The sequence below is a fragment of the Patella vulgata genome, chromosome 7 (genome assembly GCF_932274485.2).
Source record: "Patella vulgata chromosome 7, xgPatVulg1.2, whole genome shotgun sequence".
In the NCBI taxonomy this organism is placed as follows: domain Eukaryota; kingdom Metazoa; phylum Mollusca; class Gastropoda; family Patellidae; genus Patella; species Patella vulgata.
Window position 1 is genome coordinate 36,175,204 of NC_065885.2, and position 72,089 is coordinate 36,247,292.

General features: G+C 35.6%; 4 protein-coding genes across 7 annotated transcripts; 2 read left to right on the forward strand and 2 right to left on the reverse strand.

Annotated features, from left to right (window-relative positions):
- Positions 1-9,173: 9,173 nt before the first annotated feature.
- LOC126828603 (solute carrier family 35 member E3) lies at positions 9,174-27,426 on the forward strand. 2 transcript variants are annotated; one of them, XM_050558477.2, is made up of 6 exons: positions 9,174-9,887; positions 15,289-15,399; positions 17,432-17,590; positions 18,754-18,836; positions 23,618-23,730; positions 24,195-27,426. In XM_050558477.2, the coding sequence occupies exons 1-6, from the start codon at positions 9,501-9,503 to the stop codon at positions 24,269-24,271; spliced, it is 930 nt and encodes a 309-aa protein (XP_050414434.1). In that variant the 5' UTR covers positions 9,174-9,500; the 3' UTR covers positions 24,272-27,426. The 2 variants fall into 2 exon arrangements, with proteins under 2 accessions (XP_050414434.1, XP_050414433.1); XM_050558476.2 differs by having other exon boundaries at positions 9,184-9,887; positions 17,432-17,599.
- A 5,115-nt stretch (positions 27,427-32,541) lies between these two features.
- Positions 32,542-47,896, reverse strand: LOC126828601 (cubilin). Of its 3 annotated transcripts, none has more exons than XM_050558470.2 (16): positions 47,743-47,896; positions 47,031-47,208; positions 45,915-46,087; positions 45,193-45,305; positions 44,775-44,877; positions 43,847-44,215; positions 43,068-43,259; positions 42,501-42,677; positions 41,875-41,953; positions 40,944-41,103; positions 40,161-40,270; positions 35,315-35,502; positions 34,974-35,107; positions 34,606-34,747; positions 33,932-34,047; positions 32,542-33,417 (listed from the first exon to the last, which is right to left on the reverse strand). In XM_050558470.2, the coding sequence occupies exons 1-16, from the start codon at positions 47,849-47,851 to the stop codon at positions 32,731-32,733; spliced, it is 3,030 nt and encodes a 1,009-aa protein (XP_050414427.1). In that variant the 5' UTR covers positions 47,852-47,896; the 3' UTR covers positions 32,542-32,730. The 3 variants fall into 3 exon arrangements, with proteins under 3 accessions (XP_050414427.1, XP_050414425.1, XP_050414426.1); XM_050558468.2 differs by having other exon boundaries at positions 42,501-42,680; XM_050558469.2 differs by having other exon boundaries at positions 42,501-42,680; positions 47,031-47,205; positions 47,743-47,887.
- Positions 47,897-50,655: 2,759 nt separating this feature from the next.
- LOC126827996 (leucine-rich repeat-containing protein 74A-like) lies at positions 50,656-52,152 on the forward strand. The gene is made up of 2 exons (XM_050557578.1): positions 50,656-51,729; positions 52,132-52,152. The coding sequence occupies exons 1-2, from the start codon at positions 50,656-50,658 to the stop codon at positions 52,150-52,152; spliced, it is 1,095 nt and encodes a 364-aa protein (XP_050413535.1).
- Positions 52,153-52,791: 639 nt separating this feature from the next.
- On the reverse strand, positions 52,792-67,575 carry LOC126827860 (deoxyribonuclease-1). Its single transcript, XM_050557428.2, has 8 exons — positions 67,383-67,575; positions 65,355-65,525; positions 63,347-63,438; positions 62,233-62,316; positions 59,703-59,821; positions 57,280-57,547; positions 56,313-56,409; positions 52,792-55,328 (listed from the first exon to the last, which is right to left on the reverse strand). The coding sequence occupies exons 2-8, from the start codon at positions 65,502-65,504 to the stop codon at positions 55,182-55,184; spliced, it is 957 nt and encodes a 318-aa protein (XP_050413385.1). The 5' UTR covers positions 65,505-65,525; positions 67,383-67,575; the 3' UTR covers positions 52,792-55,181.
- Between the last annotated feature and the right edge of the window lie 4,514 nt (positions 67,576-72,089).

The following is a 72,089-nucleotide window of genomic DNA, read 5'->3' on the forward strand; positions in this document are numbered from 1 at the left end:
GCTGATTTAAATCAATAAGATATACGAGAGACTTCTGTCTCGCTTCTATGCGTTTTTCTGGTGTGCACACCCCATTCATTGGTCCTCGACGAGGCCAGTTATCTTTGATGACTTGTGGTTGGCCACCCAGTTATCTCTGATGACTGGTAGTTGGCAGTCCATATTAGGCCATGGGCTTATGATACAGAACAGAAAAAGATCCATTGAAGCTCAAACATTAGGCGATGATTTTTTTATAAGCAGTCTGCTTCATTTCTCTAGATTATAACATTTGGGGTTGTTTCATCTTGTAGTTTAAACCGATATCCTTACTAAAAGTCCATCAAATCACTTCGTCTATGTAATGGTGTGTCCAAGACCTGTTAGCAGGTGTTCCTTTACTGTAACCTTTTGATTCAAATAGTGATGGGGTTCCTTTGCAATTTGGATTTAACTATTGTTATATCTTCGTACATAACCAGTGGTCATCAATTTATTTGTATACGCTCATATTTTCATGTGGATGTATATTGTCGTCTGAACGTCAGTTCAAAACTTTTTTGTAGGCACTCTACAGGTCACAATTTTCATCCGATTTTGACGAAACTTGAACTATAGGTTGATATCCCAAAGGTCTCGATTCCTGTCGCTATTGACATGTACTGGATCGTAGCTTCATGGATCATGGCCCCTGATTGTATGAAAAATATCTTTTTAGCTTGTGGGCTCTCGAGAGTCACATTTTTTTTATTCTATGATAAAACCAGTTCAAATATATCACGCTTACACCCTAATGATTTTTGAATATGTTTACCAAGGTTGTGAACCCTCTAAGAGTCAAAATACTTATCGGATTTTGATGGAACTTAAAATATATGTTTACATAGGCGTACAGGAAATTTTTGACTGGGGGGGGGGGGGGCGGTGGTAGTTGGTGTCCCAAAAATGTATTTAGGTTCTTAGTATGTTACATAATAATAATAAATTCGCTGTTAAATTGGACACATTCAAGAACACAATATCTTTTTTTTTATACAACTTTTGCAAAATACAATTGTGTGCCCAAATTTTCCCAGCATTTGGTGCCCCCCAGTTCGTACGCCTGTGTATGTTTATATCCCAAAGATCTCTGTTCATTTTATGTTGTCACATATCGGATCATAACTTAATGTATTATCCTCATGGACTCTGCCCAATCTATCGAAATGTAGACTTATCTTGCATGCTATTGCCAAAATGGTATTTTTCTCATGAATTTATTGAACAGACGTCTATTGTTAATTATATTATACGCATGATTTTGTAAAGCGATGTTTTTTTTTTTACAATATATGGCTAATAGTGAGTAAACACTTCCAGTTGATTAGAGCACCTGGGACCTTTCACTTCCTAAATGGGAGTTATGCTTGGAGAGATGGGGTTTAACATCCACTCAACATGAAGTAGGTTATTTCAGGACTAACATAGGGTTCAATTTTATTTCAATAATTTGCTTGCGCGTAGAGGTCTTTAGGACCACCACCAGGTTAGACTCCTTGTCACGTACAACCAAAATTGTCAGAAAAGCCTACAAAGATTGTCTTTGGATAACAAAATTGAACTATTTATTAATATTCACAGTGCATATAAATCTATATTGTTTGTGATTTAAAATGTAATGCCATGTATTTATTATAAATGTTTAAATTGTTCTGTGTTGCTGCTGGCTCTTCTTTCCCTCTTCAGGTAACTTTTGTCTTAGAAGAGTCATCCTCAACAAGGAAAACTTTAATGGACTACAGACTATATATGATTTCACGTTGATTTGATGAACCGTTTTAAAGGACTTGAAGTTTTAACTATATGGAAATAATCACACGAACAGTTTTTAGTATGTAAATAATCTATGTGTTTTTAACTGCGAGAACTTCACATTTGCACAGAAAGCAAGCAGATTCTTTTTCCTGCATCAGTCAGTTGGACCTCGTGTTTTAACATGTTTTTATTATGACAGAGGGAGAAGTGACTGCCCTCTCTTCTCATGTGGGATAGGCGAAACCACACCAGTTGACTCAATGACATACCTTATGATACAGTGTACATGCGCTCACCATTAGGCCATCCAACCCCCACTTATAGATAAGAACTTTTGATTTATATTTGTATTTCCTATTGAAAGTTTTTGTTATTGTAATCAAAATATCTGATGTTAAATTAGACAAATTATAATTTTGTTATTGCCAAAATAGTGGGTTTTATTTTGTAATGAAATTGTAGAACTTGTGTCTACTGTTATAATTGTTCATTTATATTATATGCATGATTATGTATTTTACAATGTAAGGTCAATAGTGAGTAAACACTTAAAGTTGATCAGAACACATGGGAAAATCCTACCTGCCCCTTCCTAGATGGGAGTTAGGGTTAGTTAGTTGGCTCTATAATACTGACCACTGATATCTACGTCATTGTTTCAAATAAGTATAGAGATTGTCAGAAAAGCCTACAAAGATTGATATAAATATTCACATGTTTATATTATTGTTAGTTGTGTTTAAGTAACATAATACTTTATAAGGACGTTGAACGAAGTCAAAATCCAAATAATTCATCTGTTGAATAGATTATATTAAATAACTTAATCAGTTATTTAATTATAGATAGATAAGAGATTTTGATTTATATTTGTATTTCCCTAAACATTATACAATATTTAGTTTTTCTTATACGCCTATATTAAACAATAATTAGATATTTTTATATGGCCATATTTTTATGTTACAAAACAAAATTCTAAATTCAATATTTACTTAAACTTGGAACATGACCGTTATGGGAATTTGAATGGGGTCAAAATTATTTCGAAAATTTCGACATACATGCATCTTGTGATTTATGGGTGTGGGGGTGGATCTATTATGTCTGCTGGTCCGTCATGCTACAAGTCCAAAGTTTAAATTTTCCCTTATCCTTAAGCTTGGAACATACCTGTTTATGGTAATTTTAATGGGGCCAAAATCATTTCGAAATTTTCGATATACGAACATATAGGGTTGGTAGTGGGGTCGAAATTTTTACGTGCAACCACATTTATCTTTTTTTTTTATCTATACCCACATATTTTAAAATATTGTTTAATGTAGGCCAACTGATAAGTCATCAGTCGAAATAGATTATATCATTTTTTAATAAATTATATACTTATAGATAAAAGGTTTTGATATATTTATTCGTATTTCCCATTGAAAGTTTTTGTTATTATAATCAAAATATCTGAGGTTGATTTAGACAAATTTATGTTATTGCCAAAATAGTGTTTTTTATTTTTTAATGAAATTGTAGGACTTGTCTACTGTTATAATTGTTCATTTATATTATATGCATGATTATGTATTTTACAATGTAAGGTAAATAGTGAGTAAACACGTCCAGTTGATCTGGGGACTTGCGGAAAATTATGCCCCCCTCCCTACTTCCTTTCTAGCTGGCTCTCAATACTGACCACTCAATCTACATCATTGTTTCAAATAAATATATACTATAATATGATGATACCTGTCTCTAGAGATTGTCAGAAAAGCCTACAAAGATTGAATAGATTATACTATTTCTTAATCAATTATTTACTTATAGATAAGAAATTTTGATTTATATTTGTATTTCCCTAATTATTATACATTATTTAGTTTTTCTTACATGCCTATATTAAACAATAATTAGATATTTTTATATGCCCAAATTTTTATGCTACAGAACAGAATTCTAAATTTCCCATTTTCCTAAACTTGGAACATGACCCTTATGGGAATTTGAATGGGGTCAAAATTATTTAGAAAATTTCGACATACATACATCTTGTGATTGGGGAGGGGGTAGATCTATTATGCCTGTTGGCCCATCATGCTACAAGTCCAAATTTGTAAATTTTCCCTTTTCCTTAAAATTGGAACATACCTGTTTATGGTAATTTTAATGGGGCCAAAATTATTTCGAAATTTTCGACATACAAACATATGGGGGTGGTAGTGGGGTCGAGATTTTTTTACGCGCAACCACATTTATTATCTTTTTTTTATCTATACTCACATCTTTTAAAATATTGTTTAATGTAGGCCAACTGATAATTCATCTGTTGAATAGATTATATCATTTCTTAATCAATTATATACTTATAGATAAGGTTTTGATTTATATTCGTATTTCCCATTGAAAGTCTTTGTTATTGTAATAAAAATATCTGTTAAATTAGACAAATTATAATCTTGTTATTGCCAAAATAGTATATTTTTTTAATGAAGTTATAGGACTGGTGTCTACTGTTATAATTGTTCATTTATATTATATGCATGATTATGTATTTTACAATGTAAGGTAAATAGTGATCAAACACTTCCAGTTGATCTGGGGACTTGTGGAAAATTCTGCACCCCTCCCACCTCTCCACTTCCTTCCTTGCTGGCTCTCAATACTGACAACTCATATCTACATCATTGTTTCAAATAAATATATACTATAATATGATGATACCAGTCTCTAGAGATTGTCAGAAAAGCCTACAAAGATTGATATAAATATTCACATGTTTATATTATTGTCAGTGTATTAGGGCAACCTAATACTTTATAAGGACGTAGAACGAGGTCAAAATTCAAATAATTCATCTGTTGAATAGATTATATTATTTCTTAATCAATTATTTACTTATAGATAAGAAATTTTGATTTATATTTGTATTTCCCTAATTATTATACATTATTTAGTTTTTCTTATATGCCTACATTAAACAATAATTAGATATTTTTATATGCCCAAATTTTTTTCTGCTACAGAACAAAATTCTAAATTTTCTATTTTCCTAAACTTGGAACATGACCGTTATGGGCATTTGAATGGGGTCAAAATTATTTCGAAAATTTCGACATACATCTTGTGATTGGGAGTGGGGGTAGATCTATTAAGTCTGTTGGTCCGTCATGCTACAAATCCAAATTTGTAAATTTTCCCTTTTCCTTAATTAAACTTGGAACATACCTGTTTATGGTAATTTTAATGGGGCCAAAATCATTTCGAAATTTTCGACATACAAACATATGGGGGTGGTAGTGGGGCTCGAGATTTTTTACGCGCAACCACATTTATTAGCTTTTTTTATCTAACCCACGTATATATTTTAAAATATTGTTTAATGTAGGCCAGCTGATAAGTCATCAGTCGGAATAGATTATATCATTTCTTAATCAATTATATACTTATAGATAAGGTTTTGATTTATATTCGTATTTCCCATTGAAAGTTTTTGTTATTGTAATCAAAATATTTGATGTTAAATTAGACAAATTATAATCTTGTTATTGCCAGAATAGTATTTTTTTTTAGTGAAGTTGTAGGACTTGTGTCTACTGTTATAATTGTTCATTTATATTATATGCATGATTATGTATTTTACAATGTAAGGTCAATAGTACTTCCAATTGATCTGGGGACTTGGAAAAATCCTACTTGCCCCTTCCTAGATGGGAGTTAGGGTTATTTAGCTGGCTTTTAATAACTGACCTCATATCTACATCATTGTTTCAAATAAGTATATACCATTATATGATGATACCAGTCTTTAGAGATTGTCAGAAAAGTCTACAAAGATTGATATAAATATTCACATGTTTATATTATTGTCAGTGTATTAGGGTAACCTAATACTTTATAAGAACGTAGAACGAGGTCAAAATTCAAATAATTCATCTGTTGAATAGATTATATTATTTCTTAATCAATTATTTACTTATAGATAAGAGATTTTGATTTATATTTGTATTTCCCTAATTATTATACATTATTTAGTTTTTCTTATATGCCTATATTAAACAATAATTAAGATATTTGTATATGCCCATATTTTTATGCTACAGAACAAAATTCTAAATTTTCTATTTTCCTAAACTTGGAACATGACCGTTATGGGAATTTGAATGGGGTCAAAATTATTTCGAAAATTTCGACATACGTCTTGTGATTGGGGGAGGGGGGGGAGATCTATTATGCCTGTTGGTCCGTCATGCTACAAGTCCAAATTTGTAAATTTTCCTTTTTCCTTAAATTTGGAACATACCAATTTATGGTAATTTTAATGGGGCCAAAATTATTTCGAAATTTTAGACATACAAACATATGGGGGTGGTAGTGGGGTCGAGATTTTTACGTGCAACCACATTTATCTTTATCTATACCCACCCACTTATTTTAAAATATTGTTTAATGTGGGCCAACCGATAATTCATCAGTCCAAATAGATTATGTCATTTCTTAATCAATTATCTACTTTTGTTAATAAAATTTTTGCCTGAAACCACATTTAATATTTTTATCTATACCAACTTATTTTAAGATATTGTTTAATATGGTCCAACTTATATCTTGTTTCTTAATCAGTTATATACTTATCTAGATGTAGTTAAAAATCGTTATCGTTTACAAATGAAATAAATCGTTTAAAAATAAAATATTTCACCATCGTTGTTTTTACTGAATCTGTAATTTTGCTGTGAACAAGCTAGCATTAGACGTAAATTGAGATGCTACGTAAATTGAGATTCTGAAATCCATCCACAGGCCATTGCCGTTTATGTGAACGAGGCAAGAGGCTTTGTATTAATTTGAAATAACAATTTTTGCTAAGCATTGAAGTCCAGTGCATTCAAAGCATTAGGCCTACACGTCTTTAAACTTTCAGCTGCGAATTATTCGTTTCTGTTCCACCTGAACAAGGCTCAATTTCTATATCTGCCCCCGCCCACTACCAATTTGGGAATGTATAGCCGAGGTTTTGCTTTGCTGTACTAATGACTCGGAAGAAGACGTACCATATGCCTGATCGACTATTGGCTGTTGTGATGATTTGCAAGGAATAGGCCTAAGTTGCTTAATATTGAGCGACTGGATTATTCGACTGATGTTATAGACTGAACTACATGTAATTGACTGATTTTATCGACTGGACGAGGCCACATGAAAATGTCAAATTTCTCATCCCCACAAGACACCTCCCACCCCACCCCCAGCGCATCCCCTTTCTACGTTCATGGCATATATTATAGGGACTCTATCCTTTTCGAGGTGGGGGAGGGGCGAAAATACTAGTATCTATACTTATAAGTGCATGTATCACTTAAGACTGCAGGTGAAGCCCTCCCACCCCCTCCATCCCGAGCCCCTGGCTCCTTCAGTTATGGCTTAACTATCGCCTGAATACCTTAATTATCCAACTAGTTTTGCCCGTAAAATCGAACTTGAAACTAGTTGGGAATCCTCCCGGCCCCTACCCCATGCCCCGGGTCCTCCAGCTATGGCTACGAGTATGATTTAAATATTTGCTACTCTACATTATCTTAGTCAACTGCCACCGCTGCTTAATATTGAGCTTAATTTTATCGACTGAAGTATTTGACTGATTTTATCGACAGGACGAGGCCAGGGTACATAGAATGTCAAAAACCTCATCCCCATACGCTCCTACCCAGCCCCCCTTTTCTGCGGTCATATATGGATACTCTATTCTTTTTGAGGCGAAGGCCGATAATACTAGATGTTGCGGGCAAAAGTAGTTAGATAATTAAGGTATTTAGGCGATGCTTAAGTAGCCATAGCTGAAGGAGCCGGGGGCATGGTGCAGGGGCCGGGGGGGGGGGTCTAGGTCTTCACCCGTCTTAATTAGTGATACATGTACATAAGTAGATACTAATATTTTCGGCCTCCCCCCCCCCCCCCCACACCTCGAAAAGAATAGAGTCCCTATATATGACCGTGGAGGGGGCATGTGGGGATGTGGTATATGACATTTTCATATTGCCTCGTCCAGATAACACCTTACAGTTTTAATTTGAACAATCAAATTGGAACATGAGGAAACAGTAAAAATAGACAAAAACAATGATAAACGATTTGAATTAGTGCCTTGTTTTCTTTAACTTATATTTATTACGAACTATTCCAAAATTTTAATAAGCCATCGACTGGTTTATTCATAGAGGCATAGAGGTGTATATATTGACAATATACACACCTCCATGGGTTTATTCAACTGACTATTTGGACACGGGTCACCAAATATTTCTACGCCGTCACCCCGAATGTAGGGCGAAAGTTATTTTTAGTCTTTCTCTCCCTTTTCCTTTTCCTCCCTTTTGCATGGCGATTTTTGTTGACTTTTTGGTGTAGAATCGAAGAAAAGGGTTTGAAAATATATTTTCTGCCAGGTTTTGGTGAATTTTCATGATTTTGAGGCGGAAGGATACAAGAGTTGAGAGGCTGGTCATGTTGAAATGTAGGGTCAAAAATTGCATGTTTATCTGTCTCTACTTCCAGCTTGTGTATCTCGAGTTTTCCATGGTGAACCTCATACTTGCTTTTGGGCAAGAGGTTGCCACATGTTGCTCCATTTGAGAAAAAGTTAGAGCCGGTCTAAGAGACGAGAATTAACATTAAAGTCATTATTTAGTGATCTGTGACCATTTGATTTGGACTAAGGAGGCAGACCATAGACATACTAATAATATTATTAGTATGTCTATGAGGCAGACCACCATTAAATTTCACCATCTCGGTACTTCTTCGTCTATTTATAGTAATTCTCTCTCTCTGTCCCTTTTCTCCCCTTTTGCATGCCCATTTTTGTTGATTTTTTGGTCTAGAATGGATGAAGAGGGTTTGAATTAACCGTTTCTGTCAGGTTTTGGTAAATATTCATGATTTTGAGGCGGAAGGATAACGGGGTTATCAGGTTGGCTACAGTGATATGTACGGCAACTAGTTACATGTTTTCAGTATACTTCTTCAAGTTTGTGTATCTCAAAATTTTGGGTGGTCAACCTCATACAAATTTTAGTGCAAAGACATGACCATTTGTTCCTCTGTCTGTAGTGAAAAGCATTCAGCCCAACGAAAATTTTGGGAAAAGTTGGAGGTGGGCAAAGAGGCCAGAATTAACATTGAAGTCAATGGGGAAATTAATGGTGGTCTGCGTCCTTAAAGTTGACTCCCCCAGCTAGAGTTACCGTTCATTATAGTCTCGGTTTTCTGGACACTCGGAATTCGTCGTACCATGGAGTTATGTTCGTACGTCAAAGTTAAAAGAATCCATTTTTCTTTTTTGTATATAGATCTGTACTGATATTTGTTTTTAAAATGATCAAATAGCTAGAAAAATAAAATTTAATTAAATTCATTAGGAAATGAAATTTTCTTTATGGTTTGATATTCGTGACACCATAAACCGTTAATATGTTGTAGGACTTCGCATTCTGTCTTATGCCTTGTGGTTTGGATTGTTCGTACTTGGTTTTATTTTATTGACTATATTCCGATAGAAGGCGCTAGTAACGCCGTTACCACAAAAAGATCGAAATACACCGAATGAATTACTTCCGGTTACGTGTTGATCTTATTAACCTGATATACAGTGTCATTATTTTGCAAAAGGAAAAATTCTGCCTGTGTTTGTAGACTATGGTCTGGTGCCCAGTAGTGACAGGGAGCTAACAATCTTTAAAATGCCGGGGCCTTCTAAATCAAACTTATCCATGTGTATTGTACTCAACATCTGCAGTTCGATTTTCATTGTCGTGTTGAACAAATGGATTTACACAAATTATGGATTCCCAAACATATCACTGACTTGTATTCATTTTTGTGTGACGACCGTTGGACTCGTTATTTGTAAACATTTGAATTTATTTCAACCTAAGTCATTACCATTACTTGATATGTTACCACTAGCTTTGAGTTTTTGTGGGTTTGTTGTGTTCACCAATTTATCTTTAGGTTTTAATACTGTTGGTACCTATCAGTTAATTAAAGCCATGACAACGCCATGTATTATAATGATACAGACAAACTTTTATGCCAAAAGATTCTCTTATAAAATTCTTGGAACATTGGTAAGAAATTGAAATTGTTAAATAAAATCTACGAATACAGACAAATGTACTTTTAAGATTAAAGTCAAAGAAGAAGTTGTATGTCCGGGTAAAAGATATTGACAGAGAGAGAGAGACAGAAATGAGGTTTAACGTCCACTCGACACAAACTAGGTCATTTCGGGACTAACATATGGTTTAGTTTTATTTCAATAATTCACTTGGGCGTAGGGGTCTTTAGCAGAGGGAGGAAACTGGAGGACCCGGGGAAAACCCACGAGGTTGAACAAACGACCCTACTCCTTGTCACGTACAACCGGGGATTCGAAACCGCGCCAGATGACTCAATGACAGGCCTTATAATACAGCACGCACATGCTAACCATTCGGCCATCCAACCCCCCTAGATATTGACATAATTTCATAATCCAACCTGACACGGGTACAAACTATCTCTTTTAAATCGATGCGATAATTGCTGACTTTACAAGACATTTTAAAAAGACATCGAGTTACGTTATGAAGGCGGGTCTAAATATATGTTGTGAACAACAGCCAATCAAGATACATGGACCAGAGGCTCAGCGATGGGGGTGGTGTCCATCAAATTCAAATGGGCTCAAAACCAGACCCAACTTTTCTAGAGTTAAATTTTGCATAGAATACAATGCCGAGTGGTAATCAGTCCGCCGTTGGGTCGTTTTCGAGATATTCGGGGTCAAAGGTCAAATAAGTTCATTTGCACTGAAAGTTAATGCGCAGTCATTCTTGTATTATGAAAAGAAGCTTAAAATGATTGAAAGTAATCATACTTTCAATACAAATGTAAACTTGCTAAATTCACCTTTAGTCTTAAAACTTAGTGACCCTGGAGGTCAAAAGGTGAAATTTATTGTTTTTGCACTAGGAGGATTTAAAGCAATAAAATGTTAACGTAAAATATAAAAACTAAAGCGAAACCTGTTTTAATTAATAATAGAAACATTTAAATTTATCTTTAGGGGGTCTTAGCACCAAACTTTTACTTTGGAACATCGAAAATGATCTTGCATAACAGAATCAACACACTTTGAAACCTGTTTCAAAAATACGTAAAAACTGTCAAATCGAAATCTCCCCGATTTATTTTCACAACAATTGTTAATGATACTAGTACGGTGGCTTTTTTAGGACACGCCAAAAAAATATAATATCTCAAGCGCTCGAGATATTAATTCTAGTGCTTGAGATACTGAGTCGTGGGCTCGAGATAATACAATCGAACACAGGTCAACCGATGTTTTAATCTGTATAATTTTGTGCATTATTTAATGATAAACTTGCAGAATAAAGATATTCATTTGTTCGTTTTTACAGCCCATCCAAAGCTGCAGTGACGGAGTGGACCCCAACACACACACACTCACTCCATCCCATGCTCATCACCACCACTAAATATTTCCAGTTATATTTACCCCCTACCAAGTTGGGAGTACATCGCATGTTATTATACGAATCAATAATTATGTATATCGAGGTTACAGAGTTTTGCTAGGAGAGACTGACTTTTCCTCTTATCTAGAAGCTAATGTCTGGTCCTCCCGCGCCCAAAATCAATAGTTGCAGCCTTGCCGCCCTTATGCCATAAGGAATACATAATAATATGCCCAGTTCCAAGCTGATCCATTAAGAATCGCGGCCTGTATACGGTGGACACAAAAATTGTGCGTGGCTATAAGGAATACATATGCCAAGTTCTAAGACGATCCATTAAGAATCCTGGCCTGTAGGCAACACTCAGATACACAAAAAAAAAATGGGTGTGGCGCTGATCCTGGGGGACAGGCAATCACCAAAAAAACCCAATAGGGGTCTTCCTTAGGGTATAAGGAATAGGTATGCAAAGCTTCAAAAGGATCTGTTAAGAATTGCGCCCTCTAGGAGAAATACACACAAAAATTTGGTGTGGCTCTGTCCCAGGGGGTCGGACATGCACCAAAAGTAAAAGAGGTCATCTTTAGTGGTGGTGATGAGCATGGGATGGAGTGTGCGCACGTGTGTGTGTTGTGGTCCGCTCTGTCACTGCAGCTTTGGATGGGCTGTAAAAATGAACAAATGAATATCTTTAGGCTGACCTTAAAAATATCTTTGTTTCACCAAACCCGACCCACAATCGAGGAGAAGGGTCGGTAGGTCGGTTTTTTTTTCAGATTTCTTTTTAAAGTCAGAGAAATCAATACAGAAAACTTATTAGCTGTATACTACAGATTCATTAATTTTGTTTAATGAATTTGGGGTCTGACGTAAAAAGTAACGAACTGAAAGTTTTTATTAAACTTAAGAGCTAATTTGACAGCTTAATAATTTTCCGGGTGGAAACATTCGTCTTCTTTATTGGCAAACAAATCAATGACATCGGGATTTTTCGTGATGCCCGACTAGCACACGATTTGCCACGAACTTGAAGTGTGAAACTCCTTCAACACGTTTTTAATGATAGTGCGGGTTGTGCCTTCATTTTTCTCGAAAATGGATATTGAAAATATCGTCGTCATGTTTAAAACTACGCACCACAGACATAGAGGAAGAATCATTTCGTGGGAATGGACGTGTATTCGTCTGCAACCATTTTGTTGAGAAGCGACACCTATGACGCTTTCGTCTTGATCAACCAGTTTCAATAATGAATCAAACCATAGCCATAGTAAAGGGAAATAACTCTCATGATATATTTCAGGTTGACACATAAAATAAAATAAAAAGATCGTGGAAAAGTGCAATAAAATAATTTAAGTCGGGGGTGGTTTTAGTAAGTCGGTCGCGTTAGGCGAAACAAAGATATTTTTAAGGTCAGCCTTATTCTGAAAGTTTATCATTAAATAATGCACAAAATTATACAGATTAAAACATTGGTTGACCCATGTTCGATTTTATTATCTCGAGCGCTCGAGTTAATTATCTCGAGAACTCAACTTAGTATCTCAAGCGCTTGACTTAGTATCTCGAGTGCTCGAGATATTTTTTTTTTGTGTGTCCTAAATCAGCCATCGTATACTAGTTATCTGAAAAACAATTGAATAGTTTCAGTGTTGGACTCGAGCCTGCAGGCCGCGTGGATCCCATTCTAGGAAAACTGACGTTAATCTGTGACAGAAAAACACGTATCTGACGACGAGATTAAAAGTTTGCAAATTTTTTATTAGTTTTTATGAGTTTCGCCGGAACTTGGATGCAGATAAAACCGACGAATGCATTGTACATAGTAGTTCAAAGGATATATATGTCGTATCAATTGGTAAATGTTAGCTGGGAAAATTTTGGAAGGCTTTGTGACACACGCGGCCTGCAGGCTGGAGTCCATCCATGAAACTATTCAATTGGTTTTTTTCAGACAACTAGTATCATTATGTACAGCATTCGTTGTAAAACTAATTCGGAGAGATTTTGATTTAACAGTTTTTACGTATTTTTGAAACAGTTTCCGAAGCGTTTTGGTTCTGTTATGCAAGATCATTTTCGACGTTTCAAAGTAAAAGTTTGGTGCTAAGACCCCCTAAAGATAAATTTTAGTTTTTATAAGCCCACATGGAAAAGTGGTCGTATATTGCCGTCGGTCTGTCTGTCGTCCACAATTTCTTGTGAACACTCTACAGACTACATTTATCATCTGATTGTTTTGAAATTGATATATGTTGTTTGCACTAGTGAGGTGAAGAAGCCTATTTAATTTCAATAACTTCCGGAGTTATGGCCCTTGTTTCACTTTGTTGCACCTTGTGAACGCTCTAACGACAAAAGCTATAATCCGATCTGTATGAAATTTATATGCATCATTTAAATTAGCCAAGTCTCTAACTCAATATCATCCAAAATCTTCGACATTGAAAACACAATTTATTTGTCGGTTTAAATCAACATTGATGTGGTGATCTTACCGGGAAAAGATCATAAAGATGGCCTTCTGATATCCAATATTTAAGACAAAATAAACATTTTACAATTGGTACAAGAATCGTGTACCATAATACGTTTCAGCGCTATTTGTAATAAGGGACTTGAAAAACGAGGCTAGGCATATTCCACAAGTCATGTCAAACGGTGACGCTATATTCTTATCTGGAGAGCATGCCCAATAAATACTCTCGGCGTAGGCTGGAATAACCAGTCGCTAGAGATTGAAATTCGATTGAGAATACTGGCGTATTTCGCCGAACCAAACTGATTAGGAATTACAGAAACGGTTGAATGTAAATCAATTTATATACATTCATATTATTGTATGCGTTGCGACCCATTTGTGTCAATTTCTTCATCACAAATATTAGCGATTTAGCTCCTTTAAATCAGTAAAACGAACAAGCCTATTGAGTTTCAGCAAATTTCCGTTAATTACATCTAGAGTTATGACCCTTGTTTAACTTTGTTGAATCTTGTGAACGCTTGAACGACAAAAGTTATCACCTAATCTGTATGAAATTCATATGCATCATTTAAATTAGTGAAATGAAGAAGCCTATTGAATGTCAGCAATTTCCGTCAATTATGTCTAGAGTTATGGCCCTTGATTTACTTTGCTGAACTTTGTGAATGTTCGAACGACAAAAGTTATCATCCGATCTGTATGAAATTTATATGCATTATTTGAATTAGTAAAACGAAAAAGCCTGTTGAATTTCAACAATTTCTGTAGATTACTTCCAGAGTTATGGCCCTTGTTTTAGTTTTTAAGACCCTTGTGAACCCTCAAACCCCTAAAATTATAATGTTATCTGTATGAAATTGTCTATTAAATTCCCCTAATTACCTACAAAAAAATAAATATGTGACAACCCTTGTCAACTGCTCGGACGATTTAGCTGCTGTATGCGTATGTTTTGTTGCCTGGCAACCTATCTTTATATTTTACGTTAACATTTTATTGCTTTAAATCTTCCTAGTGCAAAAACGGCAAATTTCACATTTGACCCCCAAGGTCACTAAGACTAAAGGTGAATTTAGCAATTTTACATTTTTATTGAAAGTGTGACTACTTTCGATCATTTTCAGCTTCTTTTCATAATACAAGAATAACTGCGCATTCACTTTCAATACAAATGAACTCATTTGACCTTTCACCACGAATATCTCGAAAACGCCCCAACGGCGGACTGATTACCACTCGGCATCGTATTCTACACAAAATTTTACTCTAGAAAAGTTGGGTCTGGTTTTGTGCCCATTTGATGGACACCCCCCCCCGGCCGCACTGAGCCTCCAGACTAACAGGATATAACCATAAGTAGGGGGTTGCACATGACTAATGCACTAGCAATTTTGATAAAAATACAGCTTGAATAAATTTACTGGTATTTAATGAACAATTACTCCTACCACCAAGCTTCCATAATCTTCAAGACATTCTGTACTTATTTTCAAGTCTTATTTCTTCAACTTTTTTTTTCAGATTCCTATTACTGTAGGCGTGATTTTCAATTCTTATAATGATGTAAAGTTTAATACATTAGGAATTATCTATGCTTCCATTGGAGTTCTGGTTACTTCAATCTATCAAGTGGTAAGTATCTGTATCAGTGGTTGCCATGCAAGATACGCCCATATTTTGCAAGAGATGGATAGAGAAGTGAGAACAAGCTAAAAAAAAAAGTGATTTTTCGTACAGAGGCCATAATCCGGGAAGTTATGGTCTCAAATGCGTGAATGTCGAAATGGACTGAGATATTTCGGATATAAAGATATATTTTAAGTTTCATGAAAATCGGAAAAAAATTGTGAATTCTAGAGACTCCACAACCTTGGTATTACATACTTTTATACTATTTGCATACAAGGAGCCGCCATTTTGTCAGGCAGTTTCTGTCAAATTTTCGAAATCAACCGTCAATAGGGTGTAACTGTGATACATTTAAACTCTTTTTAAAATGAGATAAAAATTATGACCTCTAGAGGGTCTTCAGCGAAAGGAACCAAGATCTTTGGATTATAATCATACAATTTAAGTTTCATCAAAATCAGATAAAAATTGTGACTTAAAGAGTGTTCACAACCTTGGTATTACATACTTTTACACTATTTCCGTACAAGGAGTGGTCATTTTGTCCAGCAGTTTGGGTCAGATTTTTACGAAATTTGAACTCGACTTTCATTGATGTGTAATAGTGATATATTTAAACTTTTTTTTTTAAAATTAAATACAAATTGTGACTTCTAACAGGTCCACGAGCTAAAAATGCAATTTTTCGTACAATCAGGGGCCATTATCCAGGCAGTAACGTTCGCATATGCACAATTATCGAAAGGATCTTTGTGATATAAACATAATTTTAAACTTTCATCAAAATCAGATCAAAATTGTGATCCATAGAGGGGCGGCTATTTTGTCTGGCAGTTTTGGTCCGATTTTCGAACTCAACCTAACGGTGATATATTCAAACGTTTTTTTAAATTGGATAAAAATTGTGACCCCTAGAGAGACCACAAGCTAAAAGCACGATTTTCCGTACAATCAAGGGCCATAATTCAGGAAGTTATGATCTGATATGCGCGAATATCGAAAGGATCCAAGATCTTTGGGTTATAAACATGTATTTCAAGTTTCACCAAAATCAGATAAAAATTGTGACCTCTAGAGAGGCCACAACCTTGATATACCATATTTTTACACTATTTGCGTACAAAGGACGGCCATTTTGTCAGGCAGTTTCGGTCTGATTTTCACGAAATTCGAATTCAACCATCATGACGGCGTAACAGTGATATATTCAAATGTTGTTTTTTTTAACCGGATTATTATTGTGACCTCTAGAGGGACCACAAGCTAAAAACGCGATTTTTCATACAATCAGGGGCCATAATTCTGGAAGTTCTGATCCGATATGCGCAAATATCGAACCAAGATCTTTTGGTTATAAACATACATTTCAAGTTTCATCACAAGATAAAAATGTGATTTTTTGTACATTCAGGGTCCATAATCCATGATACATGCCAATATCGAAGGGAACCAAGATCTTTTGTTGATAAACCTATATTTCCAGTTTCGTCAATATCGGATAAGAATTGTGACCTGTAGTAAGTCCACAAACTAATTGTGGACGGACAGGGGCGACGACAATATATGACCACTCGACACAAACTCAGAACTAACATGGTTCAGTTTTATTTCAATAATTCGCTTGCGCGTAGGGGTCTTTAGCAGTGGGAGGAAACCGGAGGACCCGTAGAAAACCCACAAGATTGGACAGGCGACCCTACTCCTTGTCACGTACAACTGGGGAATTGAAACCATGCCAGTTGACTCGATAACAGACCTTATGATACAGCAGCGCACACATGCTAACCATTCGGCCATCCAACCCCCTCTCAGCAGTAATAAAATCACTTGTTAATTTAATGTGTATTGTACAATAATCTACTATCTCATCAGTATTAAAATCAGGTGTTGTACTAATCTCAGTGGTAATAGTATAAATTGTTAATCTGGTGTGTATTACAGAATAATCTACTAATCTCGGAAGTAATAATATCAAGTGAATTCTTAAAATGTATTGAGTGAAGTTAATGCCATCAATTTTTTTTTTCTTTTACAGTGGGTTGGAACAAAACAAAATGAACTTCAAGTTAATTCTATGCAGTTATTATATTGTCAAGCACCCCTTTCAGCACTGTTGTTAATGATTGTCATTCCTTTTTTTGAACCAGTATTTCGCTTCCATGGAATTTTATATAACTGGTCGTTGTCAACACTTGTAAGTACTGTACGTATTGTTTTAGTTTACTAATATTTTGATTTATTAGTTACCTTTACAAACAATTCTTTTCCGCAAATGCTTATAAAATGGAAAATCTTTTCAAAACTAACATTAATCTGAGGCTTAGTATTATGCCTAAAGTCTGTTACCTGTACATTCCTATTCATATTAGTGATTATTAAAGGACAAATAACTGAAACCAGTTCTCTGTCAGTAGATATATGTAGCAAGGTGGAAACACAGATTTCATTGTTTGTCTCTTTCTTTTTCTCTGCACATCAACTCTGTTTGGCCAACAAATTTTTACTTGCCTGTTCTTTAGGATCATTGTACTTTTCCACCACAAAAATATGACATAGTGGTAAATAATGCCATGGTTTTGGCAAAAGGCATGGGATCAAAGCAAATGATAATAAAATGTACAGAGAGTTTATATTATATACTAAAAAAAGTATAATAAGCAACAAGTAGTCTATGCAGTAGCCAATAGACCTTATTCCTAGCACTGTCTTTTTTGACTCGTTTGTGAATCCAGCCATGCCCACTAAGTTTGTCTTGCTTCACAAAAAAAAGCTGTTCAAGCTGTAGATCTGACGACACTGGTCCGTATCGGTATGGCCTACTCTTATTTCAATTAGTTTATGACTAGACGTTGTTCTTTGCTATGCATGCCCTCCTTTCTGCACTACTGATAAAGGTGAAACCACACCAGAAAATGCTGAGGAACTTCCTCTTTTTGCAAATTTGGTGACATAGACCTATCTATGAATCTTATGACAAAATCTGCAAGAAATGATCTGGTGTTGTAAAACCTTATATTATTACCTATGCATTTTAATCCACTTGATATCTATTACTTAGAAAAAACATAATTTCAATTACTGCAACTTGGAATCTCTTTTTAGCTTCTGAAGAAAGAACGATTTTAATTTTCATTTTTGACTGAACACAGGAACATAAAATCAATTATTTTCCAAAAGTCTTCTCAAAGTATTATTATGGAAAAAAACCCCAACTACTTATTGTTTTTGATTTTTCAATCCTTGAACTGAAAAAAACCAAAAAACCTTAGTATAACCTAGCTACTTGGATTGGTAGACCAGTTTTGTTTTTAATCCAAATTTTCATTGATATAACTTGAAATTATTTTTATTTTTTAGTGTGTTGTATTGTTGTCAGGTATTGTGGCCTTTTCAGTAAATCTGACAATATTCTGGTTAATAGGAAGCACATCGCCTGTTACGTATCCTTTAATACAAAAAAAAAAGCTTATATCTTTTAGGTTTACAGCTACTTTCCCACAAAAGTATTTATCAGGTGGTTATTTCCAATAAAAGTATGGCAATTTTGGTGTAGAAACATCCAATCTTACTAGTAAAATACTGGATTCCCTGAAAAGCACCCATGGAACAAATACAGGACAAACAAGAACTGCGAAGCAGTAATGACGGGTTTCATCTGTGCCACGTTGCCCTTGAACTTATGTCACTTCCGGTAGCAATGAAACCCTTACACAGGTTTCCACATAAGCATTGCACACATGAAATAAAATGGACGGAGAATCAACCAAATCTAGCAATCAATTCATTTTATACATTTGTTACATGTCAGTGATCCTGTTAAATGAAAATGTTAAATTGGTTTATGAAATCAGAAATAGCATCGTCACATGGTGGATATTTTATGTAAATCAAATAATAATTGCCACCTTTATAGACCAAAAACCTTGAAAAGTGACTTGTAGAAAATCGTCTATTTCTCTGCAACCGTACAAGTTAGAAACCATTTTTTGGTATCTGTATGATCGTATGGGTTCATTCTATGTGTTGATTGGAATCAAATATCATAATTTTAAAAACATTACAAATCAGATTCATTTGAATAAAATATCTGTTTTGAAGGCTAAAATTACAGTTGTTGCCAAAATGACATTACTTCCGGTGATACTAAAAATCTTAAATTAGTTTATAACATCGTCTATGACATTGGGCATCACATGGTAAAATTTTATGAAAATCGAATAATAATTGACACTTTTATGGACCAAAAACCTTAAAAAGTGACTTGTAGAAAACCGCCTATTTCTCCGCAACCGAACAAGTTAGAAACACTTTTATGATATCTATATGACGGTATGAATTTTATTAATATGTTAATTTAAACCAAAAGTTAAAAATATTAATATATATTAAATAATTCTTGGTTGAAAAAAATATTAATTTCAAACGTTAAAAATGCATTTTTTGACAAAAATGGCGTCACTTCCGGTGTCAATTTTAAATTGTAATCAATTTGATATAACGCATACTTGCTTTTTGAATCAAATGGTGTCACTTTTATGAAAATCCAATAATTATTGACTATTTTAAAGGTAAAATAACGAAAACAGTGACTTATGCAAAATTGCCCATTTCTAGGCAACTGCTTATATTATACTATTCAAAAAAAGTAGGGGATATTTGATTTTTAAGTGTTATTAAAGTCACCTAATGAAACTGACGAAGAAACAAATGACAAAATGAAATGAAGTTCACATTCATCAATTTATTCCAAATGATCGTTAGACTAAGTAAGGCACAGACTGACCATTATAAGGGTAAAATGATACCCGGGGTCAAACAGCAAAGTTACCACAGCATCACAACCAAGTCAGTAACGGGTAAATCCTCCTCTGTTTGCCAAACAAGCATTGATCCGACGTGGCATACTCCTAATGAGACGTCTAAGGTCATTTTGGTCCAGATTGTCCCATTCCTGTTGCAACGCAGCAGCAAGTTCTTGGACATTGGCAGGACGTTGTTGACGTTGACGTAACCTCTGTCCAAGCATGTCCCAGACATGCTCGATGGGGGAGAGGTCGGGACTCAGTGCTGGCCAAGGTAATGTGGTGATGTTCTGTTGTTGGAGGTAACCTGTAACGATCCTGGCCCTGTGACATCTTGCGTTGTCATCCTGGAAGATGAAACGGCGGCCATGACGTCGTGCGAACGGCACAACATGGACTGCCAAGATGTTGTCCCGGTAGTACTGGCCTGTAACACGCCCTGCAACAACATGTAAAGCCGTTCTTCCAGCAACAGTGATGCCTCCCCACACCATAACAGAACCACCCCCAAATCGATCATGTCTGATGACGTTAACGTCTTGGAAGCGCTCGTTTCGACGACGCCACACCCTCCTACGTCTGTCCAAAAAATCAACAGTGAACCTTGACTCATCTGAAAACATCACATTGCTCCAGCGTCGATTATCCCAGTGTTGACGATCCCTACACCAACGACGTCTTGCCTGAATGTGATGATCTCTCAAACAAGGGATCACGCGAGGACGTCGGGCGCGAAGGTGACCCCTATGCAATCGATTCCGAATCGTCTGGCCACTCACTCTCACACCAGTGTCTGTTTGAAGACGAGCGCTGATCTGATTTGCTGTGATGACACGATTTCTCAAGGCCAAGGTACGGATAAATCGATCCTGGGCTTGAGTTGTCGCCCTTGGTCGACCTGAGCGTGGTCTGTCCTGTACAGATTGTGTATCACGGTATCTGGACCATAGCCTGCTTATGACAGACTGAGAAACATTCATCGTCCGCGCCACAACCGCCTGTGTTGTGCCGATCTGTAGCATGCCAAGGGCACGTAACCTTTCATTTTGGGTAAGCCGACGCATATCAAAATTTGTTTTCTGGTCACTAAAACAATTAAACTAATGTTTCCACCCTGGAATTCAATGCCACAATGACTGTAACATTCAAAGTCAGGGTCGTGCAAATCTTGGGTTGGACCCCCATGATGATCCCAAGCATCACCTGCATTCCATGCGGTAGCTATTGGTGCGTTTGGGCATCACATGTAACTGGAAATGTTTCTTCTGTTAGGTTCTATAGTGACTTTTTTCGTAGTCATTTGCATATTTTAGTATTATGCCCCCAAAATCAAATATCCCCTACTTTTTTTGAATAGTATACAAACTAATTTTAACATAGGGGCCTATATTTTCTTCGTATGGATTATAGCTACAAGTTTATAAAAGTTACGTAGAAATATGGTACCTAACTGTCAAAATTGTAGTTTTTGGTAAAATTACGCCACTTCCGGTGCCGACAGATAACTCTATCGGTAACAAAAAAATGACAATTGAGACAACAGAGCATATGAACTTTGTTTTATACAAATCGAACAATAAATAATTAATCTAGGACTGAAAAAATGAATTAGCCAATGGCGGCCAAGGAAAATAAATTCACATTTTTGCTCAAGTCAGATGACTCTTTAATTCTGTGTAAAACATGACTAAAAAATATTCATAAATAAAAAAGTTTTTTGTAAAAATTTAAATTTTATAAATTTGGCGCCTAATATCCGCGAAGATTTGCCGAAAATGAAAAATCAAAAGTAGCGTAGCTATGTGCCCGGTCTCCGGCTATGCCAAAATGTATTGAAAGTTAAAATCCAACGATTATTGTTAAAATTACTGCAATATTTTTAAAAACGCTAACTTCGGTGATTTCGGACATCTCGCATTGTCGCAGAACGTTCAAAATAGTTTTATCCTCTAAGTCACACCCACTTTCCCAGTAAAACTGAAGAAATCGAAACGATGCCACAAGCAGTTGCTGAGATCTAATCAAAATGGAATTTGAATAATAATAATAAAAATAATAATCTTAACAAAAACAATAGTGTTTCACACAAGCACAAGCTACGCAGTGTGAAACCCTAAAAAGTAAGGGTTTCCCTAACTGACAACCTGACGATTAGGGATGTCTGCTTGGGTCATGTCAAAGGCTGCATACGAAGATCTCTAAGCATTAGTGAACACTTTATGTATCTGTTGATAAACTTGATGCTGAGCTTAAAGTAACATACAACAGTTTCTGAGATAAAAACCATGGAGAAAGGCATGGACAGTGGATAATAGAGCATTTAATAGGCTTCGATATTTATGATAAATGGACAGCAATTGATATTAAAGCCAACATCGTCTTGTATGTGCAATGAATTCTCCACCGGCTTCACACCCATTGCTGGGAGTACTGTGTCGGCCAAGTCACATGACACAAACAGGACTTCTTTTAAATTTTATTAGATTTTTATAGCAAGGGTTACATTGTTTTGAGAAGAATTTGCAGAAATATTTTGATAAATTAATTTTGATAGTTTGAACTAATCTGGTTCACCTAGAACCTCCTAGTCTTCTATGTACGGAGGGTCTGGGATCATTGTCAATATTTGACGAAAAGTCCATTGCCCATGCGTAACCCGGGAGTTTGGTTTTTAATGTGGTTGATTTTCCAGTATCCTTGGTCAAGTCAAGTAAGTTGTACCTTTTTCCCCGCAATAAATCCCATAATTCATGCATTAATATAAACAAACATGAATCGTGACGACGAATTAGGATTAATTTAAAAACATGTATATGACCCATGAAGAGAGAAATTTTACAATAAAAAAATTAAGTGTGTTAGATATTAAACTGGCAATGCAGTCAAATGAATTTTTTGAAATGGCATTCTTGATGGGCATCAACATCTTGTTTTAGGACTAGTTACCTCCCTTAGACTTTGTCTATGATAATGTAAAAGACCGGATAATCTAGCCGATGACCTATTATTCTGGATGATAGAGACTAAAGTTGAATATGTTTTTAGTCTGAATACGGTATATCATCAAATCACCCAGTTTGTATGGGGGAAGGTATCTTTAAATAGTTAGCTTATAAAACCAAAAGCAAGTCATAAGATGCTTTCAAAAGGACAGATTTTAACCAGACTATGTCAATGTGAGCTATTGTACCATGGAGATGTATTAATAATGGAATGTAATGTTGGAATTATGATTGGATAATCCTGATATTATTTGATTTTTCCTGGTAAGAACTCCATTTAACTACATGTAGTTATGATTAACATGTAGAATTATGTAAGAAAATAAGAAACATAGGCAGAATTATCCGTGAAAGTAATTTACCTATGTTGAATTGTATTAAATACATCTGTGATTATTTCCTTAATTTACTGTTCAGATATAATATGGTGGGACATATGAAATTTTGTTTAACACTACTTGCAGGTTATTTTCTTTTTCACGACCCTCTAAATCTTTTACAGGGCGTAGGTGTTATAATTACATTTTCAGGTAAGCTTTATTCAATTTAAAATAACTGTTGGGGGGGGGGGGGCTTAATATTGTAGACGCTAAAGAGTTCCCTAGGTTCCAAACAACAGTTTCAAACCATTGTGCTTGTTAAGACATTATCAAATCAACAGTGATATGTATTATTTTGATTAATTTATATTTAATTGGGTTTCTTTTGTATGTGTGATTTATAGGTTCATAGCAAGATATTAATTAGTCATATATTAATATTGCACAAGAGCTTTGGAAAAATGTTGTGAATATATTACACAATATCTTGCTTGAGATGTTTAAACAACTTGAAATAAAGATTTCACTATCACATCCGTGCATTTCATTAGTCGGTGCAGAAAAGTAGGATGTTATACCCCATTTCATTTTGCATTTCAATGAAATCGTGGTATCATGTTGTATTAAAAATTTTGAAATTTGTTTAATTCAAATGTTCTTTTCATACATTTCAGGTGTTCTGTTGTATACTCATTTCAAGATCCAAGAATCAAAAACCAGTGCATTACCGATTTCACAGAATAAAACATAATACATATATTATCTATATAATCTGGTATATTTTGTATCTTGCCAGAAGGCATATTAATTAGGTATATTTTATACAATAAGTTTGGAATTACAGTCAGAATTTGAAATTAAATTCTTCCATCATCAGGTCTTATCCCACAGTTGGATCTTCATAGTGTCTGTTGAACTAATCTGATAAATTTGATTGTTTTGATTCTATTTGTAATGAAAGAAATATTAAAGCAGTATTAGGTAAGATTAGATAAAGAGTCGACAGTTCTCGCTGTAAATAATTCAAAAATAGATTATGAAAATTAAATATGTTGAAAATGTTGAAAATTTTAGTCAAATTACATCACACTGAACGTAGCTATCCGCGATACAATTAATATCGGAGACATCCAATGGCATCGAGCATTGATTATAGTCTTAGTAAGTTAATTAATGTGTGATTAATAATTTATATAACATTTAAAGCCTAAAGAAAGACCTGCAATAGGCAGATTTTGCCTGTTTATGTTGAACTGGAATGTAAAATCAATTATGCAAATTTTTTTTGTTTTATTTGGTTGTGTTTTTACTTAAAGAAAGGCATAAGAGAACACACAGAGGACATTTGAAATTAAAAGTAATGACATTGTACAATTTATCTCGAATTTTCAATTCTATGAGGTTAGTGGAATAAAATAAAGTAATATCATTCACTGCTACTCATGCGTAGGCAAAAGCTAAAGCATTGATTCTATTTCGCCTGTATATTCATGTCCTACACTATTTTTCAGTCCCTTATTATTTATTTTATACTCGCATATCATAGTAGTATAATGTCATCAACCATCTGTCCATCCATCAATGGATAATTATTGTAAACACTACAGGACAGATATTTTAGATTTTTGTTAAAAACTTCAGGGATTGTGCATTAATTTTTCATTGATTTATCCCTCTTGTCACTTAAATCTCATAAACTACTAGTCACTATACTGGTGAAAATGTTTTCTTGAAACTTTGCAGGTGGTGACAGGGAAATATATTTCACTAAATTTAAAATGATGTGATATGTCATATTTCCATAAAATCATTTGTTTTATTTGAAGCTTAGCTAATTGTTGTATAAATCGTTATTAATATAGCTAATTTGTTTTTATAGATTATATTGGTTTTATTTAAAAATGTTGTTTAATGTATATTTATTATGAAATATTTCATATGATATTTTCTCTTTTTGTATATGAATATTTTTGATTATCCCATGTATTTTTATACGCCAACATTTTCATATGGACTTATATTGTCACTGCCCCTGTTTTTCTGTTTAGATGCATGGTCGTCCTTCCGTCCACAATTTGTTGGTGGACACTCTAGAGGTCACATTTTTATCCGATTTTGAGGAAACTTGAAATATAAGTTTATCTCCAAAATATCTCTTTCTTTCGATATTGGTAACTTCATGGATTATGGCCCTTGCTTGTACGAAAAATCATGTTTTTTGCTTGTGGACACTCCGAGTTCACAATTTTTATCCAGTTTTGCTGAAATTTGAAACCCAAAGCTTTCAGTTATTTCGATATTCGTGTATATGGAACCATAACTTCCTGGATTATGGTCCCTGATTGAACGAAAAATTTGTTTTTTTGCTTGTGGTTGCTCTAGGGCCAGAGGTCACAAATTTTTATCCAACTTAAAAAAAACGTTTGACTGTATCACTGTTACACCATAATGATGGTTGAGTTTGAATTTTGTGAAAATCGCACCGAAACTGCCAGTATGTAATTTCAAGGTTGTGGACCCTCTAGAGGTCACAATTTTGATCCGATTTTGATGAAACTTAAAATGTTTCTGTATCCCAAAAATCTCGGTTCTTTGTGATCACGCTTTTGAGACCCTAACTTTCTGGATTATGGCCCCCTGATTGTACGAAAAATTATATGTTTTTTATTTAGCTTGTTCCCCATCCATCTTTTGCAAATTGTGGGCGTATCTTGCATGGCAACTGCTGTTTCATTTTAAAAAAACAATGGTATTACCAATATGAGGATTTAATATAAGAATGTAATTATTGTTTATCCATGCAGTCATATCAGTATAATTTTTATAGTCCCATATTGAAATGTGGTCGTTTATTGTCGCCGCCCCAGTCCCGCGTCCACTATTGTTTGTGGATTCTCTAGAGGCTAAAGTTAATAACCGATTGACATTAAATTTATACACAATGTTTAAGGTCATGAGACGAAGAATCCTATTGATTTTGACCAAGTCCCGATAATTACTGCTTGATCACTTTGAAAAATCTTTTGGATGCTTCAGAGACCATAGTTATCATCTGATTGATTTTATATTTATACACCATGTTTACGCCTATACATAATGGTTTGGATTGACTTTACATGTAGGTTGATACACAGAGTTTAAGGTCTTGAGACAAACAAGTACATGTGTATTGATTTTCAATGATTTTTGATAACTTGAACAGCCAAATCCATGATATTAAATGTTTTGTATACTAAATGTTAGCATGGGCCAAACAAATTCCAATGATTTTCTTATAATTACTTCAGAGGCATTATGGAAGATCAGATAAAGAGTTGGCTGTTCTCGCTATAATAGTTGAATAGTAGTTAACATAAATAGAATATGCTGAAAATTTCAGTCTAATTGCTCCAATCTGAACAGAGATATTATTTTTAAATTTTAGGCTAGTCTCGATCATCATGACATTACTAAAGTCGGTACGATAAAATCAAAGTCTCGATTATCCATTTATTGATTTAGTTATTTTTTAAAAAAATGTATTCCAATCCACTAAATATCACAGGCTAGCTATGACATCGAGAGTTGAATATGGTCTGGAAAAGTTAACTACTGTCTAATTAATAATTTAGATAACATTTCAGGCCTAAAGAAAGATCTGCAATAGGCAGATTTGGCTCTTGCGTAATGTATGTTTAATGAGTTGTTACTCTTAATCAGATTTTAGTGTATTATAAATGTTTCATTACGGAGAAAAGTAAAAATATGCAACAACTCTTGTTGACTGCCCGGACAATTTAGCTGCTGTGGGCGTATGTTTAAATATTTTTTATTCATTCCATGTAATTTTCTATATAGAAACAATGGTACTACCAATAAGAGGGATTAATATTAATATTCTTGTAAAAATAAAAATGTGGAATTGATGTTATATCTCGTTAAAGGGCTAATCCCAATATTTTTTGGAGAATAAAACTGCTTAATTTTGGGTTAAAATCCCTTAAAATCCTCTAGCTAAGGGCCAAGCAACTAACTCAATATTTGTGATAAGTTTTCAAACAACTTAAACCCGTCAGTCTTCATCTGGAAATGGAGGCCGGTGTCCCAAGCTGTATTATGCGGTGTGTGGATAAAACCAGACTTTTATTTTATAAAAATAATGTGTAGGTGAAATTTACCTTTCGTTATCAAGTAGAGCACATGGGTCATTCACTATATAGACCTCTCGAGGAACAGGAATCGATTACCAGGTCAACCAACGAAAAAAACTGACCCGAAATCTTAAAAGGGTTACGTGTCCGGATAAGCAGTTTTGACGTTCACATCCAAACGACTCAATATTTTGAGCTGGAATTTTGAGAGAAGGTAAATACACCATTCCTCTATATTTTGGTGCTTAAATTTTATACGTACTCCGACTTTTATTTTTGAGACTCTCTTGAAATCGGGATAGTCCCTTTAACCTAAAATAAAGTTGGCAACGTTATTCTTCCACAAAGTAACACTGACTCACCTAATTACCTTCACTAGTTTGCAGTTATATCTATTGAAACAAGCCAACAGTGAGGCTGATGTCCTCCGCCGAAATCCCGAAATAAATAGAAGACACATATTAATTAATTCCACGTTTATCATTTTTAAAAGTATCGCGCAATCAAACTGATTATCAACTATACACTAAGTTTCACTCTCTATCAGAAAGAATCAAAGTCAAAGCTTTAGCGGGAAATGTTAATCATTGAGCTTAGTCAAGACATTCACCTAATGAACATCAACACCCAATCTGATTAAAACACAGATCCTATTTCGTTTCGTTGTTTTATAGTTCAAAATTTCGTTTTACTTGTCTTTACTACACTAGGATCGCGAAGAGTTGTTATATTACCAGCGTTTCAGTTGAAGTGAGGAATAAGCCAATGAAACGGTCTGTTACGGCGACTTCTTGGCGTGCTATGCACGGAACTGTGAGTGAACCACTAGAAACGTCAACGATGATTGATTAATCAATGTATGGCGTCATAGGGTCAAAAGCCTCTCGTACAACCCCAGACACGACCTTCGAGTACAACTTGTCAGATCTTCATTTAGTGTAGGCCATCAAACTTCGTCAAGGTAATGAAATAATGAATCTATACTCGGAGTTTCATAGCTCTCACTTAATTATAACCAAATTTATCGTGCCCAAAAGCATCAACCAATCAAATTGCTTATCTCCGCTTACCGTTCATCATCGAACACAATCAAGGCATTCACCTTATGGACTCCTTACGCCTACACCAAGTTTGGACATTCTGCCTCAATTAGAAGGAGAGTTATTGTGTTTCAAAGTCTCGACCAATTAAATTGCTTACGGTATCAGTCCGCTTACCCTCCGCAGAAAGTGTTCATTATCGAACTTAATCACCGAGCGGAATCTCTCACCCGTATTCCAGCACCCGGATTCGAGATAAGTAAGCACACATATTCTCTCACCCGGATTCGAGATCTAGTTAACCCACATATTCCTAGCGCCAAGAAAAACATAGATATAATTATCACGAAAACATATTAATGCAAAGTATATATGTAATAAATCCCCCGACCCCACCACACACCCCAAAATATACTATTACCGTAAACATACTAAAATATCACACACTAGGCTAACTGAGCATGCAAAAAAGGGGTACGTCCATTTTGCATCAAAAGGCCCCCAAACCGGATTTGGTGGGAAAATGATTTTTGTTTCACGGAATCAAGAGATGAATAAACTACTAGAATACAAACTTTCAGAAGGCTCCTATGTTGGCGTTTCGAGATATATTACCGTAAACATACTAAACATATGGGGGAATCGGGTTGGAGTAGGCTCACTGCGCACACAATAACTTCTAAACTAGCTTTGGTGGCTTCAATATCTTTATTTCACTAAATCGACCGATGCATAAGGTATGCACATGCCGAATTTCATTAACTTTCTATGTTGGCGTATCCAGTTATACTACCGCAAAGTTCCTAGCACCCGGATTCGAGGTGGAGTTTGTGGGTTCAATAAACAACGGGTACGCCCACGCTGCATCAAAAAAAAAAACCGACCCAAACCAGCTTTGACGGGAAAATGTTTTTTTATTTCACGGAATCAAGAGATGAATAAACTACTAGAATACGACATTTCAGAAGGCTCCTATGTTGGCGTTTCGAGATATATTACCGTAAACATACTAAAGATATTGGAGAATCGGGTTAGGGTAGGCTTACTACGCACGTAATAACTTCTAAACTAGCTTTGGTGGCTTCAATAACTTTATTTCACCAACTGGACAGGTGCATAAGGCATGAACATGCCAAATTTCATTAACTTTCTATGTTGGCGTATCGGGTTATACCACCGCAAAGTTCCTAGCACCCGGATTCGAGGCGGCGTTCGTGGGTTCAATAAACAAGGGGTAAGCCCAAGCTGCATCAAAAAGCACCCAAACCAATCTTGGTGGCAAAATGTTTTTTGTTTCACGGAATCAAGGAATGAATAAACTATTAGAATACAAAATTTCGGAAACTTCCTTTTCTGGCTTTTCGAGATATATCACCGTAAACATACTAAAACTATCGGGGAATTGGTTAAGGGTAGGCTCCCTCACGCACGCAATAACTTCTCAACTAGCTTTGGTGGCTTCTAAATCTTTATTTCACCAAATCGACAGATGCACAAGGTATGAACATGCCAAATTTCATTAACTTTCTATTGAGTTATAGCACCGAAAAGTTCCTAGTACCCGGATTCGAGTCGGGGTTCGTGGGTTCAATGAAGAAGGGGTGCGTCCTAGCTGGTGGTATAACTCGATACGCCAACATAGAAAGTTAATGAAATTTGGCATGTGCATGTCTTATGCACCTGTCCAGTAAAAATTGGTGAAATATAGATATTGAAGCCACCAAAGCTAGTTTAGACGTTATTACGTGCGTAGTGAGCCTACCCTAACCCGATTCTCCAATATGTTTAATATGTTTACGGTAATATATCTCGAAACATCAACATAGGAGCCTTCTGAAATTTTGTATTCTAGTAGTTTATTCACCTCTTGATTTCGTGAAATAAAAAAACAATTTCCCACCAAAGCTGGTTTGGTTCGATTTTGATGCAGTGTGGGCGTACGGGTGTTTATTGAACCCACAAACTCCGCCTCCAATCCGGGTGCTTGGAACTTTGCTGTGGTATAACTCGATACGCCAACATAGAAAGTAAATGAAATTTGGCATGTGCATTCTCCAATATGTTTTGGGGATCACGTGGCTGAGTGGGTAAGACGCTGGCTCGCTAGCCTGGAGATCGGGTGTTCGATCCCTGCATTGGCGAGAAAGTTCATGCAGATTTTCCGGCGTGGTTTCCCCTTGTCAGTGATGCAGGATGGAGGGCCTGACAAGGACAGCTGTCTAGTCGTTGGGAAAACCGAGGTCCCGTGTACACATTGGCGTGCACGTAAAAGATCAATTGGCAGTTGGAATTCGTTTTCCCACCCATGCTGGTTTGGGTCGTTTTTGATGCAGTGTGGGCGTACCCGTTGTTTATTGAACCCACAAACTCCGTCTCGAATCCGGGTGCTAGGAACTTTGCGGTGGTATAACTGGATACGCCCGCCAACATATAAAGTTAATGAAATTTGGTATGTGCATGCCTTATGCACCTGTCCAGTTGGTGAAATAAAGATATTGAAGCCACCAAAGCTAGTTTAGAAGTTATTACGTGCGTAGTAAGCCTACCCTAACCCGATTCTCCAATATGTTTAGTATGTTTACGGTAATATATCTCGAAACGCCAACATAGGAGCCTTCTGATATTTTGTATTCTAGTAGTTTTTTCACCTCTTGATTCCGTGAAACAAAAAAACATATTCCCACCAAAGCTGGTTTGGGTCGTTTTTGATGCAGTGTGGGCGTACCCGTTGTTTATTGAACCCACAATCTCCGCCTCGAATCTGGGTGCTAGGAACTTTGCGGTGGTATAACACGATACGCCAACATAGAAAGTTAATGAAGTTTGGCATGTTCATAACTTGCGCATCTGTCGATTTGGTGAAATAAAGATCTTGGATCCACGAAAGCTAGTTTAGAAGTTATTGCGTGCGCGATGAGCCTACCCTTACCCGATTCCCCCATAGTTTTAGTATGTTTACGGTGATATATCTCGAAACGCCATCGTAGGAGACTTCTGAAATTTTGTATTCTAGTAGTTTATTCATCTCTTGATTCCGTGAAACAAAAGCATTTTCCCACCCAATCTGGTTTGGGTGCCTTTTGGGTGCCTTTTAATAGTATATTTTGGGGTGTTGGGTGGGGTCGGGGGATCTAGTACATATATAATTTGCATTAATATGTTTTAAAATTTTATTTTCTAATATAAATGTAACAATTATTTTCGTGATAATTATATCTAGGTTTATCTTGGCGCTAGGAATATGTGGGCTAACTTGATCTCGAATCCGGGTGCTGGAATACGGGTGAGAGAATATGTCTAATGAAACTATACACTAAGTTTGATCACTCTCACTTAATCAGAACTAAAGTTATTGTGGCCCAAAGCATCAACCAATCAAATTGCTTATTGAGTTCCAGTCCAATATCAGTCGAATATGTCAGTCATATATTCCGTAACTAGCTCAGAGCAACGGGGGGGGGGGGGGGAGGTGTTCTCAGGGGTGCTGTAAAATTGACGGACAATGTATATCTATTGTTTTTATGGTCGACAATTTTTCAATTGTTCACAGGGGGGGGGGGGGGCAAACCTTTTTGCCTGTGCCCCCCCCCCTTTAGTTACGGGCCTGATTCTAAGAGAGCTGGTGCTCTCCTTCGTTACTGACGGATCATTTACAGGTACAGACTGCATGTTGTTTTAATCACAAAATTCTACTTGAAAATAGTGTTGAATTATTTTCATATTGCAGCTATATATAGGGATATCTAGGAATGGTCAGAGACATTATGCGATCAGAGAACGTTCCTAAAGGATCTAATAGGATGGTGTGAAAGCAGACAGGAATCTAATAAATTCAAATTGAAGTACTTACATACAATGTACCATTGTTTATTTCAGAAAATAATAATTTTCACCTTAAGAACGCATATAATTACAAAATGTACTAATCAAAATATATTTATTACAGTTCATAGCTATTATAACAAATTCAGATCAATTCTAATAACTAACTAAAAATAAAAGTAGATTTGAAATGATCGACATGTGCTTTGGAAGCAAGGTTAAATTCGTTGTTTATCACTACTGATGGACATTATCCAATCAAAATACCTGGAAATATGTGTGTAATAACCATACTGATTGGCTCGATCACATCCCACACCCCACGAGACAATACCCACTAACACCCAACGCCCTTTAAATTGCATAGTGTACGGTCCACCACTGTCTCCCGAGCAGGCATCACCCCGCATACTTCTCGCGTAACCAGCACAGATCATCCCACTAGTGAAGGACGCATTAACAGCCCTGGCTTTTTCCGCACAGACTTCCCTCGGAACATACGGGATTGTTACTTCGTGCAAGAATTTTGGAGGTCGTCCTCGCTCATATCTGCTCCCGCATCCAGTAATTATGCCGGCTTTCCCACTTTTCAGAAGTTCATTGGTAAATGTTTCCTTTTCCAAGCAAATTGGCATGATCATGTCTCCAAAGGTGACCGGTTCGTCCAATTGGAATAATGCTATGTCGTCATTAAAATCTGTACCATGATAAGATGGGTAAAGGATATAGTCTTTTAACTTTCTTGATACACCACCCTGACCGTTACAGTGTATAGTGCCAAAAAACATCTCTATCACTTTCGTTTCAAATTTGTACCTAAAGAATTCTTCAAATTGACTCACACAATGTGCTGCTGTTAATACCCAGTTTTCATTGATCAGAGAACCTCCACAATATGCAGTTCCCTGAAATGCAACAGTAAAACAAAATTGTTAAGGATGAATATAAACATTGTAATCTAAACAATCCAGTTCACTATAGCCCTATCCTGTTTGCAAAAGTAGAGAGTAATATTTAAGAAATCGGTCATTTCATTGGCTAAGCGCTAAAATTTGTACTAGGAACTTTTAGAACTCTAAGTAAATGAAAAAGCTTAATTCTTAATATATCTTAACTTAAGCTTCCTGGACAATAATTGAAAGCAAAGACTTTTCATGGATAACAAATCACAATTTTGCTCGTATTCTACGTTTATATTTACTTGTTATCCCCCGTACTAAATTATCTCTCAATTACTGCAATCACCGAAAACATTAGATTTTGGCCTAAAGAGACACCAAAATTCCAAAAAGTATTTTTTTTGTCTTGCTGACACAATAAAATTATAAAGGACTTTATAATGTTGAATAGTTAGTGAATATTTTGCGAAAATGATATTTATTTGTAATCCATGTGGTGGAGAAATTAGCGATTTCTTACGTGTGTATTTTCTATGATAGTAACATGCCATGGTGCTGAACCATCCTTCGCCTCTCTACCGCTAGCTATTCGGAATTTGTCTTCTATTGATGCACTAACGACAGGTCTTCCACAAACTGAAATTCCAATGAAAGTGATGTGTCAAAGCAGCTACCAAATATGCTCATTATAATTCTTAACTGCGCTATCAGTACCCAATAGGCGTACAAGCTTTAACTGTCGGGTAACCTGACTTTTTAGGCAGACGGGTAATGTGAAAAAAAATAATATATCATCTTGTTGGGGAAGTGCCCGAAATCTAATAAAACACTATTTTTGCTTTTTTTAAAAAAAAAGTATGTAATGACTTTAATTTGCGTTTGGAGTGGGCTACTCTCAGTTTTTGGTCATTTTGATATTTGTCAATAAAACACTAAACAACCTTGTAATTTCCTAATTCTGAGTCTTACCTGTAGCACACACAGGTCTGGCAAAGAAACTGTGCCTTGTCGGTCGGGCGGTACGAAAAAGTACCTATGTGCATTCGTGTACATAGCCTACTGAAGTGCGGGTAATAGGAACCCTAAAAGTTGTAATTTGTCATGTTTTTTGTAGGTTTCTAGGTACACGCCAACAAAGTGAAAGTAGAAACGAAAGTGTGGTCTAGTTTTAATTAGACTGGAAGATATACCTACATTCATTGTGACCTGTCTCTTTTATTGTAAGGGTGGCGGATTTCTTGGCAAAACAGCCATTTTCACCAGAAGCTGCACACGTATAAACACCAGCATCTGGTTCGACTAGATTTCTTATCATTAGATAATCATTCACCAGTATCTGTATATTTAAAAAAAGTAGACAATTATTGTGGTCGGTGAAAGGGAACATCCAAACTATAGAAAAGCAACATATGTAAAGAAAAAAGAAAGGCAGTTCTATGTGTGTTCTAAAAGAGGGGAAATAAAATTATTTTTAACCGGGGCACCTCAAAACGTCCCAGAACTATTAAATGGTTTTAATTGTATGGAAAGGAGACATGAAAGAGACATATGACAGCTATTACCGATTTTCTGTTAGTTGGAAATACTATATCGCCATCTTTATGCCATACGATAGAAGTGGCACCAGGAACAATACACTCAAATAATGCCTCATCGCCAACTTCACGTGTTATGTTCTCTGGTAGCTTAGACACCTCTGAAATAACAACAGAAACGTCACCGTGTAATAACAATAAACGAAATAATTATGTGATTTTATGAATTTGGGAATTCGAATATAATAATTCAAGAATATGGAATTCAGTTTATATTTCTTGGTTAAATACATCGCAAACAGGAATGTTTGCATTATTTTGTCGTATATTAAAGCTTAATATTTTAACAAAGCATCTATGAAACATACCTAAGTGACAGGGACCAACTAGAGACAGCCAAGCAGATGTCTCTATCCAAGCTCCAGAAGATATAACAGCGCATGTGTATTGACCCTCGTGTGTTTCCTTAATATCCGGTATGAGAAGAACGCCACCAGGGTAAATATTGATACCATTATTATTATCCAATCTACTCAGTATACGATCTCGATGAAGCCTATAATAAAAGCGCTGATGAAGAAACTTCCTGTATACTGCCATCAACATTATAGGTTGTCCGCGATACCTATAAAATTATGGCCAATATTTTCGAATTTAACAAATTTCTTTTTCTAGATGTAAACAGGGAGTTAACTTTGTGATTTAATTCATGCAAGTTGCAAAACTATGCCCTATGCAAAGAAACTATGCCTTATTGCCCTATATGCGGATCACTACCTTCCCAAATAGATCTACAATCTGCTATCTATTTAAATTTAAGTATACAATGGGATTGCCACTTATATCGCGCACGGTCAAGCGTTCAAATTTCAAATGGAAATATGCGTTTGGTTTAAAGTAACCTGATTCGGAAAATGCTGATTTAACCAAACCCACCCAAGAGAATGTGGCTGTGATTATTAAGAGTCATTCCACGAGAAAACCATGCAATATCATGCAGATGTTCAAAGGTGGGGGTCGGCCGTTTTAGTTCATATTCATAGGGTTTGGTAGACCCATCGAGCCTACTCCCCAGCCAAAATCGCCGATTTCAGAAATCAACCGTTTCCGAGATACTGGCCGATTACGTTTTTCGGCTGATTTTTGCCATTTTTAGGCGAAATTTTAGCTATTTTTGTCGCACTACTACGGCTGTTACAAGACCCTGGCGAACTAGGTTTTGGTTGTTCGTGATAGTCGGGGTCTTACCCGATCACATTATCATGGTAACCCGGTTCAAGTTCATTTTCAATAGGTGTCAGGAGACAACACAAGACACGTGTCTCGAGATACCTGAAATGTACCCTATCTTCAGATCTCGATAACTCCACTGGAGCAGGGTTTGCGATAAAAATTAAAATCAATTTATTTGCAGCTTGGCCAGTTCTAACAACATAAGAAATAAAATCTTTGTCAGCTAACTTGCAACAGTATGCAAATTCGTGTCGAAAGTTACCCAAAATTTCAGTTTTTATTGGGATACATCGGCTGATTATTCAGGTAACCAATCGCCTATATTGTTATTCAAAGGGTCAATATATCAACTCCAGCTCCCCTTCAACCCGCTTTGCCAAAATATTCAGTCTCGATGCGGTTTGGTATCCAGTCTATAAATCCAAGATGGCGTCTCCCAGTGAATATAGATTTTCGCAAATTCTCGATCTAAAATGTCGATCGTGATTATTGAAACATTTATTTTTCTATGAAAAATGAGAAATTTCAATTCAAATGATGAAAGTCGACAATTATGCAAAACAGACCCAATTTCCATGAAAATCGCCTATTTGACCTTGGCCGTGACCTTCAATCGCGAGGTCATCAGGGATACAATTTGAAGTTCACACGTTGCTCTATCAACAAACCATATCTCATTCGAAAATATCGAAAAACAAATGAGTTTAGAGTTGGAATTTCAAAAATGTTCTTGTCGGACATTTTACCGAAAGTATAGGGGCATAACTCTTAACGTTATTTAAGCAGACGGATTCATACCACAATTACAAATCACGTGTCAACAAAATATTCAAATCCCGTACGTAATAACAATAATAGGTGCGCCTCGATATTATTTATATTTAATTCTCCCGTCTTCATTAGCCCATTTCATTCCATTCATTCTATTTAATTCCCGTATGGTATTCAAATTTATGTTATTTATATTACGTGTTTTCGTAATACATTGATTGAATGAAAGCTTGTCGATCCTGCTTCGGCTTCAAATTCACAGCAGTAATATTCCTTCAAAATAACGTGTCTTCGTTTATACGACAGCAAATGAATGAAGAACTTCCGAAATAAGAATAGTTTGTGATGTCAGAACATCGTTTTCTTCTTTATAAAATGTTGACAAAATATTCAAATCCGCACGTAATAAAAATAGGAACACCTCGCTATTTGTGTACGCCTACATTTTAGTGTGGGCGTATATTTTCGTCGTCCCTGTCCGTCCATCCGTCCACATTTTCGTGTGGACGTATGTTGTCGTCGCCCCTGTCCGCCCGTCCGTCCACAATTTGTTTATGGACACTCTACAGCTCACAATTTTTATCCACTTTCAACAAAACTTGAAATATAGGTTTATGTCCCTAAGATCTCGCTTACTTTCGATATTGGCATGCATCGGATCGTAACTTCGTGGACTATGGCCCCTAAGTTGACGAAAAATCATGTTTTTAGCCTGTGGGCACTGTAGGTCACAATTTTTATCCGATTTTGATGAAACTTAAAAGGTAACTATGTTTATAACCCAAAGATCTCAGTTCCTTTCTTATATTCCCGCATATCGGATGTTAACGTCCTGGATTATGGCCCATGATTGTACAAAAAGTCGCGTTTTTAGCTTGTAGCCCCCTCTAGAGGTCACAATTTTTATTCGATTTCAAAAAACGTTTTAATATATCACCGTTCCCCGCTAATGATGGGGACGCTCTAATTTCGTGAAAACCGGACGAAACTGCAGGACAAAATGACCGCTCCTCGTACGCAAATAGTGTAAAAGTATGTAATTCCAGGGTTGGGGACACGCTCGAGGTCACAATTTTTGTATGATTTGAAATATATGTTTAGATCCCAAAGATCTCGGTCCCTGTCGATATTGGCGCATATCTCACCGTAACTTCGTGGAATATGACCCCTGATTTTTTACGAAAAATCGTGTTTTTAGCTTGAAGTTCTTCTAGATGTCATAATTTTTATCCGATTATAAAAACCGTTTCAATATATCACCGTTACGCCTGAATGACGACTATGTTCGAATTTCTTGAAAATCGGACCGAAATACGCAAATAGTGTAATTCCAAGATTGTGGACACTCTAGAGAACACAATTTGTTATCCGATTTTGATAAAACTTAAAATGTATGTTTACATTGCAAAGATCTCGGTTCCGGTCTATATTCGCTCATATCACACCGTAACTTCCTAAGTTATGACCCCTGAATATATGAAAAATCACGTTTTTTTAGCCTGTAGTCCCTCTTAATGTCACAATTTTTATTCAACTTGATCAAACTTTTATATATACTTTTATATCCCAAAGACCTTGGTTCCTTTTGATATTGTCGCATGTCGGTCTGTAACATACTGGATGATGGCCCCTGATTGTACGAAAAATCGCTTTTTATTTTGATTGTTCTCTGTCCATCTCTTGCAAAATGTGGGCGTATCTTGCATGGTAACCGCTTATTCATATTTAATTCCCGTATGGTATTCAAATTTATGTCAGTAATATTCCTATAAAATTACGTGCTTTCGTAATACGATAGAATGAAATTTGCCGATCCGTGCCTGCTTCAATCAAATCCATGGCAGTAATATTCCTCCAAAATTACAAGTCTTTGTTTATACGGCAGCAAATGAAAGAAAGACGTCCGAAATGAGAATTACTTGTGGTGATGTCAAATCATTTTCGGAAAATGGTATTTTGAAATTACATTGATAGTTAAATAGCTTCTAAAAGGCATACAGAACTTCAGCATATGGCGTACGACACCGTTAACATATAACACATACAGTAGTTTCGTAGTAACCACTGCCTTATATGGTAAGCGATTTTCGTGCGATAATCGAGATCGCGGGAAAGTGTCACTGTAAATGGGAATTTATATATGGTGTCTTAAAAGAAGTAGTTTCATTACGGAAAATAAGTTAAAGGTTTAATAGGATGTTATATACTATCAGGATAATATGTGACATCAAGGACTAGTTTCTACGTGCTGTCGGTTGATATCAATGAGATTAAATTGTCCGGCAATGGAGAAACCACCGAGGTAATCACGTAGATAAGGTTGATACTCACTCTTATTGGATTGATAAATAGTCCTACAAAAGAGAAGCAATGACTTCTGTTCAAGACTAGATTGATGAAATAGCGTAGGACATGTCCGGAATGTACGGACGAAATCCCAACACTTAAAAAGTGGAAATTCGACGCGAAAAGTGACGAAATTCGCAACTTTCGACACAAATTTTCATACTGTTTAAGGTTAGTTGACAACGATTTTATTTTTTATATTGTTAGAACAGGTCAAGCTGCAAATAAAACGATTTCCATTTTTATCGCAAACCCTGCTCCAGTGGAGTTATCGCAATTTGAAGAAAGGGTATAATTCAGGTGTCTGCAGACACGTATTTTGTGTAGTGTCATGACACCTACGGAAAGAGAGGTTGCACTGGGTGACCATTATAATATGGTAGGGTGAGACCCGGACTATAATCACCAACCAAAACTTAGTTCGCCATTGGTCGATTAACGGCTATAGCAATGCTACAAAAATGGTCGAAATTTAACCGGAAAATGACGAAAATTAGCCGAAAAACATAATCGGGCTGTATCTCAGAAACGGTTGATTTCTAAAACCGACGATTTTGGCTGGGGAGTAGGCCCGATGGGTCGACCGAACCCTGTAAATATGAACTCAATCGGCCGACCCCCACCTTCGAACCTTCTGCATGGTTTTCTCGTGGAATGGCTCTTAAAAGTAATCGCAAATTTCCCAGATTCATAAGCTGCGTAAATACCATTATGCGAACACTGAGTGGTCTTTACGGTCAGTTGTTCTTTTAAACACCCTAATACTGTTATAAAAAACATAAAAGGACATCAACAGCCTGATATGTTTTGTTATTTAATGGTATTGTTATATAACGGTAAAATATGCAAATGAACGTTACATACCACGTGATATCAGCAGTATTATCATTCACAGAACACTCTAACAGAACACTACTACCTCTAGCAACACTTGTATTCTGGGGTTTCTTTACAAACCATAGACCATTGGGAACCTGGATCAGCAATTACAAGATTAAATTTGTTATTATGAAATCCATTCTAGTATATTATAAACATTCGATTAATACAACAAATTGCATATAAAAAGCTAATATGCTTTCGCATAAAAGGTGCAACAGAAATTTATATTTTTTACGACATTGCCAAAAAAAAAAGAGAAATGGTAACATATGTTTATAGAATAAGGAGGTGTTCCATAAGTAATTAAAATCGTAGTTTTAATTTGGATTACAGACGTCAAACCTACTCCCTGAAGCAATCGGCACCAGCAAAGTCACTATGCAGTCGTTTCAAAAAAAAAAAAAAAAAAATTGAGAACTAAAATATGGTATTTTCCTATCAATGATTAAGTGTGCAATGCGAGGGATGGACCGCAGCGTTTGCACCTGTTCTACATGGAATTCCGACAGTGAGGCTTCTTTTACGCACACACCAGTGTAGAAGGGCGGGTCTCAGTTTTTGGTCCCATCCGAACGACTAGGCACACTTTCCTGGTCGGAACCACGAATGACAATGGAGAACCAGGCAATAAAATTTCCGAAAACATTCCGAACCAAAGAAGTCCTTCCGATAACAAACAATTCTGTTCTGATTCAAAATCTATCAAGTGGCACTTTTATTTAGACTCCGCCTGCCAATAAAGAATAATAAAGCCTGTTAACTCACCTTCAACTCACAAAATTCTCCAGAAAATCCTGGCTCACACTGGCATCTGACGTCATCGCCATCTTTTATACATTTTCCGTCATGGTGACAATGGTGGGTTAAACACGTGACATGTTTCTCGTCACATAATTCTCCATGGTGGTCTGGTGGACAGATACAGCTGTAAGATATACGGATTGTTAACACATGAAACGTTTTTACTATACATATGCAAGTGACTAAAAGATATGTCAGTAAACTCTAAACGTTTATTAAAAATACTCACAGTTACAGTAAGCCAGATCGTTAATACATATCTGATAATGCAAAAACAAAATAAGTAGTTAATCTTTCTTAATGGTGGTAGCGATAAATGTTAGTATTTATTGAACAATACTGCCCTTGCACATCAAGCGCCAACCCTGAGAAAATTAAAAAATCCCGATGGTTTTTATCGGCCAACATCGGGATTTGGACCCCGTTTTTTTAGTCGAGAGGCCAGTACCCTGCTGCTCGACGAACGCGGACCCCCTAACGGTTTACAAAGGGGCTCATTTCAGTGTTAGATAAGACCAGTCCTACTAGTTTCCATTATGTGAATTTTACCATCTGTGTTATAATTCTCATATACGGTTGCTCGGGATTCGGACCCCGTTTTTTTTAGTCGAGAGGCCAGTACTCTGCTGCTCGACGAACGCGGACCCCTTAACGGTTTTACAAAGGGGCTCATTTCAGTGTTAGATAAGACCAGTCCTACTAGTTTCCATTATGTGAATTTTACCATGTGTCGTATAATTATCATAAACGGTTGCTCGATTTTACCGAAATGTATTTTTATTATTGCAGTAAAGATCAAAATCGTGCTTTATTTTTTTCTAATTGAATGGAACCAGTCACGATGGGCAGTATGCTACGATATCATTAGGTTATTCGTTGCTAAAGATATACTTACTTCCAAACGGGAATGTTATCTTCCGTATATTTCTTCATGCATGTAGCGCCATTTTTACAATCTAATGTGCAACCAGATTCTAATTAAAATAATACAATACATGCAGTTTACATGTAAATTAGTTTATGTTTAGGAGTCACCCCTTTAACCCCAACTCGAAAACTCCATTTTGGTATATTATGCGTGTAGCATGCAATGATAATGTTCTTTACGTTATCCAGTAATAAGAACTCACAGAACAAATCAATCGACATGTGATTTTTATCTGTTTTATAGCAAAATATGGTTTGAATGATCTGTAACTATTCAAAAAATAGCCACAGAAGAGTGGGAATTGACAGTTACGTATATCTCAATTGGTATTTGCTTACGAAATGAATTCAAATAAAATATACAGAATATTGAAATCTCTGTTTGATTTATAATGTTGACATAAGCTTAGTTACGTTTTGGATTAGGAACAGGTCCTCAAACGTCACTCATCTTGGTTTTGGGGGCTACCAATCCCAGTACGATCGAGATGAAACTTGGCAAACTTCTTCATTACGATTTTATGACAACCAAATTCCCAAACGGCCCACCGTGATAGATTCTCAAAGTCTACAGAATTATAATCATGTACTCACCAGCAGACACCGGGGTAATGAAATAATTGGCCAAATAACCTTTGTCATTGACAGAAGTGTCGGATTTAAAGATGATACTCAATGACCTACTCTCAAAAGTTAATATTTTATTTTCTAAGTCATTGCCACACAGTGAAACACTATTCAGTTCAACAGAATTAGTTAAATTTTCAACACCTTCTGAAACACAAAATGAATGCTTTATAAATATCATGAAATTTGTACATATATTTTTTTTATTAATAACAACTAGGCGAGACCAAAACCTTTCGAAAATTGGACACAGGAGCAAAACGTACTTATCAACAAAGACGTTGAACTTTCATTAAACATTTGAATAAACGCAACACATTGTGCAACCTTCCTAAATCTGTTTGTTTGCTAAGAGTAATCAAATTTTTATATTTTGGGGTTTTGAAGATAAATGAATCGTGAGATTCGGAACATGAATCGTGAATTTGGATTTTTAAAATAAAGGAATGACTGATCTTAGAGGTCCGATTCGGAACATGAATTGTGAAAAAAAAGAATTTAAAAGACTACAGTACAAGTAGCTGCCATACCTACCTGGTGAAAATAAGAGGCGATCGTAAGAGCAATGTTCAGAAGCTTCTATATCAAATTCTGTGAACTGGACAACGATAAAACTTAACTCCCGGGCGTCCAGTGTAATATTACATAGTTTGTTATGAGAGTATTTGTCTGGGTAACCTGGGCTTGATATAGAACCAGTCTTGTTTATATACACATAGGAACAATCTAAAATTAAAATAAACGAAGGAGAATTATTGACAAAAATACATAATGTTATAATATTCTACCTAAGTAGTCCCGATAGTCCAAGAAGTCAGGTCTGTGAGTGGTTACAGTAATCGAGTTGATGTGCTTAATCCTTCGAAAACACCTTGTATCACTTCTTTATATTTGGGTTGGTTCGGTGACAATGGCACTGATTCATAAACTAAAAGGCCAGGGGTTCGATCCTGGTGTTAGTCGGGAAAGTACCTCGTGATTTTTCAGTCTGGTTTCACATTTTTTAGTGGCGAGGGACCATGGTCTAGCAAGGAAAGGCGTCTGATGGTTTAGATGGTACGAAACACCGAGCTCACGTGTATAACATAGACAAAGATCCCCGATACAAAGAACTCCAAACATGAGTAGGGGGTAGCGCCGTTGTCCGGACAAAACTTCCCTCATAGCACACTACATGGCTAAATAACCGTCTTATTTTATTACCGTTGGTGCGGAATTGTAAGACTTTAAACCCAATTCCATTTAATTTCTTTTCATTGTAAATTTTGGAATGTCACATAACCAAGAATTAGTGTTATATTTTTGTATTATACCTATGTCATACGGTGAGGTAACGGGGGCTTCTGTTGTGGTTGTCATCGTGGTAGTAGTAGCAGTTGTGGTAGTTGGAGCTCTGGTTGTTGGCTTCGGCGTACTTGTGGAGGTTTGAGCTGTTGTTGATGTTTTCTTTAACGTTTTTGATAGCGTTGTGGATTCCGTTGATATGACGGGTAAAGATGTCGTTTCGGACTGTGTTGTCCAAGATTTTGAAAAGTTCGGTAACGGAATGAATTCAATGGAAGCATTGAAACCCTTTGTTTGCAATGTGTTGTCACTTTCAAGTACCATTAACAGTGATTCAAAAGTAGATTGGAAGGGGCCTTTGGCATTTTTACCGCACAAAGAGGCCAATTGTTTTCTACCTGAAGATATAAAACAAATAGTACTCAGTCTATAGACGTAAAATTTTCCAGGAAGACCGAATGCCATTCCACACACACAAACACACAAAAAAAAAAATCAAAACTTATTATCCAGTGAAATCGAAAATTTTATTTTCGACCATTACCGTACCTGTAAGATCAAGGTAAAGTAAGTTGTAGTCGGGACTTAGGTAACTTTAGCCCGGGTGTTCGATTTATTCAATTTTGGAATAAAGACGTGTTTTGAAACTACTCCAATACACAATAACATCAACTGCTAATTATTGTATGTAATAAATACACCAGTCATTCAGCTGGAGGAGATTTTACTCTGAGGTTCCCATCCACGTCGGACATCTAAATCAAAACGATATACTTTTTCATTTAGTTATGAATGGCTGATGTTGTCATGGTAAATTGTATTCTACCAAATTTAGTTAAAAAGTATTTAGCTTTATTATTGTATAATACCGTCTTCATTAGCCCAGTTCGGCGCAGAATAGTAGGGCGTTAAACCCCATTTCATTTCATTTCATTTGTTTTATAATATTTATCTTACCGGTGGGTAATCTGTCATAAACAGTAACAACATCAAATACACATGGTTCTATTTCAACATGAAAATCCACGAACTTTATCTGAACACGGTAACCTGGGCTGGCCTGATAAAAAAAAATAAACCGGCCACTAGATATACATGTATATAAATTGGCCAACAAACTAATGACATGATCTAAAATGGAGTCGGTCAAAGCAATTTTTTCGGGCGATCATCAAATTTTTCGGACAGAGTCCAAATGATGAAAAAAATGTTTTAGTGGATATACATGTAGAAGGAAAAATATGAAAATTATTCCATCCCGTCAGTTGCCCTTTAAATTCATTTGCCAAGAAGTTCTCTTGAGGAACTCTTTCAAGGTAAACTTCTGTTAAATATAGAACAATAAACTTGGTACATAGTTTCGAATTCGGCTTACCTGTATATGATAATAACAATAGGTATCGGGTAAATAGGGTAGAGGATAATTAGGGCTGGTAATATAACAATTCTTCTCTATTGTCTTGTTACAATAATCAGGCATCTTAGCACCTAGAATTAATCAAAACGAATTACAACTTGTGTTTCATATCGGTTCAAAAATTATACATGTTTAGTGAGCTCCCCCGAATTAGAGAGCGACACAGAAGCTAAAAGCGATATAAATGTGGATATGGGTGTGAAGGGAGCGGGTGACGTATTAGATTACTCATGACTAGAAATTCGTATATTCGGATCCTTGCTCTATCCTATCCTCATCCGCTAAATATAACCACTGTGTTCATGTTCCTTCATGTAATACTAAAAAACAGATGTCCCGCTTATGTCACTGGTGTGGCAAAATGCTGCTACATCTATGCTAATATTTGTGACCGCCGTTTGTTTGTTTGGCTGTCTGTTCAGGGTTGGTGGGTACACGAGGGCTGTCCCGAGGAGGAATTTGGTGTATAGGGGTAGATCGGACGAGTAACATATGCTAGGGGGCATTGGCCGACCTCTTCTGGTTTCGGAGTTATACTACTTTTAACCCATGCAGTACCGGGTAATCCGCTAGTAATATATAAGTTCGTTCTAGTGGAGACGAAACATTAAACACCACATAATAAAATTCACATTTATATTTTTGAAGAAAAAGACATTCCATTTCAATTTTATTCTTACCTCGTATGACATCATACTTCAGTCTGAATCCGGCATTTTGAGTGAAGCTATCAGTATGAAAGTTAACTGTTAAACTGTTGGATGTTGACGTATAGTTGATCAACTGTTCGCCACAATATTTCCATGGTATTGGAGCATTGTTCATATTATCCCTTATCTCTAAATAATCCCATCTGTAGAATAAAATATAAAACTCATTTGAATAAACCAACTAAAACCATAAAACTCATTTGTTTCAATTTATTTATTTAAATAAACCAACTAAATCTATGTATTTCTCCCACCTTTTAACTGAAATGAATTTAAATGGGGTTTAACGTCCTACTCTCCTATATCACATTGTTAACTTTTAATGGTCGTAGTGTATTTTGAATTTACTCTTCCTTCTGCTCCGAATGCCAAAGAACCCGGCGAGCAATACTATAAGAGTCTCGAAATGACCAACTGTGCGTTGAGTGGTGGACGTTAAAGCCACAAGTTAGACCCAATGAAAAAAATACAGTTTAAAAAGTGGCATCAGCGACGTTTCTTCATGCCTTGGGGGCGTAAGACACATCTCGATACGAGGGTAACGACATGTATTTTGTTCGTAAGTGAAAAACCGTGTGTAATATATTTTACCAGTTTATTAATGGTGAATTCATACGCCTGGGGAAGTAATTTCACATTTAAATGTAAATTAATTTTCTTAAAACTAGAAAATATCGCCGTTAATGTTATTGTACAAGCTGTCCAACTTTAGCTATTTATTTCATCTGTTATAGCTGAAATATACTTCCTTTTATCACGCTTCCCAATACATGTATAAGGCCCTATACGGTTAGGTCTAAATATTAAGGTCAATTGGATATAAACAGGGCTAGCACTAACCCTAACTCTAATCCTAGACCCTACACCTAGCCCTAACCTTATCCCACAATCTCGCCAGCAATCACGTGCCCTAACACTACTTATTACATCACGCGACCTCAACGAAATTTGCAGTTGGCCTTAATATTTAGACCTGACCGGCCGTATACTTGAGTCACGACACCATACAATCATGGAGTTTGTCCGGGCATTTCCAAACCTCTGCACGCTACTCAAATGGGTTAATCTGACTTTAAATATTCTTACGAACACTCTGGTTGATCTTCGAGAAAGAAATATTCAGAAGAAATACGAATTGTGTCCTTTTCTCTGGTAGTTATACTCCATACACAATCAATATTGTTAGGATAAACATCCGGAAAACCTGGACTTTCAAAATAACCATGACCGGCATAAATATGACCTCCACAGTCTACAAATTCTGCTGAAATGACGAATTCATACATGTATTTTAATCTGTTAATAAAAAAAATAACAATGTTATATTTAACTTTGTATTAAAACGTAATAACTGGGATAATGACGGACCTTTCTCGGCCAACACTGGGAGCAAAACGGGACCTCCCGGTTAGCAAGCTAGTGCCTTACTCATAGAGCCACCGCAACTCAAATGCAACACTAAGATACCAGTGTTCTAAGGCTGTGTATAAATAGAGTGTGAGTTGTGCTCTTCAGTCTAAACCGAAATATGGAATAGAAAAATAATCAAAATAAATGGCATTTTCAGGAAAAGTTATTTAAAGGTGTTTAAATATTTAGAATATGTATGTGGTTTTACAGACAGTGGAATTAAAAAAGCGAACGATAACAGAGTGTTAAAATTGAAAAAAGAAAGAAAAATATTTATATTTTATTGGTAAGTCACAATAAATATTGCCATTTAAATTGTAAATATTGCAAAAGTAAGATACATGAGTTTATAACAAATATTCTACAAAATAAAATAAATTGAACTAACCAGTATCATTGAAGATATCTAAGGAAGACGGTTCCTGACACTGAATCTGTTCCACATTTATCAGCAGAATAAGAACAAATAAATAGGGTATACAATGCAGCTCAGCCATTGTCTTACATCGGGTTTTGTAGTATATAATAGAAATAGGGTCATGTACGGCGACAAGTGATGGAAAACACGGAAGCCGCAACTTGATCCTTATATGAATATGACCCATATGTTCACTTCAACAAATTGTCTCTTATCTATATATAACATAAGTATAATATAGGATATTGTTCATAAATTAAGTCTGTAATTAGTATTTGTATATTACGCATTATTGTACGACCTATCAAGTATATACATTGTCTGCACACTTAAATAATTTTAACACAATTAGAAAAAAGAAAAAAGAAATAATGATTAAAGCTAAAAAGGCATTACGCAAGTAAAGCTAGATCTGCCGATTGCAGGTCTTTATTTATGACTTTATTAGACATTAATGAACTTACCAAGACAATAATCAACACTCTATGCCATCTGATACTCTAGATAAAGTAGATTTAAATACGATTCGCGGTTAATGATTTAATTTGAAAGTGGATAATTGAGACTTTGTTTATTATCGTAACAATGGCAGCACTGACAATCAGGACTACACTGTTCTTGGCGATAACTCGGCTCAGAGTGAAGTAATTTGACTGCAAATTTCAAGATATTCCCTCTTCATTATCTATTTTTAACTATTATAGTAAGAACTGCCAGTCCTTTATTTAATCTTACATACTTCCCCTTTAATTACGTGCTCTAAAAGCAAGAAAATCGTTTTATAAAAAAGGGATTTAAACATTTAAGTTACATTATGGAGGATTAGATAAAGAGCTAGCAGTTCTCACTATAATATACTATTCAAAAAAAGTAGGGGATATTTGATTTTGGGGGCATAATACTAAAACATGCAAATGACTACGAAAAAAGTCACTATAGAACCTAACAGAAGAAACATTTCCAGTTACATGTGACGCCCAAACGCACCAATAGCTACCGCATGGAATGCAGGTGATGCCTGGGATCATCATGGGGGTCCAACCCAAGATTTGCACGACTCTGACTTTGAATGTTACAGTCATTGTGGCATTGAATTCCAGGGTGGAAACATCAGTTTAATTGTTTTAGTGACCAGAAAACAAATTTTGATATGCCCTTGGCATGCTACAGATCGACACAACACAGGCGGTTGTGGCGCGGACGATGAATGTTTCTCAGTCTGTCATAAGCAGGTTGTGGTCCAGATACCGTGATACACAATCTGTACAGGACAGACCACGCTCAGGTCGACCAAGGGCGACAACTCAAGCCCAGGATCGATTTATCCGTACCTTGGCCTTGAGAAATCGTGTCATCACAGCAAATCAGATCAGCGCTCGTCTTCAAACAGACACTGGTGTGAGAGTGAGTGGCCAGACGATTCGGAATCGACTGCATAGGGGTCACCTTCGCGCCCGACGTCCTCGCGTGATCCCTTGTTTGAGAGATCATCACATTCAGGCAAGACGTCGTTGGTGTAGGGATCGTCAACACTGGGATAATCGACGCTGGAGCAATGTGATGTTTTCAGATGAGTCAATGTTCACTGTTGATTTTTTGGACAGACGTAGGAGGGTGTGGCGTCGTCGAAACGAGCGCTTCCAAGACGTTAACGTCATCAGACATGATCGATTTGGGGGTGGTTCTGTTATGGTGTGGGGAGGCATCACTGTTGCTGGAAGAACGGCTTTACATGTTGTTGCAGGGCGTGTTACAGGCCAGTACTACCGGGACAACATCTTGGCAGTCCATGTTGTGCCGTTCGCACGACGTCATGGCCGCCGTTTCATCTTCCAGGATGACAACGCAAGATGTCACAGGGCCAGGATCGTTACAGGTTACCTCTAACAACAGAACATCACCACATTACCTTGGCCAGCACTGAGTCCCGACCTCTCCCCCATCGAGCATGTCTGGGACATGCTTGGACAGAGGTTACGTCAACGTCAACAACGTCCTGCCAATGTCCAAGAACTTGCTGCTGCGTTGCAACAGGAATGGGACAATCTGGACCAAAATGACCTTAGACGTCTCATTAGGAGTATGCCACGTCGGATCAATGCTTGTTTGGCAAACAGAGGAGGATTTACCCGTTACTGACTTGGTTGTGATGCTGTGGTAACTTTGCTGTTTGACCCCGGGTATCATTTTACCCTTATAATGGTCAGTCTGTGCCTTACTTAGTCTAACGATCATTTGGAATAAATCGATGAATGTGAACTTCATTTCATTTTGTCATTTGTTTCTTCGTCAGTTTCATTAGGTGACTTTAATAACACTTAAAAATCAAATATCCCCTACTTTTTTTTAATAGTATAGTTAAAAACTAGATAATGTAAAGCGAATATTCTGAAAATATCAGTCAAATTTCTCCGCTCTAAACCGATATATTTGCGTCTGAATTTTAGGCCTAGCTTCGATCATCATCACTAAAATCGGTAAGATAAAAAAACATAGTCTCGATTATCCAGTTTGGGATTAAATTATCAATGAGCGTTGGGCAGCAAATCGGATTCAAATCCAGTGAAAATCCGACACATAAGATGGCATCGTCATTTGAATAAGGTTTTCCGTGTTAATAAATGTCTAATTAATAGTTTCTATAAAATTTCAGGTCCAAGGAAAGACCTGCAATAGGCAGATTTAGCTCTTGCACAATGTATGTTTAAATGCATTCTAACCTACATGTATATTTAGGCCTATTAATGGAATCCCCATTTTCGATATGCATATAGCATCAGAATTGACTGTTCAGTAGTTGCGTCACAATAGTGTGACGTTAGAAGCTGTAAAGGCAGTATTCTGGAACTAATTTGAAAACATCATCATCAAAATATCTCAAACATGGCCAGTGAAATTCAGCTTGCCATGACTCCCATAGAAGAAGATGAGGAAAAGGCCGATGATGTTTCTATTACATCAGAAACCCAGCAAAGTATTTCTTCTGACCAACCCTTCGATACCCTGAACGAAGAAAATGAATATGATACAGATTTGGAGATGGAGAAGGAAGTAGACGAATATGATGTCACTGGTCGTCAGCTTTATATAACCGCCTGCAAGCACCTAGCTATCGTTCCCGTAAGTTACTTCCTTCAGCATATGCAAGAACCAACCTTAGTGATGAAGTATCACGGCCTGGGCCCCCTTGGGGTCAAAGCTGTGGCATTGGCTCTACAGATTAACACACAAGTTCTGTCGCTGGATATTGAAGGAAACTGGATAGAAGGTATAGGAGGTAAATATATTGCCAACATGTTAAAAGATAATATTTACATCACCGAGCTCAATTTGGCTGACAATAACTTGGGTTCTAAAGGCGTAGCCCCGATATGTGATATGCTCGCTGTCAACACCACGCTTCAAAATTTGAACCTCTCTGGGAATAACTTCACCGATTCTGATGCTATGTATTTTGTGGAAGCCTTGACAGAAAATCGCCGTGTGCAGTTTCTGAACCTCAGTCATAACCGTTTTGGAGAAAAGGGTGCTTTTTTGTTAGGACCTGCCATTGCTGAAAATGAAACTCTCGAAGAACTTGACTTGAGCTGGAACTGTTTAAGAAAAAGGGGTGCTATTGAAATTTGCGATAGCATTAAAAATAATGCTAGATTAAAAACTGTTAATCTTGCTTTTAACGGTCTGGGTAAAGAGGGTGGCCGTGCAGTTGCGGACATAATTAAAAGTAACAATATTATATTGGATATTGATGTCTCTCACAACAGAATTCCTGCTGAAGCGGCTTCCTTTATCAGCAAAAGTTTAGAAGGAAACGATACTCTGAAGGTTTTCAGAATTACACACAACCCCCTTCGTCCAGGAGGAGCTATGGACTTGCTCAAAGGTGTTGCACCGGACAGTAGTGTTTTAGAAGTCCTAGACATGTCTGGAATTGAAGTCGACAAATCTTTCATTGCTGCAAAGACAGAGTTTCTGGAAACCCGTAAAAATATTGAAATATTTCATGGTCTTACATTAGAAGATTATGTCATAAAAGGTCCACCAAAAAGTAAATTAAAGATCTTGTTAAATACCCCGCTCGAGGAGATCGAACCAAGTTCAGTATTAAACACTATAAATGAGCATTGTATAGAGAAAAGAATTCGAATCAAAGAACGTTTATTAACCACTGATAAAAATAACGATAACAAAATGTCGGTGGCAGAAATTATCTCTGCAATGCAGTTGGCGGAGATCTGTCTTTCTCCTGAAGACGTTTCAAACCTAACAGCAATTCTTAAAACAATAGATGCGACCGAGATTGATTTCAGTATATTCTTGAAAGATTAAATACGAATACTATTTAACAATATATACCAGATAAATATAAATTACATATAATTTAGTTTTTTAAGGTTTATTGTTTCCGAAATGATCCAATTCAATTCGTATCCAGTATACTTTGCGTGCAACATTTTCGGCACGCCGAGCGAGAAGCAAATTATTTTTGGGGCGGTGTTCAATTGAAACACGTGTAGTTTTGTTTAGAGTACGTCGATGGGATGGGTGTCGACATTAATTTATTACTTCTCCAAATCTTTTTAAAGAATTCTAAGCATGTCGTCAAATAGTTTTAAATGAAATTAATGAGGTGGGAATAAACAGAGCAACTTGTTAGTTGCATATTTAGACATCTTTTTTTTTCTCCATCACGATACCGGTAACCCTTTTAAGACTTACGGGTATGATTTAACAAGATTTGGTATTTATGTTGCTTATTCCGATTTGTCCAAAATAAGCTGCTGATACCATGGCCGTGTGGGGGACGTGATGGGGGGAAAATATATTTCTTCTTATCATTCGATAGTTCGCGTGTGCTACTTATTCCGAGTTATTCAATTAATGAGGTTGAATGGCACATGCAATTCGAGGTCTGAGACACATCGATGGGGCAAATTCGGACCTTATCGACATTTCCTAAATATCAGGATGTAGTTTATTTGGTCAAATGGTTGCTTAAAAAAATATTTTCAATGAAAATAAATGTTTGTACTTATTTTATTAATATATATACTCTATATATCATGGTAGGTAAAGGTTAAAAAACATTACATTAACAATGAATAACTATTAAAAAATATATAATATTAATATGAGTAATTAACATATTAAATTATTATTAAACTATTCCTGAGTTTGAAAAGAAACAATCTAAGGCTGGTTATTTCTAAATTATAAATTAGTTTGATCTTCAAATGTTCTGCGTTATCTTTATGTTTGAAAGTTTACCTGAATATCTCAAATTTGAGTAAATTAATGAATTAAACAAATGTTTCTGTATGTGTCTTAGTACAGTGGACATTGTAGCATTATCATTATTAATTATTAATAAAGTCACATATAAATAAAATATAATCATTAAAAAGCAATGTGACAAATGGTCAAACAGCATTTACGAAAATAAAAAGAGCTAAAAAAAGAGTTCTATACATTGACATCTAGACAAAGTATCAATTCCGATATATATATATATATATATATATATATACACACACACACTTCACTTCCGTTTACTTTGTATTCTAAAAGTACTTAAAATGTAACTTTGCGCAGCAGGGGGATTTACCATCCAAAACGGATGAAGAGTATTCTGTTGTGTGATTTTTCTATTAATGATAAAAGCAGAGCCTCTGTTTCTATAGTACAGTGTCTGAGTTTAAGCACCATAATAAATATAATTCAAACAACTGAATTACCCATTGATAAATAACAATAATCATAAAAGTACTATAAAATAAAATAAAAATCTTTACATGTGTATCATATAAAATAACAGTATTTAAGATTATTGAGATAGTCCCTGAGTAAATACATATTAAGATATTGTTAAGCTGACAATTATGAGCAATGCCTAATATTTAAAGCCATTTTGTATAAAAACAAAATGCAGTTGGGTTGGGGTGGGACATTTAGAGCCTTTGTATTTACCAAGTTTTACTATTTTGTAAAGGAGAGTCATGTTCTGTTAATGTTTGTATATATTCATCTGTTGAGTACTGTGATTTTGTTTTAGTAAATTCTTGAATTCTATAAATATATGCTTCGTTAATGAAGTTTATCTATGAATTTGATCCAAGATTTGTAAAGCAAAAGGAGTAAAGTCACCTATCTAACCATGTAATATGTAATTTGCATTCCATGAAATAATTTTCTTAGTGGACACATTTACATACAATATACCAGTATCCACACTAAGTGTAACGAAATTTCATATAAAGTCATTTTCAAAATACATATAATGTCATTTTCAAAATACATATAATGTCATTTTCAAAATATATATAAAGTCATTTTCAAAATACCTATAAAGTCATTTTCTAAATACCATTACTATTAACATCTACCCCATAAACAAACATGACATTTAATTAAACAAAAACATTCATTCTGGTAAGAAAAAAAATACTATAGACTAATAACAAAATAATGTATTATTACAATTTTAACAAAGTACAAATTGAGTTAATTATAAACACATATTGTGCGTTCAATAACACATTTTTTATAAATAGAAATCTTAAGAATTCTAAATTGCACTAAAAAAAATAAAAAAATAACATATTAATTAGAATATATTATATAATTGTATAGATTCTAGATGCTGACCTGAGTGAAAAAAATGAAGTTGTATGGCAAATGAACAAACAATCACAATACTATATACCGGAAAACAACCGGAAAACACCATGTTATACTGAATACCGGAAAACACCAGAAAACCCCCCCACTAAATTCCGGAAAACACACTAAATACCAGAAAATACCCTAAATAGGTAACCCGGAGACTGGCACCCTAAATAGGTAACCCAGAGACTGGTCCTCTGTGTGCCTGGGTTAGGGTTAGGGTTAGTTTCCGGTTTATAATATAGCTCTTCTCCAGGTTACCTATTTAGGGTGTTTTCCGGTATTTAGTGTGTTTTCCGGTATTTAGTGTGTTTTCCGGTATTTAGTGTTTTTCCTGAGTTTCCGGTATTCAGTATAACATGGTTTTCTCCAGTGTATAGCCCAACAAACAATACCAAGCTTATCTACTTGTGTATTACTATGTATGTGAACATAATGGCCCATGTTTATATCTTGGAGATCAATACATCTACAACCAATCATACATACTATAGCCTGTTTAAATACTTGCACATTACCAAGACAAATCTTGTTGTCTAGGCATGTTGTAAAATTATTTAGTCTTGTACAACTGTGTATTTTCAGGGCCAGCATGACTAATAAAAGCTTTCTTATAGAAAGTTACAATTTGTGCAGTGATTTATGAATCTATTAAATATATGTGATGACAGTTATTATGAGATATCACTATAATAATATTATGTTCAATATGAATAACCAGTAGTATGTGATGGCCTTAAGTATTGTCATATGTACATAGATATTTTAACAATGGCTAACGTAACACAGAATACAACTAAAGTTTTCCTAGTTTGGTATATCTCAACTCCACCAACATCTGTGATGCCTTCAATTGCCATTTCTATCGGATAATGATCACTGACTTTCAATGTCTGAAAAACATATAAATTTAATTCAATGTCATAATAAAGAATAGGGTTTGTAGCTACTTTAACTTTCTACCATTAAGATGAGCAGGAGACATCTTTTCTAGGTTAATATAGGTAATATTATCAGAGTTTTGTCAAATTGTTCATCTGAGCCAAGCAAGAGCACATATTTATTTTGTGCTCTTCTAAACCTTTCATAGCCTATCAACTCTGAAGGAATTTTATACATGCACAACTAATTTCAACCTTGGATCTAATTATTTCATCCAATCCCATCCCTCCATGAATAAAACTGGTATAAAATTGTACATAGCCCTAAATATTTTGAAACATGGTGTAACTCAGAATACATGACAGAATTTAATTGGGTGGGTTTTTGTAGGTTTATCAGAAGAAAGAATGATATTTTGTATTATTTCTAGCAAAACAATGGATCGAATCTACTTAAGTTAGATAGTTGATATATTCTTTAATCATTACATTTTAACATCGTTGACACGCTTACATGTAGAAACAAATGGGGATGTGTTGTTGCCATGGGTAAGTAGATGATGTACTAAATCAATGACATCATTGGAATTATTCATGGATAAAATGCTATGAAAATTATAGAAGTTTTTATAATACTTTTGTATTTTGTGTATGTATTAGTAAAAAGCTCTTATCGGTACTCAAATATGTATTATAGACAATCAAATACTTACTACTTAAGTACAATATTTACACTGTCAAGTTTTTTTTTATTTGCCTTCTCTAGGATTCAAACTCTGTTGGAACTTGGTGTCCCACCAGAGATCCTGTGTAAACATTGGTGTGGATGTAAAAGAACAGTAACAGGTAGCATTTTCCACATAGCACACTGTATTGTTTATGCCTATTTTCATTAGCCCAGTCGGTGCAGGAAAGTAGGACATTAAATCTCATTTCATTTCACCAGTGTCCCACCAGCATGAATATCACCCACAGATCCTAGCCGGTTGTACTTACCAATTTATCATCTAACTGATATTCATTTTGATAATTAAATATCTGTACACTTCCTGGTATTATACTTTTGATTAAACTTCTTCCTCTAATTACAAATCTATAAAATATACCGATAAATATACTTTTATATTCCCTTGAATATTGAATATAATCAACAGATGATTCCAGGGTTGGCTTTTAGACAGGCAAAAATGTGTCCAAAAAACAGGAATAACTATGTTAAAACAGTACAGTGATCACATCATGAGTTCCATGTAGGTTGAATTTGCCGGTCATAACTGATGGCAATGTAAATTGACCCAAAATAGATCTGACCCATCAGCCACGTTGCACGGCAGAAAAATAGCTTGAGCTGAATCATAAAATTTCTGGATACAGTGACACTCTGAAGGTATTGATATAAAAATTGTTGGTAATAACAAATTAGCAGTGTTCACGTATGGAAACCATGCCAATTAATCATCCTTGTTTATATTGCACGCAAACGAAAATAGTATGTTGTAGTGTGGTTTCTTATTATGTGCTAAAAAGAGCAACACTTTCTAGTGATGAAAGACTGACTGGGAAGATTTTGGAAAGGAATCCCTGGGTCACAACTGATATACAAAAATTCAAACAGCAATGAAAAATTATTTGAATACAAATAATCCAATATTTGTGCAAGCACCTGGCAAAAGCCAGCAATAACTCTCGTTCTTAAATATCCTGTCAACTGTTTGATAAAATAGTTTTTTAAGTGAAATAAAATCAGAAGGGATAGGGAGGGAGATAATATGGTTAAATTTTTTTTCCATTACTCACATGATTGTAAGGGTCTCTAGAAGTGAATGGAAACAAGAGGACCTGAAGAAAAATCACAAGGTTAGATAGGCGACCCTTCTACTTGTCACGTACAAGACTCTATGACAGAACTTATAATCTAAAGGGCAAGCCCCCCACCCCCTGACTAAACTATAATAAAGCTTACCTATCATAGGCACAATTTGTTTTACCAGCAGTTGTATCAGCGTCATCATCAATAGGCCAATATAAATCAGATCGATGACGTAGATTGATAGTTTTCATGGCTCTCTTTGACACGTAACTACAATCGGCATTTAGATCTCCCATAATGATAATATTATCAACACCAGTCCTGCCCCAAACATAGTCCAAGACAGTTTCTAAATGATTGATTTCTGACACAGCTTCATCAGGATCAACATGTATAGCTATCAATACAAAATCCTCCACATCTAGAAAAAAGAGAGAGAGAGAAATGGGGTTTAACATTCACTTAACACAAAGTAGGTCAAATGTTTGCGCGATAAGGGTCTTTAGAATTGGGAGAAAAACGGAGAAATCCAATGGGGTTGGACCAGCAACCATATTCCTTGTCACTAGGGCTGCAATGATTCATCGATGAATTGATGAACCGCGATGTTTTAGAAATGCACGATACAATCAATGCCCGTATCTCGATTCGTTATCCAAATAACAATTTCACAAAAACAGACTGATATTCCTTTAAATGCGTAAGTAAGTCCATGATCAAAATAAATTTTTACTTTCAGCGAGTGTTAAGGCGTTTTCGACATATGAAGTGGCTTATTTTAGCTATTTCGTCAAGATTAAAATATCAGTCTGATTAAGCAAGTCGTGCTGGAAATTAAGTTGCGTTCAAATTACATACTTGAATAATATGCAGAAAAAAACCATACAACATATTAATATAATATTACTGTATAAGAATGGCGATTTGTACATACTGCATACATTGATCAGCACATATTTTCAATGTATATTAATATTTGATATTAAATCTTCGTAACGTTATTTCCTTTGCTGTTCTATAATATATGACTGACCTGACAACGAGAAAGCTTTTCATTGGCTGAAATTGTTATGGCAATACGTGCCAGCCAGCTTGAATTTTTTCATAATGAATTCAATATTGAGATCGAAATCCCCCATCACAAGTAAAGTATGGGAGTTTTTAGGATTTCCTGTTAAGCATGACAGCAATGTAATCCATTCAGTTGACCGAGAAAACACCACATAAAATAAATCATAACAGCATTTTTTAAATGTATTTCCTATATTGCGATATTAATCGTATCGTAGGCTATGAATCGTGATGTGCATCGTATCGTTGCAGCGCTACTTGTCACCTATAAGCTGGGAATGGAAACCATGCCAGCAGACTCAATGACAGACCTTATGATCTACCGTCCACACGCTAGACTAATCGGCCACCCTATCCGCCCCCCACCCCATCTGGAAAAACAAAACACAAGTATAAATTATTAAAGTCCCAATATTCAAGACTAAAATGCATAAAAAACCTTACAGACCATATAACTACAAGTGGTTGCCATGCAAGATATGCCCATATTTTGCAAGAGATGGACACAACAAGTTCAAAAAAAAAAGAAGCAAATTTTCGTATGATCATGGGCCATAATCCAGAAAGTTACAGTCCGATATGCGTCAATATCTACAGGAACCGAGATCTTCAGGATATAAACATATTTTAAATTTCACCAAAATCGGATAAAAATTGTGACCTCTAGAGCCACTAGAGGGTCCACAACATTGGAATTACATACTTTTACACTATTTGCATACAAGGATCAGCCATTTTGTCGGGCAGTTTCGTTCCAATTTTCACGAAATTCGAACTCAATCTTCATTGCGGTGTAACGGTGATATATTTGAACTATTTTGTAAATCAGATAAAAATTGTGACCTCTAGGGGGACTACAAGCTAAAAACGCAATTTTGCGAACAATCAGGGACCCCAGTCCGATATCCGCGAGTATCGTAAGTAACTGATCTTTGGGTTATAAACATACATTTCAAGTTTCATCTAAATCGGATAAAAATTGTGACCTCTGGAGTGTTCACAAGCTAAAAACGTGATTTTTTTTTTTATAAAATCAGGGGCTATAATCCATGAAGTTTTGATCTGATACATGCCAGGTCTTTTGGAGATAAACCTATATTTCAAGTTTTGTCAAAATCGGATAAGAATTCTGACCTGAAGAGTGTCCACAAACAAATTGTGGGGGGACAGACGGACGGACAGACAGGGGCAACGGCATAATACGTCAACATGAAAATGTGGGCGAAAAAAAGGAGTCTTACCAAAAAGCATATTGCCTCGAAAATTATTCAGAATATTAGTTATGGGCAGCGCCAGCCCCAAAATTTTGAAAACAGAATGCTCTTGTGTCAAACTTAAAAGTATGAATAAAAAATCTAAAGCATTTATACAGTCTGAGTTCAGTAGGTCTATGTATCGATATATTTTTGAAAATTTTCATAAATCATATGATAATATAAATTAAGTTCATTAAAAAAAAATTGTTATCTCTAGATGTAGATATAATAATGTTAACGGGTACATACCTGTTTTAGGAGATTTGAAGTGAACAACAAACGGCTCCCTTTCAAATTGATCTTCCTTCTTTTTCTCATCCCCATCATCATAATGGAAACTCTCTACAACTTTCAGACCAAGATTATCTCTATATTGAAATGAAAAGTATACTAGTTTAAATAACAGGAAAGTGAAAAAATACAACAAAATACTTTCTCGAACGAAGGGGGAGAGGCGTGGGTGTGGTAAGGAGGAGGTGAATATAGGCGATCATTTTATTACTGTCACTGTGCTTCATTTACACATTTTAGATAATATCAAATTTTCCACAATTTAATCCAGACTAAAATGTACTCAGATTTATTATGCAACATTTAATTAAGAAAACAAAATCAAATGCTAATCACTGAAATCAGTCTGACATTTACCTAATAAACATCTACCAAGTCTGAACATTCTACCTCAATTAGAAGACTACTTACTGAGACATGTGTTCATAACAAACTTTAATGCAATATACAAGAAATAGAACAAAAACTTATTAATAATTACGCATGTGACTGGTCAAATGAAATAAAATTTATCTCAAAACTACAAACATATGTTAAATTCAAAAATACATTTAGTAGACTTATGTCACAACTACGCTTAGCAAAGTTGAGAGATCACACTTAGCCCAGTTCATATGTGGCATACAACCTACCCTTGAGAATTGAGACTGGAAACATTGCTCAAGAGATCAAGGATAAATTATATATAATGTGTCATTCCGGAAGTATAGAAGATGAATATCATTTCCTTCTTCATTGTCCATAATACGAGGAAAGAAGAAAAATGTACGAAACAATGCCAAAACTGGAACTTGATTTCAGAAACAAATGTCAATGCCAAAATGATTAAAATAATGAATTACCCTTGACATTGTGCAAAATATATTTTAAAATCGTTTAATATAAGACGAGAATCCTTATTTATTCCTCACTAATTGTGGCAAAGCTAGTTTCATTCCTGCCTAGTGCTTATGATGAACTTATTAAATATACCTAAATTATGTGTTTTCCATCACCCCCACTCATTCTACAGTACAGTGGATAAGAAACCTTTGTGAATTTTTATGAGTTTTATTATTTTTCATTTTTCTAATATTATTATCAATTTATCAGTTATATCCACTCTATTTCTTAGAATTATTACACATATGGGTTACTCTAGTCTAATTGTACATTTAATCACACAGACATATAAAGTTAATTACCATTATCTAAACAAACCATGGTACATTGTATATCATAATTGTATTGTAGGTACTATCCCATTCTGTCGGTAGCATTGTATCTATCATCATAGCTACCTAATTGCTTAACTATACTCAATGGCTATAGTTTTTGTAGAATAAACCCCTTTGATCTTGTTGTTGTCCTGTATGGTTTCATGAATTGTTGTTACAGTTTTCTGTATATATTGATCTCATTTCCTTGTATTACTGTATTAGCTTGATAACGTTGAGAGAATACTCTTCGAAACATCGCCCAAATAAATAAGTAGCTGTTTTTCCATAAGTATGTGTTTTTTGTGTATTGCCCTACCCAGTTACTAAATGCCTCTTAAAGATTAGTTTCATTTTGTTAGTATTGTTTTATTTATAATCTGTAGATCGAGACTAATAACAGCTATATTTAGATTTAGGTCACTGTATTTATATATTGAGGGACTGGGTATTTGATAAATGTATGAATAGTACCAGTATGTTGACAGACTCTTTCTAAGTTTTATAATTATAACATTGCTATCTGCCATATATTGTGTTTAATTTTATAATTTAATAAAAAAAACATGTCTTGTTATTTAGCATACTATTAGAGTATTTATATCCCTATTGTATAATCGAGGGTCGACGCGAAGCTTTGGTTATTACACCTATAGTTCTTGAGAAATGCTCTTTGAGCACACAGCCTTTAGATGCTTGCATCTAATGAACAGACATAGACTTTAAATGCCTGCGTTTAATGAACAGTTACAGCTTAACTGCTTGCAGTAAATGAATAGTATAGCTTTTAGCTATTAAATAGAACAGATCACAGAACGACTTAAACTGGGACAGTTTGCCTCTTTATAAATAGGGTAAAGGAGTTTTCCCAGTCCATTAAAACTTACATGTAGGTTATAATGCATAATAAAACTTCATAGTTTTATACAGTTGTGTTCCGCCGAATATAGCACAACTACTTTTAAGCTATTCTGCCCTCTCCTCTGAAGAGGTTCTACTTTAAACGGCTTATGATCGACCAATAGATCATTGGTGGCAGAGAAATTACTGGGGTGTGGGTCCTGAGCAACAATTGCAGCAGAATTCCACACACTTCCTAACCGCTACACCATTTCATGGCCAAAACAGAAAAAGAGCGCCACATAATTGTACATAAATTATCTCTTAACAAATAACTACAAATATCTATATTATTATACTCATTGATTTTATTAATTTAATTATACATAAAGTGACTAATAATAGGCCCAAGATGTTGGGTGTTTGAATTATGTCATAAATTCTATTCATACCTGTACAAGAAAGCATACTGCTCTTTACTGGTTGTTCTTCCTACTCTATCACTAATCTCCATCTTATACTCAGGATCCCCAGAACTGGATAATAAATTCTATTCATCAATATCGTTTGACGTCATATTTATTCACATATAATTAGATCATCTATTTCATGCACAATGTACAATATTGCTAATGAACAAGAGAAGTAAAACTACTAAATGGATACTCTACTGCTTAATGTCTGGAATGGCGTCAACTGAGTAACCATGAGAAAAGTTAACAATTCTGGTCCCACAACATCTATTTTCATAATTTACAAAGCTGTGACAGGACATAATGTCAATGGATTGCAATTCCATCAATTCAGTGTGTTTCATACTAACAATCAAGCAATCTGGTTAATAAAATACAGATCTATATTGTGTTTCTGTTTTTTATATTTTCGACTACATGAAGATCTGACTGGTGGTAGTGGGAGGTCACGCCAGGGGTCATATGAGCAGCCTTTGACTCTATGACGTCAGAAATTTGATTAACCAATCAGCGCTTATGTTTCTAGTGGAATAGGGGCCATGGTTGCAAAGCGAGTAAGACGCTGGCTCACTAGCCTACAGGTCCCGGGTTCGCACCCGGTGTTGGTCGGGAAAGTTCATCAGGATTTTCCGGTGTGGTTTCCCCTTGTCATTGGTGCAGGACAGAGGGTCTGATAAGGACAGCTGTCTAGTCATTTGGATGGGACAAAAAACAAGGTCACATGTACACATTGGCGTGCACATAAATGATCCCTTGACAGTTGGAATTCAATATAAGAGTAGGCCATAGAGCCACTGTCCAGGCAAAATATCCCTCATAGCACACTGTATGGCTTATGACCGTCTTCAATAGCCCAGTTGGAGGAGAACAGTAGGATGTTAAACCCCATTTCATTTCATTTCTAAGAACTCACCGCAACTGACATCAACCAGAGCACGGGTTATATAACAACTCTTCCGGATCTTAATGTAGTAAAGACAAGTAAAATGAAATTTTGAACTATAAAAAACGAAACAAAATAGGATCTGTGTTTTAATCAGATCGACAATTGAGCAACCTCCAGAAACTATACGCAAAATTATTACAAACATACCGTGGTTGAATTATCTCCATGAGTTTTGGCATTGCTTTTTTCTTTGAATCTCTTATCTCTAAAATCAAAACAATATCATATCGCACAACTATCTGAAAAAAATAAAATGATTTATTAAATGACTATCTACGAGTCGTATCTCAGTAATGGATTTGATGGATCAATCTCAGATATTTTTAGCTGAGTTATACAATTTGATTTAAAAAAGTTTGTGTTAGCTGTATGAGTGTGGCCCAAACTGTCATTTACAAAATTTGAAACAGACCAAATTTATCACTGGGATACTTTCATTATGACTGTTAATCTTATACATTTGCTAAAGTAAATGCTGCTTAAAGATTATTATGCCATGTAGGCCTACAGTATTCATAAACTTACAGCCCAGAGAGGTTTTAACGAATTAAACAGTTCAAGCATGTGAGTAAATTGTTCCCTAACTAGGTCAGTAACTGGATTTCCTATATTTACAACTGAATATTTATTCTGAATACGGTACTGATAGTGATATTATTAAAAAACAATCAGGGGCAATAATCCAGAAAATTATGGTCTGAAATGTGCAAATATACTGAGATCTTTGGGATATAAAGATATGATTTAAGTTTCATCAGAATCAGACAAAAATTGTGACCACTAGAGGGTCGACAACCTTCGTATTGCATACTTTTACACAATTTGCGTACAAAGAGCGGCCATTTTGTTGGGCAGTTTCATTTTGATTTTCCCCAAATTCGAATTCAACCTTCCTTTTGGTGGAATGGTGAAATATTTAAACGTTTTTTTAAAATCGGAAAAACAATTGTGACCTCTAGAGAATCCGCAAGCTAAAAATGCCATTTTTCGAACAATCAGGGGCCATAATCCAGGAAGTTAAGTTCAGATATCTGTGATTATCAAAAGGATCCATGATCTTAGTGTGTAATGGTGATATATTCACACATTTTTTTTTTAAAATCAGATAAAAATTGTGACCTCTACATAGACCACAAGCTAAAAACGCGATTTTCCGTACAATCAAGGGCCATAATTCAGGAAGTTACTATCCGACATGCCGAATTTCGAAAGGAACCAAGATCTTTGGGTTATTAACTTACATTTCAAGTTTGATCAAAATCAAAAGAAAATTGTGACCTCTAGAGGGTCCACAACATTGATATACCATATTTTTACACTATTTGAGAACGAGGGGCGGTCATTTTGTCTGTCAGTTTTAATCCGATATTTACGAAATTCGAACTCAACTATCCTTAGGGTATAATGGTGATATATTTGAATGTTTTTTTAAATTGGATAAAAATTATGACCTCTATAGGGTTGACAAGCTAAAACGCGATTTTTCGTACAATCAGGGGCCATAATTCAGGAAGTTACGGTCATATGCGCGAATATCAAAAGGAAACAAGATCTTTGGGTTATAAACTTACATTTCAAGTTTCAACAAAATCGGATAAAAATTGTGACCTCTATAGGGTCCACAGCCTTGATATACCATACTTTTACACTATTTGAGAACGAGGGGCGGCCATTTTGTCTGTCAGTTTTGGGCCGATTTTCATGAAATTCGAACTCAGTCGTCCGTCAATATGCACGAATATCGACAGGAACCGAGATCTTTGGGTTATAAACTTACATTTTAAGTTTCAACAAAATCGGATAAAAATTGTGACCTCTATAGGGTCCACAAGCTAAAAACGTGATTTTTCGTACAAACAGGGGCCAAAATCCATGAAGTTTCGATCCGATACATGCCAATATCAAAAGCAACCAAGATCTTTTGGAGATAAACCTATATTTCAAGTTTCGTCAAAATCGGATAAGAATTGTGACCTGTAGAGTGTCCACAAACAATTGTGACATCCGGACGGACAGGGGCGACGACAATATACGTCCACATGAAAATGTGGGCGTATAAAACTTAACATGACATTTTATTTTTTCTAGAAATTGATTTTATATAGAAACTTCTCTTTAAATTGGATATGGGAATAGAGTGCATTTGGCTTAATACCTTTCCAATAATATCCATGACATCTGGTTTCTTAGATTTTGATTCACCAAAAATTTGTATGTTGAAAGAACCAATCTTCAGACCATTAACCATCTGATTCATTTGACATAATGTTAAAACAAACACAATTATAGAGACTAAAACAGCCATTGTGTTGCTTTCTGGAAGCAGCTGAAAAAAAGTCAGTAATTATGGATAAAATAACGGTATGAATTGGGGTTTAAATGTTGAGAATCGTCAGTCATTTATTGCCTTGCTTAGTCCAATTACAAACAAATTTTTTTCAGAAATTCCAATTTTGTTTCACCTGCAGTTACGTAAATTTGTGCGTTAACCTATATTTAGATTTTAATGGCTTCTGTCAAGCCGGTTAGGTGCGTTGGTTAGCAGAAGGGGACGTATTTTTAACAACGTGTTGTGTCGCGCATACTGACTCTAGCGAGGTAAGGAAGGCCGTATTTTCAGGTACCATGTCCGGTATAGAAATGAAGTGGGAGCTACGGTGGCTCAGTGAGTAGGACGTTTGCTCTCTTACTTCTTCAAAAAGTTCATCAGGATTATTCCCCCCCCTCCCCAAATGCCAAGGTTTAGGCCTACATGGAACCTCAGTTTTTTCTGCGACTATACCATTGACAAGGGTGAAACCCGCCAGAAAAATTTTGATGAAATTTGATGAAATTTGATGAAGTTAGCGAGCAAACGTCCTACTCACTGAGCCACCGTAGTTCCCACTTAATTTTTTGAATACGGACAAGACAAGGTACCTGGTCTTTTTTTTTAATCCCATCAAACGACTATACATACATTGTCCTTTGCTGGGCAAGGCTGAACCCCGCCAGAAAAATCCCGATGAACTTGGATGAAGTTAGCAAGCAAATGTCCTACGCATTAAGCCACTGTAGTTCCCACTTCATTTCTATTCTGGACACGGGACCTTGTTTGCTTTTATACGTTGTCCCTTGCCAGACCCTCCGTCCTACACCACTGACAAGGGGGCTGGGGGGAGGGAGGGGGGCACGTATGAAAAGTCCTAATGAACGTTGATGAAGTTAGAGAGCAAAGATGGATTCGACTGAAGACTTAAAATTGAGTTACAGAATACGATACTATCTGTGAAAGAACCGATTAAAATTGGTTAGGACTATTAAAATTTCTAGAACCCCAAACATTTCTGTCTATTTCAATATTTGAATCCTTGTTCAAATATAAATGCCGATACGGTAGTCAGTGGACATGCGCATACATTGCACTTCCAAGGCGAGGGAGCGAGAAGTCGAGATTGTGACGAAGTGAGGGAGCGAGAAGTCGAGAAATTTACTCAAAGGCTAGGGAGCGAGAAGTCAAGGATTTTGAAAGGCAATGGAGCGAGAAGTCAAGGGTGAGAGTGCGAGAACATTCTCACCCTGTTTCCTCGCGTTCTCATATTCGAGATTATGAAATGGCCGCAATAGGCTTCCATACCCGAGGGAGCGAGATGTCGAGGATTTTCAAAGGCGAGAACACGACGGAGCGAGAAGTCGGGGACGCGAAGTCCAGAGCGAGAATACAAGGATTTTCAAATCTTGAAAATCAGTTCTCCAAAACATTTCTCGAAATTCATGGAACCGGAACATTATGACAACATGAGCGGAAATCAACCTGATAAGTCAGATACAATAATGGGGAATCGAGCAAGCATACAAGAAAAATCGCTCGATGAGTGTGACTTTAGTGAAACCTCGTGCATGTTATGGCTATTTAAATAGTAATAGTATTAAACAAGACGATCTACACATGTAGCATTAAATAAAATAAACGGAAAGTATTAAGTAGACTGTTTTTAGTAATTAGGTTACTTTTTGATAGCAACACGTTTCTTTGGACAAACGAAAGGGGATTTTATCTTTTCTAATTCATGTAATCATGAATGCGCCAGTAAATAACTAATACTCATATCATATATTCAAAGGCGATATATTATCCATTATTAGGCTACAAAATAACTGAAATTTAGTAGTTAATTATTAGTATTAAGACCATTATCTTCACCTTCACTAAATCTAAATAGAGTTCAGACGATCCAAGCTATACCTGTTTTAACAAGGTAAATACACATGATTATGTCAGAAAAATCAAATACACTGCAATTTGAAGCGGGAAGACCATAAATTTATAAAAAAAAATATAGACAAATCACCGGAAACAACGGACAACACCAAATTCACTTACAATCATCGGAATGCACCGGTGTGACCATTGACGTCATATAGGTAGACCATAGAGTTATAAATAGAATGAGACAGACCGCTCACGCCTTATGATTGGTCAGGGCCGCCATGACACACAGCACGAGATTTCCCTTCAGGATAGTCTCTATCATCCCAAAAAATATTCTACCTCCGTATGTTGAAGACTAGGAGGTACTGGGTGACCGAGACTACCTTCAGGATAGTCACTTTAGTAACGAAGTCTAAGAGCCATGCGCTCAAAGACTTCGTTATAACTACCTTCAGGGCAGAAGCCGCCAAAACCAATGTAAACAATCGGCAAACTGATGGTGAGCGTATATCAATTTTCGGAGGAATTTAGGGTCCTGTCAATAAGCCCAACAGATTTTATTTATTTGATTGATACTGTTAACCGTAGCTTTTTTTTTGTATAGTTTTATTGGAATTATAAAGCATTAAACATTTTTTTCATAGGGAAATACAGACCGATACAGTGACGATAGCGCTTGTAAAAAGTATTTTTAGAATACAATAAACCAATAATTTAATATTGAAAAATAAAATTCATTGCTTTAAAAACTTGCGCTCTGAAAGGCTGTGTTCTACGATTTACAGAAATGTTTAGTTTGAAATTTTAGAGTTGGTAGTTTTTGTTTAAAGGGCTAATACCGATATTTTTTGGAGAATAAAACTCTTTAATTTTGTGTTACATTTGTGATAAGTTTTCAAACAACTTAAACCCGTCAGTCTTCATCTGGAAATGGAGACCGGTGTTCCAAGCTGTATTATGCGGTGTCTGGATAAAACCAGAATTTTATTTTATAAAAATAATGTGTAGGTGAAATTTACCTTTCGTTATCAAGTAGAGCACATGGGTCATTCACTATATAGACCTTTCAAGGAACGGGAGTCGATTATCAGGTCACCCAACGAAAAAACTGACCCGAAATCATAAAAGGGTTACGTGTCCCGATAGGCAGTTTTGACGTTCACGTCCAAACGACTCAATATTTTGAGCTGTAATTTTGAGAAAAGGTAAATAGGCTACACCATTCCTCTATATTTTGGCGCTTAGATTTCATACGTACTCCGACTTTTATTTTTGAGACTCTCTTGAAATCGGGATAGTCCCTTTAAATCGAATTTTGAAACTGCCACGCCCATATGTTTATGTTGAAAATTTGGTACCGATACTTTATTTTATTCTTTTTTTGTAATATTATAATAGTAGTAATTGAGATAGCTATTGGAAATTCTGCAACATCTTTCATAAGTATATGAAATAATTATATACACGAAGATCGTATTTTTTACTTTATTATTTATATTCTTAAAAAGTTTGTGAACACAGATATTCTTAAAGAAAAAAAGTTTGAAGTTTTAGGGTCAATAACAGAATTTTATTTTTTTTGGGCAAAATTATAATTTAGGTAGCTGCTGGAAATTCTGTCACTTACTACTTTCCTAAGTATATGAAATAATTAAAAACGCGAAGGTCGTATTTTAAACTTCAATCTTTATATATTTTAAAAATTACTCAAACTGGCAGATGTTGTGGGGAATTTTGAAATGACATGCCCATTTTTTTATGTTGGAAAGTTTTGGTACCAATGTTTTATTATATTCTATAGCTACTTTAAGCATATAAGATAATTAAAAACATGTAGGTCATATTTTTTACTTCATTATTATAAATTTTATACTTAAACACAGATTGGGGGGAAGGGGGCTTAGAAGTTTAGGGCCCATTAACAGAATTTTATCTTTAATTCATTGTGTGGAGGGGGGGGGGGGGTATCTTTTTAAATATTTATGGGAAGATGTTTTAACTACTTTTTGTTTGTTTTTGTGTTTGTTTATTGTATTCCCCCCTGGAATTTGAAAGATGAGAAAATTAAAGTAAGGATTATATACACATTTTACATACTAAGGCTTTTTAGACGAAATTGAAAATATTTTCAAACAAAATGTTAGTGAACAAAAAAAAACATTTCATTAAAAATATCCTGTTTGCCCCTTGACTCAGTTATACTTATACTCAGACAAGAAATTTGGTATGATTTATCAAAATAACATATGGTTTAATTTTATTTCAATAATTCGCTTGCGCTGTTTGTAAATCTAAATCTACCATTTAGGTGTGAATTTACAAGTCAGTGTTAAAATACAGTCAATTTACTGGCAACTTTCTTCCAGTCAAATTACGGTAAAAATACACAAATAAATATTATTTGCAGTGTGGCTGTGTTGTACGAGTCTAGTGGATTCTTCAATTACCAGTTATTTAGTAACGTTTTGCTAGAACATTCCTCGATAGAGACGACAATTTGGTTATTAAAAGTAGTAGATAGTTCTTGTAGAAAAGTTAATGGTATACTGACATGTTATACATATCTTCGATATATATACCATTCTATAATTCTACTGAATTATAACATATTGTAATCCTATTGTAATGTGTCTTGTGGAATGGTATACTGACATGTTATACATATCTTCTATATGTACCATTCTATAATTGTACTATATTATAACATATTGTAATCCTATCAACTATTCTATTCAATAATCACATTATTTTAAATTACATTAAGTGAGTTGAATTCATACCTAGTTAGAGTATATTGTGATTTCATTTGATCCCACCGATATACACCATCGTCGAGACTTTTAGTCGCTTTAGATTAGTTTTAATTAGTTCAATTTAAAGGAGATTAATTAAAAATAGGTAGTTCAGATTTAATCTAAAATCAGTATTTCTAATATCTCATTGAAAATTTAATGAATCTTAATCATGTCGTGTTTTCTGCTTATATTTCTAAAGCACCTGATTTTTCAGCGCCAAATCTACAGCATTTCAGCTTTTCAATTGAATTAATAGTTTTCATATTATATGGGCTTGTTATGGCGTCTAGTTTGATCATCAATTAATTGACTGCATTAATGCCTTTAATCAAACAATATACATGTACATTTTAATAAGATAAATATTTACAATATTTTATTTTAAGTGATCCTGTATTATGTTGGTTATTTCGTTTGGCAACAAAGCAATAAATTATTCAGTGTTGAATTTAAAAATGCACGGTTAAAGGGTTAATAAACAAGTTATTAAATGCTATCATTGCTTATATTGTTCCAATACGGAAGACCTCGAGACCCTGTGGACCTGTGATACTTTCTCGAGATCCCAATTTAATGTTCTCGAGATCCCAATTTAATGTTAACGCATTAGAGGCTACAGTTTTTAACTGATTTTGTTTTTCGCATGTGTTTTGAAGCACTGGGGTCTTTCGATTTTCAGTATTCCGCAAACATCTGTTCCAGAGTTACTCCATTTGTCCGTATTTTTTCAAATATGGGTCGATGAGAGGACGGACCCTATGGATATTCAGCATTCTGTTACCTTCTGTTCCTAAATATAACCCACCCCTCTCCCAGAAAGCCTTGTTAACGTCATAGAGGCTTCACCTTTTAAATTTTTGTGTGAAGCATCGAGGTCATGAACTCTATTGATATACTGTTAGAAATGGGTGTTATTAAAAATTCTTGATTCAGGTGAAGTGCATAAATGAATAAACAACATTATTCAGCTAAGTTGTAGGGGTATGTGTATTGATTTTTCCTCATGATTTATATTCATTGTAAATTGATACAGATTGTCTAATTGCCTAACCGCAGTTGAATTTGAATCAATCTGATGGTTATTTGTCAATTTAATGTCGTTGTAAAATGAAACGAAGTAGCCGACGGTCTATATGTAACCTAGGTTAGGGCTAAACACCCTATACTAATTATCATAGAGACCTATAGCAAATTTCAAGTTTTCTGGACTTAGAAGTTGTCGACTTGAAATAAATATCCAACAAAACAAATTAATGATTAAAATGAAAGTGTAATTTAGAAAACATCCTTGAGGGGTAATGCTATTTAAGTGTAACATTACACTGCCTTGGATGCATCAGGCAGGTTACACTACTGGAAGTGGCAACTAGTTTCATGAATTAGTGTGATGTTCTGCACTAGTTGGGTATTATCAGTTTACACCACTAAAGCCCAGGAGTTACCCCTATTTAGGTGGCAACTAGTTTCAGCACTTAGCGATTTTCAGTGTTCCGCGACAAGGATGATCCCTGTCGTATTTAAAACATATAAGGTTTGCTGTCACAGAGATATATATAAAAAAGATTAGATAAAGATTAGATTTCTTGAAGGATGCTAGATCCTTATTCAATTTATTCAACATCCAGGTTTTCCTTTCCGATAATCTGCTGTTGAGACATAGATGGTGAGTGAGCTTCTTTCCACACATTGCGTGGCTATCTTTCCAGTTACTTTTGAAGCATTGGTGTCATCAGTAGAGGGACCCCTATTTATTTTCGGTGTTCCGTTGGATTTATCCTTGTGAATGGATAGAAGCTAGATTTTCGGAGAATGAACCTTATTGATTTACAGCGCTCCCCGACTTTTCGTTATTGTGTTATTCATACTTTTCCGTCTGGTGAACGCGAGAGATTTTCAAGATTTT

Excerpts from the sequence above, each read along its gene's own strand:
- LOC126827996 (XM_050557578.1), top strand. The coding sequence starts at position 50,656 with ATGGCCAGTGAAATTCAGCTTGCCATGACTCCCATAGAAGAAGATGAG. Across the intron at positions 51,730-52,131 it reads TCGACAAATCTTTCATTGCT|ATAAATATAAATTACATATA; the intron begins GCAAAGACAGAG and ends AATATATACCAG.
- LOC126828603 (XM_050558476.2), top strand. The coding sequence starts at position 9,501 with ATGCCGGGGCCTTCTAAATCAAACTTATCCATGTGTATTGTACTCAAC. Across the intron at positions 9,888-15,288 it reads ATAAAATTCTTGGAACATTG|ATTCCTATTACTGTAGGCGT; the intron begins GTAAGAAATTGA and ends TTTTTTTTTCAG. Across the intron at positions 23,731-24,194 it reads TGTTATAATTACATTTTCAG|GTGTTCTGTTGTATACTCAT; the intron begins GTAAGCTTTATT and ends CATACATTTCAG.
- LOC126828601 (XM_050558468.2), bottom strand. The coding sequence starts at position 47,851 with ATGGCTGAGCTGCATTGTATACCCTATTTATTTGTTCTTATTCTGCTG. Across the intron at positions 35,503-40,160 it reads AATACTGCTGATATCACGTG|GCTTCATCGAGATCGTATAC; the intron begins GTATGTAACGTT and ends CTTTTATTATAG. Across the intron at positions 34,748-34,973 it reads TTCCAACTAACAGAAAATCG|ATACTGGTGAATGATTATCT; the intron begins GTAATAGCTGTC and ends TTAAATATACAG.
- LOC126827860 (XM_050557428.2), bottom strand. The coding sequence starts at position 65,504 with ATGGCTGTTTTAGTCTCTATAATTGTGTTTGTTTTAACATTATGTCAA. Across the intron at positions 56,410-57,279 it reads ACAAATTGTGCCTATGATAG|ATTTGTAATTAGAGGAAGAA; the intron begins GTAAGCTTTATT and ends TATATTTTATAG. Across the intron at positions 55,329-56,312 it reads ATCAGTTAGATGATAAATTG|ACATTGAAAGTCAGTGATCA; the intron begins GTAAGTACAACC and ends TATGTTTTTCAG.